The sequence below is a fragment of the Pantherophis guttatus genome, chromosome 1, assembly GCF_059756535.1.
Source record: "Pantherophis guttatus breed Tessera chromosome 1, ASM5975653v1, whole genome shotgun sequence".
Lineage (NCBI taxonomy): Eukaryota > Metazoa > Chordata > Lepidosauria > Squamata > Colubridae > Pantherophis > Pantherophis guttatus.
The window spans coordinates 5,660,762-5,732,850 of NC_142063.1; the positions used below are offsets into that span (position 1 = coordinate 5,660,762).

At 42.1% G+C, this 72,089-nt stretch overlaps 1 protein-coding gene across 1 annotated transcript; it reads right to left on the minus strand.

The window, feature by feature from the left end:
* Positions 1 to 34,175: 34,175 nt before the first annotated feature.
* Positions 34,176 to 38,685, minus strand: LOC148116283 (extracellular calcium-sensing receptor-like). The gene is made up of 3 exons (XM_087890923.1): positions 38,442 to 38,685; positions 37,249 to 37,467; positions 34,176 to 34,372 (listed from the first exon to the last, which is right to left on the minus strand). The coding sequence occupies exons 1-3, from the start codon at positions 38,574 to 38,576 to the stop codon at positions 34,190 to 34,192; spliced, it is 537 nt and encodes a 178-aa protein (XP_087747049.1). The 5' UTR covers positions 38,577 to 38,685; the 3' UTR covers positions 34,176 to 34,189.
* Positions 38,686 to 72,089: the final 33,404 nt, after the last annotated feature.

A 72,089-nucleotide genomic window follows, 5' to 3' on the forward strand; every position in this document is an offset into this window, starting at 1 on the left:
GCTCAGGTATTGCGGGAAACTCTTTCCCTGACACTATTTGGAAAGGGGTATACCCAGTGCTTCCGTGAACAGCATTATTGTAAGCTATTTCAGCAAAGGGGAGTAACTCGGACCAGTCAGACTGTTGATAGGACACGTAACAGCGTAGGTATCGTTCTACTAGCGCATTGGCCCTTTCAGCTGCTCCATTGGTACATGGATGGAACCCTGAACTCAACCCTTGTGACGACCCTATCAATTCTATAAACATACGCCAAAATTTGGAGGTGAATTGAACACCTCTATCCGATATAATACGTTGAGGAGGCCCGTGTAATCGATAGATGTGCCATATAAACATTCTGGCTAATTTGCGGGCAGACGGCAGTCCAGAACACGGGATGAAGTGGGCCTGCTTCGAGAAAAGGTCCACAACAGTCCATATTACGGTGTTACCATTACTTTCTGGGAGGTCAACAATAAAATCCATTGCGATCTCATCCCAGGGTCGTGTGGGCTCAGCTACCGGTTGTAGGAGGCCGAGAGGTTTTCCTGTGCGGGGTTTGGTGACAGCACACGTCTTACAGCTTTTTACATACTGTTCAACGTCCCTCCTAAAACGTGGCCACCAGAATTGGCGGCGTATCAGATGTAACGTTTTTTGAAAGCCAAAGTGGCCAGCTACTTTAGTATCATGACACCTGTATAAAACGGATTGCCGCATGGCCTCGGGAATATATAGTTTATTTCCCACCCAAACAAGTCCATCCCGTTGGGTTAACTTTTGTTGGTTGTCCCTACACCAAGCATCCGTGGCTAGCTGCTTTTGCAGCTCCTTTTCCCAGGTAGAATCTAATCCAGTATAGAACGTTTGACATGCTCGTTGCTTGTCTGGTAATATCGCCTGTACCACTTCCTCTTTTTTACTATCATATTGTGGCAGACGGGATAGAGCGTCTGCCAGGAAATTTCGTCCTCCCGGAAGGTATCGTAACCGGAAGTCAAAGCGTTGAAAATATTGTGCCCATCGAACTTGTTTCGGAGACAGCCGTCTGGGATTTTGCAGGGCTTCTAGATTTTTATGGTCCGTCCATACTTCGAATGGAATACCACTACCTTCTAACAAATGTCGCCACGTAAGTAATGCCCATCGTACCGCAAAAGCCTCTTTCTCCCAGATCGCCCAACGTCTTTCAGTAACGGAAAACTTGCGTGACGTATAGGCGCACGGATGCAACTCCCCTTCTGGGGTTTTCTGTAAAAGAACCGTGCCCACCGCCACGTCACTCGCGTCTGCTTGCACGACGAATGGTAAGGTGGGGTCTGGATGCCGCAATATAGGCGCCTGTGCGAATAAGGTTTTCAACGCCTCAAATGCCCTCTGACAATCTGGAGTCCAACAGAGCACTTGGCCCGGTCTTGCCTTCACCCCCGGTTCTTTTGTCCGCAACAGGTCGGTCAATGGAAGAGCGATGTGCGCAAAGGCAGGGATGAACTGCCGATAAAAATTAGCGAACCCCAGGAAACTCTGTAATTGTTTTCTTGTCGTGGGTGCTTGCCACTCTAGAACTGTGCTCACCTTCTTCGGGTCCATCTCCACCCCAGTCTTGGAGATACGATATCCCAGATAGTCGAGTTTTCTCCGGTGGAATTCGCACTTCGACAGCTTAACAAACAATTTGGCTCGAAGCAGTTTTGATAACACCTGGCGCACCAAAGCAACGTGTTCCTCCATTGTCTTGGTGTATATTAGGATATCGTCGAGATAAACAAGGACCCCCCGATATAAATGCTCATGCAACACCTCGTTTATGACCTGCATAAACACAGCTGGGGCCCCTTGTAAACCAAAAGGCATAACGCGAAACTTATAGCTTCCTAACGGGCAGTTGAATGTTGTTTTCCATTCATCGCCAGGCCTTATTCGCACTCTATAATAGGCCTCACGAAGATCTAGTTTTGTAAATATCTTCCCCATTGACAGAGTAGCTAACAAATCCTTCATCAATGGAAGGGGGTATAGATGCTCGATACATACAGCGTTTAGATCCCGAAAGTCCACACATAGGCGGAGCCCCCCGTCCTTCTTTTCCCAGAATAACACCGGTGCAGCCAAGTGCGAATGGCTGGGTTGGATAAACCCTCTTGCCAGGTTTTTATCAATGTAACGTCTTAACTCTTCTAATTCTGGTCTCGTCATGGCATACATCCATGGTTTAGGAAGGGTGACACCTGGTTTTAACTCAATTGCGCAGTCGGTAGGCCTATGGGGTGGTAACACTTCGCACTCTTCTTCCTTAAACACTGCCTCCAGATTTTTATACTCCTCCGGGTATGCCGGTGGCGTCGCACTGACTAACCCCCCCACCTGTGGTGTCCTCTGGGCCACTGGTGCCTCGGGCTCCGGCTCTGGTCCTAAGCTCAATCGAAGTCGCCGAAACCCCCCTTCCCACCATATAGTAGGCCTCCATTTATCCAACCACGCGAGACCTAATATTACAGGTTCTACTATAGCATCCACTACTATAAATCGAATAGTCTCCCAATGTTCTCCAATGCCTAGTGTGACTAATTCAGTAATCCGGGTTGTTGGTTTCCCACCCAATAACGAGCCGTCCATTTGTTCAAAGCGGATAGGGTTGGCCAGTTTTAGTATACGGAGACCCAGTTCCTTGGCTACGGCCTCTCGAATAAGGCACCGCGTACACCCGGAGTCTATTAGGGCGCCCTGTTGGACTGTCTTTTGGGTGAGGGGATGTTGGAGTGTAATTGGGATAACAAACGGTTGTATTGGACCACTCACCATAGAGTCCGCGGAAGCGTCCACATCGCTACTGTCAGACACCTCCGGGACGGCAACCTGCTCGTGGGACTTCTCCGCTTCCACTCGAGGCCCTCGGGTAGTACTTGGTGTTGTAGCTCTAGACCAGTCTGATGAAGAACGAGCTCGTTCCCGTCCTCTGGCTACCGCTGGTGTACTTTTGGTAGACGGTATTGCTGGTAGAGGGCATTCGGCTGCTCGATGGCCCAATCGGTTACAGCGAAAACACCGAATTGAGCCCCGTCCCACAGGTACTAGAGAGCGAGGAGCTGACACCCCGACTGTCGGAGGACCTAACGGCTTATCCACACTACGCCGTGCTGGTGGGGGAAAAGTGGCCACCCCACGGGTCCGAAACTCTCTCAACCCGATGTCTAAATCCACTGCTGCATGGAACCAGTCCGACAGCTTAGGACCCAATCCCCTATACACACAAGCTTGCCTGAGGTCTCTATCTAGACCCAGGCGGAATTGATGCACTAATAACCGTTCAGGCCAAGCCCTTAGACGTCCAGCCACAGTGCGGAATTCTTTGACGTACTGCCTTGCCGGCCGTCCACCCTGACGTAAAGCCACTAGCTCTCCTTCTAACAACTGTGTCCTCGACTGGTCCTCAAAACGCGAGCGCAACGCTTCCAGGAAAAGCCCTACGTCCGTCAACTCGTTGGCGTGGTCGCTGTGAAGATCAGCGACCCAATCCGCTGCTTCACCCGTTAAGACGGAGGTAATAGCAACTACAATGGCCCACTGTGATGGGTATAAATGGCCATATAAGTCTATATAACTCAGGACTTGGCTCAGGAACAGGGATACTCTGTCCGCGCTTCCATCAAAGGCCGCCTGTAGAGGAGGAGGGCCCCAAAACCGTTGGTGGGTCTGGCCTGCTGCGGGTGCCCAAATAGGAGCCGGGGCTCCGGATCGAGCGTCTTGGTCTGTTCTAGCGGCGAGTCCCTCTTGATATTGCCCTGGCTGACCACGGTGTTCCGTCTGGGCCTGTCCCGTCTGGGCATGGCCCCGACGCCGAGGAGCCGACTGATCCCCCCCTTGCGAAGGCTCTGAACTAGGCAATGACGGTCCCCTACTATCGAGTCTAAGCTTTGGGCTGGCAAGACGAAAGCGGGAATCAGCGCTACTCCGAGACTCCCCCCTCCCCTGCCAGGTGTCCTGTGCAGGTACCCATGGCTGCCACGAATGGGCGTCCCTAAAGCTCCCCTCGCCAAACTTCTCACGGAGAACATCCAAAGTAGAAGCCCCCAGTCCTGTAGAATGGCTTCTTTCTGCCTCACCCTCCTCCAGCCAGCGCCTCTCCCTCCAACCCTGGAAGGACGGCTCGCTGGCTTGGGGTGTTAGCTGTCTGGTCCCGGTAACGGCGGGGCTCTGCCACCACTCCCCCTTTTCGAGCCGTCCCTTACTCGGGGCAGCCGCCTCCGCGTCCACCGGCCCCAACTGCTGTGGCTTCTCCTTGGGTCTAACCACCGGCAACTCCGCCACCGCCTCCTGGCTGTCCGTTGCGGGGCTCAGCACCACGTCCTCTGCCGCAACGTCGTCTATCCCCGGCAAACCGGCTGTCGTGCCTTCCGCCATGCTCAACACGCTCCAGCCGCTCGTACCGGATAAAGGCGAACGCCGACTTTTCTGTCACACCCCCCGTTCGCTGTTTTACCCAAAAGGAAACGACGACTCGGATACCAGTTCTTGTATGCATGTAGTCTTTAATCCGATCAGGTCACAACGGCAACGGCGGGTGACATTGGTGCGCTGAGCACAAAGTCGGCGTTGGGAGCGGCTGCCTCCCAACGCGATTTAAACATTCGCGCCGTCAAAGTAAACGCCCTTCCGGGTTGGGTGGCTATGGCGCATGCGCCCCAGCTCCGTAGAAGTGGAGCGGCTGTTAAAGTCCTATCCCTATCCCGGCCGCAGGGGTGACCGTCCGCCTGTGTGCCTGAATTGACACCCCCCTTCACCACCGTGACTATACAACGCCGCCCAGGACCCCCCCGTAGTGCCGCTGGAGAGTGTACGAGCCCAGCTGCGGATCCAGAGGTTGAGGTCAGGATCGCTGAGATTCGTCGATGTGTCGAGGGCTCTCGACACTGCTATCATGTCTCCCCTGGTCCTTGTCTTCACTAGAGTAGCCATATCCAGTTCCTACAACTGTTCTTCCAATGTTTTAATCTCCAGTCCCCTATTCATCCTTGTTGCTCTTCTCTGCACTTTTTCTAGAGTCTCAACATCTTTGTTATAGTGTGGTGATGAAAACTGAATGCTGTATGCTAGGTGTGGTCTTACTAAGGCTTTATAGAGTGGTCTTAGTACCTCCATTGATCTTGATTGTATCCCTCTGTTGATGCAATTTAGGATTGCATTGGCTTTTTTGGCTGCTGCCACACACTTCTGGCTCATATTTAGCTGGCTGTCCACTAAGAGTCCAAGATCCCTCTCACAGTTACTGCTATTAAGCCTGGTTTCACCCAGTCTATACATGTACTTTTGGTTTTCTTGCCTAAGTGTAAGAATTTACTTTTTTCTACATTGAATTTCATTTTGTTAGATAGGGCCCACTGTTCAAATCTGTCAAGATCCAGCTGGATCTTGAGCCCATCTTCTAGGGTGTTAGCTATTCCTGCCATCTTAGTATCATCTGCAAATTTGGAAAGTTCCCCTTCTATTCCCTCATCTAAGTCATTTACGAAGATATTGAAAGTACTGGGCCTAAGACGGAACCTTGTGATACTCCACTGCTTACTTCTGTCACTTTTTATCCACTCCACAGATCCTTAGAGAGGAAGTTTCCCATATAATGAAATATCTAATGTTACCTTATAAGTGCACCTTGGTGCAGATTGAAACATCAATTATTTTTAAAACTGAAATATGAATAAAGAATAATATTTTGTGGGAAAGTGATAGACCCTGCAGTTATGAACTGACTTCAGCTACCTACCCCATTTGTTGAGTTTGTGATTTGTTACACGATGTGTCTTGTTGTGTGAAAGGAGCCTTTGTCAACATCAGAGACACAGCAAGACTCAAAGTGGACCTGATTGGCTCCTTCTGTCAGGATTCGGTGTTATCACAAATAAACTTCATTCTCAAATGCAAAGTCTTTGATGAAACTTTTCTTTATTTAAGAATTAACTACGTCATTCCTGAACTCTTGTGCAGCCAGAACTGGCATCTCCTTCAAAACCCCTCCCTTTCTGCTCTTTATTCCCCAATGTCTCATTGGCCATCGTGCAGATCCATCTCTCCCTCCCAAGCCCTTTCCAGTCACAGGAATTCCCCCTTCCCTCTATCACCTAAGTAACGTTATCTACCAAGGAGCAGGAAACTAAGTGAAAGTTCATCTCAGCATTAAAGCAAGGCTTCTCTTTCTTTCATTCATGTCAGCGCTGGGGAAAATCATAAACTGGAACACTGACACCTGCTCTGATATTCATCAAATTTTCCAGCGTCAAAGACTAAACATTGGACTTCTCTGGACAGGACAAACCATGTTAGCTGCTTCCTTTCACATGGCCTCACCTGGTCAGACCTGGTTCTTACATTCTGCTGTCTGACTATGAACTAGAGAAAGTCTCTGGAATTTTCAATGGTTGAGATAGAAATTATAAAATCATTCCTAAAATGCATTTGTTATTTACAAGATCTGAAGCCAAAGGAAACATTTAAAAATGCATGTAGCCCAGTATCACAAGAGCAACAGCATACAATGAAATTTGGAGTATGGCATTAAAATCCTGACCAGATCTCCACCTGTGGAACTCCTCTTCTTTATCACGTGCACACCCAAGCCCTAAGATGATGACTAACAAAGAATCATCTTAGCCATGATAACTCATCTCATCTTTCAATCAATTTCTCCAATTACTTGAGGTGTTTTTTTCTTCTTCTTTCAGATTCTTCCCTATTTGAGGAATGTCCGATTTAACAACAGTGCTGGAGAGGAAATCTCAATCTCAGAAAATAGATTGGGTTCTCCTCGCTTTGATCTTTTCAACTGGGTTTTCCTCCCCAATGAAACTTTTCTTCCCATGAAAGTTGGGCAAATAGATCCCAGGGCTTCCCGTGGACAGGATTTCACCATTAATTCTGATGCAATTGTCTGGCCAACTAAGGTGAGCCACAAGGGGACACTGTAAATTCAGGGAAAGATTTGGAATGTAGAATCATGGGATTATAGAATAATAGAGCTGGACAGGAACTTGGAGGTCTTCTAGTCCAGCCCCTGGCTCAAGCAGGAGACTCTATAACATTTCAGACAAATGGCTGTCCAGTCTCTTTTTGAAAGCCTCTATTGATGGAGCACTCACTACTTTGGAAGGCAAGCTATTCCATTGGTTGATTGCTTTCACCATCAGCAAATTTCTCCTTAGTTCTAGGTTGCTTCTCTCCTTGGTTAGTTTTGGTGCTTTGGAAAATAGTGTGAACCCCTCAACTTTGTGGCAGCCCCTCAAATATTAAAACACTGCTATCATGTCTCCCTTAATCCTTTTTTTCTCTCTGGACAAGAACATCCTTCTAACTTCAAAAATGGTCAGTTAAGTCAGAAAATATGGCAGTCATATGGTGAAAAATTTGATTTGCATATAAAAAAAATATGAGGTTTGATTTGTATCCATCCACAAAGGTCAAGGAATGGGAAGGGAACTTATGCTTCTGAAACAAAAGGTGCAAATAGTTTAGTTTAGTTTTCTTTATTGTCATTGCACCTCGTACAATGAAATTAAATGCCATCTTCAGTGTACATCATACATAAGAAAAGTATATTAAAAAAACACACACATCCTTCACATTCTATACAGTTGAATTGAAAGCCCTCGATACTGCATTAATATTTCACTATACAGTGGAATTAATATAGTTACTGCTCTGGAATAGAAGATGTTTTTCAGCCTATTTGTCCTTGTTTTTATTGTCCTGTACCGTCTGCCAGAGGATAATAGTTCAAAAAAAGGGTGCTCAGGATGAGATGGATCTTTAGGAATGTTTTGAACTTTCTTAAGGCTGCGGGAGCTATAAAGCTCTTCCAAGGAGGGGAGAGGGCAACTAGTGATCCTCTAAGCAATAATGTTAACCCTCTGGAGCATTGTCCTATCTGCCACTGTGCAATTGGCAAACCATACACAGGTGCAATAAGTTAGAATTAGAGCAGGCAACAAGGATTTCCATGGGTCAGTCCCATTCAGTTGGATCCTGTTGATTCTTTCTTTAACAAGGGCTGAAACCCAGGGTACCATTAGAGCAGCCAACAGTGATTTCCATGGACCAATCTCATTCAAATTGATTCTTCTGAAGAAAGGCTCCAGCTCAAAGTCACTTTGAGTCACAATTCCTATATATAGCATCCATTGATGGGTTGGGACTTCCACTGGCCTGAATTTCCCAGGAACTGTTCCTGGTTTCATGTACATGGGGATGAACCATTTCTTTTGAAGACATACTGAATATAGAAATAGGAATGTGGAATGCAAATAGGAGTGTGGAAAGGAATTGATTAGAATTGGAATTCTTTATTGGCCAAGTGTGATTTTTTTTTTTATTGAATTTGTATACCGCCCTACTCCCGAAGGACTCAGGGCGGTGAACAGCCATAGAATAAAACATATAAGTACAAAATTTAAAATAGAATTAAAACGAATTAAATAATTTGGCTGAACAAATTTAAAACCCCAATAATTTAAAACCAGATTTAAAATTTCCATTTAAAGGGGAAAGACTTAGGTCAGGCCGGCTTGATGAAATAGGAAAGTCTTGAGCGCGCGACGGAAGGTACGCAGATCCCTGATCCTCCGTATCTCCGGGGGGAGCTCGTTCCAGATAGTAGGTGCCCCCACAGAGAAGGCTCTCCCCCTGGGGACTGCCAGTTGACATTGTTTGGCCGACGGCACCCGGAGGAGCCCCTCTCTATGGGAGCGTACTGGTCGGTGGGAGGCTATTGGTGGTAGCAGGCGGTCCCGTAAATAACCAGGTCCTAAGCCATGGTTTCATGTACATGGGGCTGAGACACAAAGGGATTTTGTCTCCAGTGAGTAAACTCTCACTGTACATACAACAATAGTGATACATTATTATCATAGTCATTGTAAAAATACATTCATCGTAAAACATTAGATACAACACTTAGTGATAGTCATGGATACTAACTAAATAAGCAATCAACATAAAACATACTAGAATACTAAGTAAACAGTATAAATGGTAAGATACAAGTAACAAAGTTATAGTATAAGAAGATGAGATAGGTAACAGGGACGATGAGAATAATGATGGTAATACTTCATGGTAATACTTCATTACTACTTGTAATGAAGCCTGTTCATTGCTTAGGCCATCTTAAGTATTTTTCTTTGATATTTTAGAAGATCCCCTTTGCCAGGTGCGGCATGAAGAGGTGCCATGCAGGAAAGAGAAGAAGAGTTCCAGAGGGCAAGCAGGTTTGCTGCTACCAATGTGACCCTTGTCCAGAAGGGACCATCTCTAATCAGACAGGTAGACCAGACTTCAAATACAGATCTTCCAGGATCAAAGAAGCCATTCATTAAATCAAAATATTTTTATTATTGTTGTTATTTTTGATAAGATTCAATGCACTCATACTTTTCAGCATAACCTTTCAGTTGATGGATCTAAACTGTTCTGGCCAGAGAAGCCACCTTTCCCAACCCACAGAAATTTAATGCAGGCTAGTTTTAGGACACAAGTTACGAATCTCTGTCTTGCATTTCCACTCCTACTGCAACATTCAATTAGGAAAACCAACTTCCCAATTTTTCCTGAAGGAGATTGTTGTGTGGTTAATTATTATTATTAAGAGTTTGCTTCTTCTGTCAGCTCTATCAATCTCTGATGAAATAGACCTGAGAGAAAAGGTGGAGATCTATCTATCTATGCCTTCTCGATAGAACAGGAGGAAGTAAAAGAAAGTATAAAAGAGCATATTTGAAGTTTGAAGCAGAGAAGTTAACGCAGGTAATAGCAACATTCATGTCTCACTGATCTATCAGTTTTTTGGGGGTTCAAAATATATAGTGGGGGAAATAACAGGCCAGAATCTGAAATTGAAAGACACAATAATCAAACAAGTATCCAGGGAGCAGACAGCTGAATCAGAACAAATCCTTGTCTCTCATTAACGTATCTCCAGATTCATCATGAATGAAGGATAAATTGTTGTTTTCAATGCCCCATAAATTGCACAATGGGTCATTCATCACCCCCTTTTTAGTTGGCTGCAATTTAAAAGGGGACAGTTATGTCATCTCTGCAGGAGGGATAAAGTTCATGAGAAAGTACCCTTGAAATTCTTAGATAAATACTCTTGATTTCAGATGCAGCTCACTGTGAATCCTGCCCAGAAGACCAATATCCCAACAAGGACAAGGACCAATGCATTGCCAAGAAGATCCATTTCCTTGACTATCAAGAAACCCTGGGATACGTTTTAATCTCTCTCACTCTTTTTCTCTCTGTGACCACTTCTGCAGTCCTGGTGATTTTCTATAAACATCATGACACAGCAATTGTCAAGGCCAACAACCGAAATCTCACTTACATCCTCCTGGTCTCCCTCCTGCTCTGCTTCCTCTGCTCCTTCCTCTTCATTGGTCGACCAGGGAAGATTACCTGTCTCTTCTGACAATCTGCCTTTGCCATTCTCTTTGCCCTTGCAGTTTCCTCTGTGTTGGCAAAAACTGTCATGGTGGTTCTGGCCTTCATGGCCACCAAGCCAGGAAACAGGACAAGGAAACTCTTAGGAAAACCACTGACCAACTCCATTGTCTTAGCTTGTCCCCTGGTCCAAGCAGTACTTTGTGCCACCTGGCTTGGAACCTCTCCTCCATTTCTCAACTTGGACTTCCACTCCTTGTTTGGAGAGACCATCTTGGAATGTAAGGAAGGTTCGGCTTTAATGTTTTACATGGTCCTCACCTATCTAGCTTTTTTGGCCCTTGTCAGTTTCACAGTGGCATTTCTAGCTAGGAAATTACCTGACAGTTTTAATGAAGCCAAGTTCATTACTTTCAGCATGCTGGTCTTTTGCAGTGTTTGGATCACTTTTCTCCCTACCTACCTGAGCACCAAAGGAAAGTCCATGGTGGCTGTGGAGATCTTCTCCATTTTGGCCTCTGGAGCTGCTCTCTTGGCTTGTATCTTTTTTCCCAAATGCTACATTATTCTACTGAGGCCCAATCTGAATTGCAGAGAAAATATAGTAAGAAACAAGACTTTCTAACAAATGCGAAGATTGCTGTGGGTGGGGGAGGTTCGCGCGGGTGCGTGCCCACACCCATAATTCTATGTGCCCCCCCGCGCATGCACATGCAACCTCCCTTCACCCACCCCCCGCTCCAGGCATGCGATGGCCTAGTAGGTCCATTTTTCTTTCTTACCTGGCTCTAGATCCTCTCTATGCATCTGGGAAGGGCGAAAACAGCCTTTCTCACTCCCTCGGAGGTCCTCCGGAGGCCTGAAAGGGGCCATTTCAGGGGTGAAATGCTCCTGGTTTGGACCGGATCACCCAATCTGGTAGCGATGGAGGAGCGTGGTTCGGAGAACTGGTAGCAAAAATCCCAGCCCCCCCCCCGCTATGCCCAGTTGAGCCGCACAATCATCAGAGGCTTTTTTTTTACTTTTAAACACAATTTTTCTACAACCTCTTTGGCCGAAAAAAATGCTTTTAAAAGTAAAAAAAAAAAAAAGCCTCTGATGATCGTGCGGCTCAGCTGGGATCATCAAAGGCTTTTAAAAGAAAAAAAAATCTTTTTTTTCTTTTAAATGCTTCTGACGATCCAAGCTGAGTTGTTCGATCGGCAGAGATTTTTTTTTCTTTTAAATGCCTCTAATGATCAGGCAACTCAGCTTGGATCGTCAAAGGCATTTAAAAGAAAAAAAAAGTCTCGGCCAATCAGGCAACTCAGCTGGGATCGTCAGAGCCTTTGGAAAGCATTTTTTTACAACCTCTTCACTGAAGAGGTTGTAGAAAAAATGGTTTTAAAAGTAAAAAAAAAAATTGGCCACGCCCATCCAGTCACATTACCGCCCCCACCAAGCCACACCCACAGAACCAGTAGTAACAAATTTTAGATTTCACCCCTGGCCCATTTCCCCACTCCCGGTGGGACAGGAAGTGACATTTTTGCTGTCTCCAGCCTCCAGAGCCTCTCTAGGAATCTCTGGAGGCTGGGGACAGCAAAAAATGTTGGGAGTTGGGAAATGGGCCCTTTCAGGCCTCCGGAGGGCCTCCGAGGGAGTGGGAAAGGCTATTTTCACCCTCCACAGATGCATAGAGAGGATCTGGAGCCAGGTAAGAAAGAAAAATGGGCCTTCCCCACCCATCCCCCAGGCCCTCCGGAGGCAGGAAACAGCCTGTTTCCCTACTTCTGGTGGGCCAGAAGGCCCAAAAATCAGCTGGCCGGCGTGCGCATGCTGAGCTGGCGTGCCCACTGATATGGCTACGCGTGCCACCTGTGGCATGCGTGCCATAGGTTCGCCATCACGGCCCTACACCATTTCTGACAAATGGCAGAAATAACTTGGTTGTTTAGAATAACAGAGTTGGAAGGGACCTTGGAGGTCTTCTTGTCCAACCCCCTGCTTAGGCAGGAAACCCTACACCACTTCAGACAAATGGTTATCTAATATCTTCTTAAAAACTTCCAGTGTTGGACCATTCACAACTTCTGGAGGCAAGTTGTTCCACTGATGAATTGTTCTAACTGTCAGGAAATTTCTCTTTAGTTCTAAATTGCTTCTCTCCTTGATTAGTTTCCACCCATTGCTTCTTGTCCTACCCTCTTTGCTTTGAAGAATAGCTTGAGTCCCTCTTCTTTGTGGCAACCCCTGAGATATTGGAACACTGCTATCATATCTCCCCTAGTCCTTCTCTTCATCAAACTAGACGTACCCCGTTCCTGCAACCGTTCTTCATCTATTTTAGCCTCCAGTCCCCTAATCATCTTTGTTGCTCTTCTCTGCACTCTTTCTAGAGTCTCAATATCTTTTTTACATCGTGGCGACCAAAACTAAATGCAATATTCCAAGTGTGGCCTTACCAAGGCATTATAAAATGATATTAACACTTCATGTGATCTTGATTTAGATGTTTCCTAATTATGTTTCCTAAACTTTTCTTAAAGATGTTTCCTAAACTAGATGTTTCCTAAACTAGATGTTTCCTTATTATGAATAGCAATAGCAATAGCACTTAGACTTATAAACCACTTTACAGTGCTTTACAGCCCTCTCTAAGCAGTTTAGAGTATGTATGCTTACATCATCTATTTCTTATCTATTTCTTATTTTCTCCTTCTTTCTGAAATGTATAAATATAAGTGCATCCTTTGGTCTTGAAGAGTTCCTCCCACTATTCTCTGGAGGGAATTGATCCATTGTGCATTCTGAACAATCAATACTCACATAAGACTCAATTGGTTTCCACTCCTGCAGTTCAATCCACAGTAGTTTAGGGAGGGATAGGAGGATGAAGCAGTTGTAATAGCCAGATAGACATTACACATGCTTCTTGTTTATCAACATGGATAAAAAACGACTTTGCAATCCATCACGTTGACAACGTTCGCAGATCTGTGTAGCATATGAAAACTGAAGTCATTCCATAAGTGTTGCAACAGTTTCACTTAGTGAACACTTGTGGCAAGATTTTGGAAGCAAATCCATCTTGTGTGCAGGAGCTCAGGTCAAACACACAAAACTCCACCATGATTCTCAAGGGCATCTGCTCTGTGGATTACAAAAAAGACACACACATGTTTTTTTTCCCCCTTTCTGGCGTGCAAATGAAATGGAATGCTAAGTGGGTGGGACAATTGATTTTCCTTGTAATTATCAGAAGAACAGTAATTCTTTATGAATTCCCTGTGGATTTCAACCCATACAACTTTTGCAAGATAAAATCTGCATTTAAAAAATGTTCTGAGTTCTCCTGGGGGGGGGGGAGAGGCCTTTACCTTGTTTTGCAAAAGCTTAACTCCTATGATTGGCGAGACTCTCCTGGTCATAGTTACCTCTTTGGTCACAGCCTGACCAAAAGCTAGGAAATTTCCTGACAGCTTTAATGAAGCCAAGTTCATTACTTTTAGCATGCTGGTCTTCTGTAGTGTTTGGATTACCCCACCTACCTGAGCACCAAAGGGAAGTCCATGGTGGCGATGGAGATATTCTCCATCTTGGCCTCTGGGACTGCTCCCTTGACTTGTATCTTTTTCCCCAAATGCTACATTATCCTGCTGAGACCCAGTCTTAATTGTAAAGAAACTATATTAAGAAACAAGAATCTTTAATGAATGCACAGAGGCCAACAATCAAGACCTCTCCTACATCCTCCTGATGTCCCTCCTGATCTGCTTCCTTTGCTCCTTCCTCTTCATTGGATAACCTGGAGGCTCACCTGTCTCTTCCGACATATTGGCAAAAACTGTCATGGTGGTTCTGGCCTTCATGGCTACCAAGCCAGGGAACAGCACAAGGAAACTCTTAGGAAAACAACTGACCAATTTCATTGTCTTAGGCTGTCCTTTCATCCAAGCAGTAGTTTGTGCCACCTGGCTGGTAACCTCTCCTCCATATCCTAACTTGGACTTCCACTCCTTGTTTGGAGAGATCATCTTGGAATGTAAGGAAGGCTTGGCTTTAATGTTTTACACTGTCCTCGTCTACTTGGGCTTTTTGGCCCTTGTTTGTTTCATGGTTGCCTTTCTAGCTAGGAAATTGCCCGACAGTTTTAACGAAGCCATGAAGATCTTCTCCATTTTGGCCTCTGGGGCTGGTCTCTTGGCTTGCATATCTTTTCCTAAAATGCTACATTATCTTATTGAAACCCAATTTAATTGTAAACAAAATCTAATAAGAAACAAGAATCTCTAACACATTTTCATTTTTCTTTGAGACATGTTTAGAATAAAATATTTGTTAAAAATGATGAAATGAAGCAGGAACATGTTGCATATACCTCTTGTCAACAACAATCACCCAGCCTTTTATTTTCCATGGTTTCTAAGTGTCCCCAGTGAGGACCAATGTACAGCAAAGAAATAAAGTTTGGTGTTCAATACGTATTTATTATTCCATAAAGCTCCTTAGACTTTGTAGAATCTCCCACCAACCCATTTCTTCTGTGCTACTTTCATCAGTGTGGGGAAAATTCCTGGGAGGGATGAGATTGTAATCATTTATTGTGCCCTATCATCTCTTGGAGCTCCTCAGCAAGTGATTGACCTAATTTGATCTAGGGCCTACGTCAGAACTTAATTTCATTGATGATTATATATCCTCAGCAAGGTCATCCAATGCATAGTACTTGTGAGAAAAAAAATTCCCTCACAGTTGCTGTGCCTATTAATGGCCTTTGGCTTAGATAATTGAATAGGCCAATCAGAGTGCAGCTCCTGGTTTTGAATCTCCCGGGCTTTTTCTATGCCTTCCCCAACTGTCACTAACTGTCACTAACTGTCAGCATATAAGGAGCTGCTTGCCAGCAGGCTAACCCAGTTCGGGATCAGAGGCAGAGCTGAAGTCACCAAAGCCTCTCCCTTCTGAGGAAGAAAGGCCCAAACTCCAATCGTGCAGGGCGATTGGAGAAAGAGCTGACAAGATACTTAAGGAAGAGACTGACAACGGATATTCTGTTGAATAGGCTTTGTTTATTTTCGTAAATAAAACAGTTTAGTTTAAAAATCTTCGTGAGGTTCATTTATTTAATAGATTGTAAACATATAAAGTTACGCTCCACCACCTTTATAACAGTAGTCATCCTAGCTTCTCAGCTAAAGGCAAAAGGCACCTCTCAAGATGAAATTCAATATAGATAAATGTAAGGTTTTATGCTTAGGCAAGAAAAAAACAATGCTATAGATATAAACTGAATTAAACTTGACAATGCTATTAATTGTGAGAGGGATTTTGGAGCCCTAGTGGACAATCACTTAAATATGAGCCAATCATGGACAGCAGCATTCAAAAAAGCCAATGCAATCCTAGTCTGCATTAATAGAGGGCTAGACTCAAGATCACATGAAGTTATAGTACCACTTTGCAAAGCTTTAGTAAAACCCACACTTGGAATACTTAATCCAGTTCTGGTCACCACAATATGAAAAGGATGTTGAGACTCTAGAAAGAGTGCAGAGAAGATCAAACAAGAATGATTATGGGGCTGGTGGCTAGAACATACGAAGAATGGTTACAAGAATGGGGTATGCCTAGTCTAATGAAAAGAAGGACTAGGGGTGACATTATAGCAGTCTTCCAATATTTGAGGAGCTCCTACAAAGATGATGGAGTTAAACTATCTTCCAAAAGACCAAAAGGCAAGACAAGAAACAGTGGTTGGAAACTAACCAAGCAGAGAAACAACCTAGAATTAAGGATATTTTTTTCTAATGGTGAGAGCAATTAACCAATGGAATAGCTTGCCTTCAGAGTTGTGGCTTTTCCATCACTGGAGACTTTCAAAAAGAAACTCTATAACCAACTCTACGACCCATGGAATAGGGTCTCCCTGAAAAAAATGACTCCCTGAAGCACCCTGAAAATCAGGAGTTGGGCTCAATCTCTCCCCTCTAATCAACACTCACTGGAACCAGGTTCAGAGAAAGGAGAGAAGCACATAACACCATGTACCCATTTTTATTACTCCATACCACGGTACTCTGTAGGAATGTCACTCCTGTACTCTGATTGGCTTATTCAATTATCTAAGCCAAAGGCCATTATTAAGCACAGCAACTGTGAGGGAATTTTTTTTTCTCACAAGTACTATGCATTGGATGACTTTGCTGAGGATATATAATCATCAATGAAATTAAGTTCTGATGTAGGCCCTAGATCAAATTAGGTCAATCACTTGCTGAGAAGCTCCAAGAGATGATAGGGCACAATAAATGATTACAACCTCATCCCTCCCAGGAATTTTCCCCACATTGATGAAAGTAGCACAGAAGAAATGGGTTGGTGGGAGATTCTACAAAGTCTAAGAAGATTTATGGAATAATAAATACGTATTGAACACCAAACTTTATTTCTTTGCCGTACATTGGTCCTCACTGGGGACACTTAGAAGCCATGGAAAATAAAAGGCTGGGTGATTGTTGTTGACAAGAGGTATATACAACATGTTCCTGCTTCATTTCATCATTTTTAACAAATATTTTATTCTAAACATGTCTCAAAGAAAAATGAAAATGTGCTAAAGATTCTTGTTTCTTATTAGATTTAGTTTACAATTAAATTGGGTTTCAATAAGATAATGTAGCATTTTAGGAAAAGATACGCAAGCCAAGAGACCAGCCCCAGAGGCCAAAATGGAGAAGATCTCCATGGCCACCATGGACTTCCCTTTAGTGCTCAGATAAGTGGGGAGGAAGGAGATCCAAACACTGCAAAAGACCAGCATGCTAAAAGTAATGAACTTGGCTTCGTTAAAACTGTCAGGCAATTTCCTAGCTAGAAATGCCACTGTGAAACAAACAAGGGCCAAAAAGCCCAAGTAGATAAGGATGGTGTAAAACATTAAAGCCGAGCCTTCCTTACATTCCAAGATGATCTCTCCAAACAAGGAGTGGAAGTCCAAGCTGGGAAACGGGGGAGAGGTGGCACAAAGAAGTGCTTGGACCAGGGGACAGGCTAAAACAATAGAGTCAGTGGGTTCCCTAAGAGATTCCTTGTCCTGTTCCCTGGCTTGATGGCCATGAGGGCAAGAACTACCATGAAAGTTTTTGCCAACACAGAGGAAACTGCAAGGGAAAAGAGAATAGTAAAGGCAGATTGTTGGAGGAGACAGGTGAGCTTCCCAGATTCTCCAATGAAAAGGAAGGTGTAGAGGAAGCAGAACAGGAGGGAGGCCAAGAGGATGTACAGTAGGTGAGTTCTTGGTTGTTGGCCTTGACAATCGGTGTGTCATGGTGTTTATAGAAAATTACCAGGATTGATGATGTGATCACTGAGAGAAAAAGAGCAAGGAAAACTAAGGTGTATCCCAGGGTGTCTTGATAGGCAAGGAATTGGATCTTCTTGGCAATGCATTGGTCCTTGTCCTTATTGGGATATTGATCTTCTGGGCAGGGTTCACAGTGAGCTGCATCTAAAACCAAGAGTCCTTGTGTTACAATTTCTGGGGCATCTACAACTTAAACTTAGAACTTTATTGTCACTTTGAATGTACATTAATCAGCATTCATACCTCCCCCAGAGATGATATAACTGTTCTTTCTCTTGCAGATAAGACACAAATAGAGTGATGAAAAAGTGGCCCAGGTGATTGCATCAGAGTTAATGGTGAAATCCCAACCTGAGGGAGCCTCAGGATTTACTTGCCCAATTTTCATGGGGACAAAAAATCGATTGGGGAAGAGAACCCAGTTGAGAAAATCAAAATGACCAGATCCCAGTCCATCTTCTGAGAAGGAAACTTCATCTCCAGTACTGTTGTTGAACTGCACTTTCCTCAAATAGGCAAGAATCTGAAAGAAAGGAGATCTTCAGAAATTGGAGTATTTGGGCTACAGCTACAAATGAGATATTGTGGCTTCTATCATAACATGGTGACCATCTTAAGAAGATGGGTTTATGTCTGAGAAGCTAGAGGAGTTCCCTTGGTGGAGATCTGAGGAATCAGGAGTAAAACCAAATGTTTAAGTCTGAAACTACAAAAGGTTCTCTTTATTGTTGTGTATCATGGTTTCTTCAACTCCAGTTTTATCAGAATACAATATATAGAAACATTTTAGTGCCACTTTCCAAATTTAATTATATGGTTTTGCTCCTGTGATTCTTGGCTACCTGCCATTTCCAATAGTTACTTTGTCCCAAGGTCTTGTTAATTAATGAATTTTAGAAATGAATCATTTCTATCACAACCATGGAAAATTTCATTGTCTTTCTCTAGCTCATAGTCAAAGGCAGCAGAATGCAGGAATCAGGTCTGAACCAAGAAGGGCCATGCAGAAGGAAGCACCTGCCCTGGTTGGTCACTTTATTCTTCAGATAAGACCAACGTTTGGCCTTTGATGAGGAAAAATCTGACGAATATCAGATCAGGAGCCCATTAGGACCACTCTGAATCCTGCTATGTGTGTTGTGGTTGAAAGAGGCTGTTTTCACACAACAAGCTGAGTAGTGCAACAAATGATAAATGAAACAAATGTGGTGGAGTCATACAGGACACTAAGCCATAAAAACATAAACCAAGCTTAAAATGAATTAAGTGTATTTTTACACGTTGGACTATGGGTACATGCTGAGCGAAACTGAGAATGTTCTGCAAATGTGGTATTTCAGCTGACTTGCTGAAATAGAAAAATGCAAATACAAATGCACCAGATTGCTATCAAGCTTTGGGCTGACACCTTCTCCTTCTGAGGCAGACCAAATTTTGATATTGGCTAAACTTTGAATATTAATGTCCTGAAACTTTGGCCAAGGCTGAAGTTCCTCTTCCGTGCCGATAAAAGGTTGCTGGATTGACAAAGGTATTTGACGGAGGTACTTATCTTTAGAAGGGTAAGTTGACCCAAAACAGATGCATCCTGTTACTCACTGTTTATTGTACCCCAAATGTCATGTATATCCCCAGATAACAAATGCTGCTTCCTTTATTACCCTTGAGGCGTCTTTCAATCCCTTATTGTCTTATGTTTTGTCTTGAGACACTGACCAGAGAACATGAATGTGTTAGTGGGTATTTATTATTTCCTCTCCTCTTTGATCCTTGCAAACTGATGGAGGTTAGTTCTTACATGTTAAACGTAACGCTCCCTAATATGCATATGCAATTGGATTGTATAAATACTTGTCATGAAGGACCCCTCGGGGTTCAAACTTTTGTTTGCCTTTGGGCTGTTTGAACCGTGCACAATAAAGTCTTTCCTGCATTGAAGAGCTTGGCCTGGTCCCGTTTTTTTCCTGCAACACTTCGAATGGTCACCTCCAAAATTTGGGGAATTGTTGAAGGCTCTTCTGGACTTTATAAACACCATTCTTGTATTACACTTATGACCGCTGGTTTGGTTTACTTCTATTTCCTCCCGTTATCCTCTTTCAATAAAATATTGTTCTTAATTCATACTGTTTTTAATAATTGTTGTTTTAATATCCTTTGATGCAAATCGATATAGGAGCATGCAGACATTAAATCAGTAGCTGAAGGAACTCATATGGGGAGCTTCCTCTCTAAGGATCTGTGGACTGAGTAAAAAGCCACAGAAATTACCTGCCATGAGTGGACATCTGAGATCCTCTTTCCAAGCCTCATCGTGGTTGGTTGGGCTCTGGATCCAGACATTGCATGTAAAGCGTGTGCCACAGCAAAAATGGCATTGTAGATATTGTAACTTTCTCCTGTCATTCTTTTTTCAATAGTGTAATTGGGCAGATTCTGCAAATTCTCCTTTCCTGTGCATTGTTTCCCCCCCCCCCTTTTTTTTTTTTTTAAATTTGATTTATATGCTGCCATTCTCCGGAGACTCAGGGCGGCTTACAATGCGCTAAGCAATAGCCTTCATCCTTTTGTATATTTTATACAAAATCAGCTTACTGCCCCCACAACTGGGTCCTCAATTTACCTACCTTAGAAAGGATGGAAGGCTGAGTCAACCTTGAGCCTGGCGAGATTCGAACCTGCAGTAATTGCAGGCAGCTGGTCTTAATAACAGGGTGCTTTAGACCACTGTACTACCAAGGCTACCCTTTGGAGGGATATTGCCTGATTTATGGATCTTGCAGCCAAAGATATATTCATGGAGGGAGAAAGACGTCTCCTTGGGGGTTCAAGGGGTCTAAAGACAGGATGAAATGGCTGAATTCTGAGACATCCTCCGAGTGGTCCCTGAAATGCAAGGCCCATGGAAAGGCTTTATGAATGGCAATATGTCTTGAGATCCAGTCATACTAAATTTCCAATGAGAAGTTAAAATCCAAACTTTCCGAAATGATATATTTTTCAATTTTTCATGATAACGCACAGACACCTGTACACTAATAATACTATTAGGGTCTCCAAACAGAACAAACACTTCAATTTTAGATCTTAGATTTTAGATTTCCATCCATTAAATGGAATAAAAAAGAAAAATAAAATGTCTACCTTGAAATAATAAACACAAGTGTCACTGAGGATACTTTGAAAACTTGATAAACAAAAAAATTAGTGATTGCTGCTGACATCAGATTTATTATGTGACAACAGGTTTATTATGACCAAATATAGAATTTGATAAGGAATTATTTAATGGACAAACTCCTCATCATGTCATCATTTTTTAGATATTAATCACATTCTAAACATGGCTCAAAGACAAGTATGAATGAGGCCAATCCTTACACTAGTTAGAAATTCTTGTTTCTTACTATATTTTCTCTACAATTCAGATCCGGCCTCAGCAGAATAATGTAGCATTTGGGGAAAAAGATACAAGCCAAGAGAGCAGCTCCAGAGGCCAAAATGGAGAAGATCTCCACAGCCACCATGGACTTCCCTTTGGTGCTCAGGTAGGTGGGGAGGAAGGTGATCCAAACACTACAAAAAACCAGCATGCTAAAAGTAATGAACTTGGCTTCATTAAAACTGTCAGGTAATTTCCTAGCTAGAAATGCCACAGTGAAACTAACAAGGGCCAAAACTCCTAGATAACCAAGGACAATGTAAAACATTGAAGCTGAGCCTTCCTTACATTCCAAGATGATCTCTCCAAATAAGGAGTAAAAGTCCCAGCTGGGAAATGGAGGAGAGGTGACCAGCCAGGAAGCACAAAGAATTGCTTGAACAAGGGGACAGCCTAAGACAATGGAGTAGGTCAGTGGTTTTCCTAAGAGTTTTCTTGTTCTGTTCCCTGGTTTGGTGGCCATGAAAGCCAGAACCACCATGACAGTTTTTGCCAACACAGAGGAAACTGCAAGGGAAAAGAGAATGGTAAAGGTAGTTTGTTGGAAAAGACAGGTGATCTTCCCAGGTCGACCAATGAAGAGGAAGGAGCAGAGGAAGCAGAGCAGGAGGGAGACCAGGAGGAGGTAGGTGAGATCTCGGTTGTTGGCCTTGACGATTGGAGTGTCATGATGTTTATAGAAAATCACCAGGACTGCAGATGTGATCACTGAGAGAAAAAGTGCAAGAAAAACTAAGGTATATCCCAGGGTGTCTTGATAGGCAAGGAAGTGGATCTTCTTGGCAATGCATTGGTCCTTGTCCTTGTTGGGATATTGGTCTTCTGGGCAGGGTTCACAGTGAGCTGCATCTGAAATCAAGAGTCCTTGATCTACCATGAGCATTATCCCTCCCACAGTGATGATACGATTGTCAGCTTTCTTCTGTTGGACTACCCACCAAGGAAGTGATGAAAGAACCCACTGTGCAATTTATGGGGCTTCAAAAAGGGCATATCATCGTTTATTCATGATCATTCTGGAGATAGTTTAGCCAGAGACATGGTTAACTTCCGTTCCAGTTATCTACTCAATGGGCACTACCATCAATACTGTAGCTTTCAGTTTGAGACATTCACCTGCTTTTTGCTGCCCCTTTATGCTATAGAAAAGTGATAGATCTGTTAGCTGGAATGCTGTTCTCTCTCCCTCCCTCTCTCTCTCAATACAGTGTATTGGCTCTATCAAGTCCTTTTTAAGTATAGATAATATTATACACCCTGATTATAACCACTATTCTCATAGTCATACAGTAAATAGTCATAGTCATACTCATTAAATACATAATGTTGTACATCATAGTTATAACCATTATTTTCATACTTGTACCATAACACTCTATACATTTATCTGTTCTGTCCCCCCACCTCACATAGGCAGACACATGAGCAAAAGATGTCTACCAGTAATTTATTTTCACAAGCCAACTTGAATCCCTTTGGCAGATAAAAATTCTGGCAGCTACTTTCCGAATGCCTGCCAAGTTTCTTATCACCTCTAGAAACAGGAGTCAGCGTATCTGTAGTCCGTTGCTGGGGCAACCAAGAGTTCAAAGAGTAGTCAGAAGTCATTCACAAAGTCTAAGCCTTAATTCCAAAAAATATCCCATCCGAAGCTCACGATATGCAGTTTTTGTCCATCACAGAGCCTGCAGAGCAACCCCACCCACTTTTATCCCCTGTGGGGCATGACTCAGTGACTCAGCAATCTCTGGCCCTTCCCCACCTCTTCCTTTGCTGCGCACGCCTCTCCCTCCGACGCTGCCTGGGATCAATCCAAGATTGATTTTCATCACTCCCTATTAGTGGGTGCTCCGACATGCCTTCCTCCTGGCCTTCAGCTGGAACCTGAGGCATTGCCAGAAAGGAGGGTCCTGGAGAGGGAGGCCTTGTCAGTTCCTCCCCATGACTTTCAGAGTCATCTTCCTCCCTGAGGACAGGCTCGGGAGCCGGAGTCACAACATTTATCACTCTATATGTTTTAATCTATAGTCACGTACAGTCCAACAGTACTATTGATTAGAGTATATATTCATATATATATGATATATATACTTGATGATCTTGTCTTGTCTTTTTATGTACACTGAGAGCATATGTACCAAAGACAAATACCTTCTGTGTCCAATCACACTTGGCCAATAAAGAATTCTATCTATTCTATTCTATTCTATTCTATTCTATTCTATTCTATTCTATTCTATTCTATTCTATTCTATTCTATTCTATTCTATTCTATCTATCTATCTATCTATCTATCTATCTATCTATCTATCTATCTATCTATCTACTTATCTGTATCAATTTCTATTTTGTTAATCTTCTTTCGTTAGAAATTAGTAACTTCTTAAGTTACTAATTTCTGCACCTGTTATCTAACCATTTGTACAATGTCCCATGTTAAGTAATACTCTTATTCCTTTTTATCCTTAAGTTCCATCATTAACCTGTCCAATTCAGCACATTCTAATATTTTCTTTATTACCTTTTTACTTTTACTTTACTTTTACTTTTATTTGATTTGTCTACCACCCTACTCCCAAAGGACTCAGGGCGGTGAACAGCCAACAATAAAATACATACATACAAAATTTAAAAAGCAGAAATAAAATCGAATTAAATAGTTTGGCCCAAATAGTTTTTGTCTATAGGTATACTTTCATTTTTCCAATTTTGTGCATATGTGATTCTAGCTGCTATTATTACATGCAACATTAAGTATATGATTCTTTTATTTTATTTCCCCTGTAGTATACCTAGTAAGGATAGTTCTGGTTTTAGATCCATAAACTGAAGGGGTTTGCTGAGGCGTAAATGAGTCCATGTCAATCTTACCCCAAAGGACAACAGTAAAAAACAAAAAGATCTACTGAATTGCTTCCTTGATCCTGAAAGATGTACTATTTGAAGACCACTCTACCTGTCTCATTAGAAATAGTCCCTTCCGGACAAGCATCACATTGATAGCAGCAAACATTCTCGCCTTCTGGAACTCTTTTCCTCTCTCCTGCATGGCACCTCTTCATGCCACACCTGGCAAAGGGGATCTTCTGAAAGAGAAAAGAGAAATACTTGAGCATTTCACATTCTCCATTAATCCATTGCCACATTCCTATTTCCATTCCATATTCCTATTTCTGATTTCAGAATCTCTCCTAAAGAAATGGTTCAACCACATCTACATGAAACCAGGAGCAGAATTTGGGGATTCAGGCCTGACATACCCATGGATGCTGGAGATTGTAAGTGGGGTTTCATCCTGCAAAGCAAAGCTTGTGACAGTGAACTACAGTTTTTCTAAAACAAAGATTCATTAGGATATAACTGAATGGGAATGGGCCATGGCACTCACTGTTGACTCTTGTAATTGCCTCCTGGTTTTTAAGCAGAAGTTCTTCCTAGTCTCAGTATGTTTCATGAAAGGCAGATTTTTCACCAAGTGACTGACATAATTTCAGACTCAATTCATTATTTTTCAGGTTAGAAGGATGTTCTGCATCCTCAGAAGAGAACGAATCTTTCATTGTATCTCACCTTTGTGGCCCAGGTGATCGCATCAGAGTTAATGGTGAAATCCTGGCCTGGGGGAGCCTCAGGATTTACTTGCCCAACCTTCATGGGGAGAAAAGATTGATTGGGGAGGAGAACCCAGTTGAGAAGATCAAAATGAGCAGATCCCAGTCCATCTTCTGAGAAGGAGACTTCATCTCCAGCACTGTTGTTGAACTGCACATTCCTCAAATAGGCAAGAAGCTAAAAGAAAAGAGACCTTCAAATACTTGGCTTAGAGTTACAAATGAGACATCGTGGCTTCTATCATAACAGGGGTGGCCATCTTGAGATGAAGTGTGTTTTTTTTGTTTTTGTTTTTGTCTGAGAAGCTAGAGGAGTTCCCTTGGTGGAGATCTGAGGAATCAGGAGTAGCATCAGATATTTAACTCCAAACTATAGAAGGTTCTCTTCATTGTTGTGTATCATGGTTTCTTCAACTCCAGTTTTATCAGAATACAATATATAGAAAAATTGTAGTGCCACTTTCCAAATTTAATTATATGGTTTTGCGCCTGTGATACTTCGCTACATGCATTTTTAAATATTTTCTTTGGCCCAAAGTCTTGTTAATGGACAAATCCATCTTTGAAATGAATATAATTTATAATACAACCATGTAAATTTCCACTGATTTTATCTACTTGATAATCAAAGGCAGCAGTTTGCAGATACAAGGTCTGACCAAGAGGGGCCATGCAGAAGGAAGCACCTGTCCTGGTTTGTCACTTTACGCTCCAGAGGGGACCAATGTTTAACCATTGATGCTGAAAAATCTGATGAATATCAGATCAGGAGCCCATTAGGACCACTTTGAATCCTGCTGTGTGTACTGTGGTTGAAAGAAGCTATTTTCACACAACAAGCTGAGTGGTGCAACAAATGATAAACAAAACAAATGGGTAGTAGTCACACAGGATGCTAAGCAATAGAAACATAAACCAAGTTTAAAATGAATTGAGTGCTGGGCTGTTGGTGTAAGCTCCGAGCTTGTCAATTTGGTTGAAAATGTTTCATCACCATTCAAGGAGACATCGTCAGTGTATTTTGAGTTGGGCTCATCCATGAAAACTCTGGTCTTTAAATACCTTTTTATGTAATGCAAATTACTGTGGGTGTTTGTTCAGCTCCTTCTGAGTCATGGTCTGGTTTAGGTATGTTTGAGTGGCTGGTGGTTGTTACATGAGACATGGTCTGATTCTTGTGAGCTGGCGGGTTGTGATTTTTGTTCTTGCGTAGTGGGGTGCCTGTTTGTTCATTTAAAATGTTTGTTCATTTAAAATCTTCAGGGTCATGGTATTTAATTGAATTGAACTGAGTGTATTTTTATAAGTAGGATTGAGGATACATACTGAGCATGGAAACTGAAATTGTTCTGCAAATATGCCCACTTGTGTTTCAACTGAGCTGTTGAAATGTGTTGCACAAACACACCCAGATTGCTATCTTTCTCCTCCTCCTTGGAATGGTCACCTCCTGAAATTTGGGCAACTGTTGAAGAGCATTTTGGGCTTTATAAATATCTTTCCTATATTACACTTATGCAAAACTGGTTTGGTTTACTTCTCTTTTTACCCTCTTTCAATAAAATATTGTGCTTATTTCATACTGTTTTTAATCATTGCTGTTTTAATATGCTTTGAGGTGGATTGAAATGGGAGCATGCAGGTATTTATTTATTTTATTTATTTTATTTTATTAAATTTATATGCCGCCCTTCTCCCATAGGACTCGGGGCAGTGCACAGAATAAAAACATGTAACAATAAAAAATCCTAAAAACAGCCAATATAAAACCCCAAACAGAATAAAATCTCGTAGTAGATCAGGGAAATTGCTGAAACAGCCATGTCTTCAGGTCAGTGCAGAAAGTGCGGAGGTCAGGGGCCATCTGGAGCCTGATGGGTAACCCATTCCAGAGGGTCGGTGCGGCCACCGAGAATGCCCTCATCCTGGGGGCCACCAGCCAACATTGTCTGGCCTATGGCACCTGGAGGAGGGCAGCCCTATGTGACCGCACAGGGTGGTGGGAGGCTGGTAGGAGGTGGTCCTGCAAGTACCCCGGCCCCATGCCATGTAGGGCTTTATAGGTGAGAACCAGCACCTATAAAACCAGGTATTTAATCAGTAACTGAAGAAGCTCATATGGGGAGCTTCCAATTTAAGTGTCTGTGGATTGAGTAAAAAGCTACAGAAATTACCTGCCATGACTGGACATTTGAGATCCTCTTTCGAAGTCTCAACATAATCGGTTGGGCTCTGGATCCATACATTGTATGTAAAGCATGTGCGAGAGCAAAAATGGCATTGTAGATATTGTAACTTTCACCTGTCATGCCTGTTTCAAAAGTGTAATTTGGCAGATTCTTCAGATTCTCCTTTCCTGTACATTGTTTTTCCCCCTCTGGAGGGATCTTGCCTGGTTTGTGGAATTTGCAGTCAAAGACATTTTCCCACCATGGAGGGAGAAAGACGTCTCCTTGGGGGTTCAAGGGGTCTAAAGACAGGAGGAAATGGCTGAATCCTGAGACATCCCCAGCGTGGTCCCTAAAATGCAAGACTCCATGGAGAGGCTTTATAAATTGTAATACATCTTCAAATTTTCCCACACTAAGTTTCCAATGTGAAGTCAAGATCCAAACTTTCAGAAGCGATGTTTTTTTCAATATTTCATGAGCACGGAGAGACAGCTGTACATTGGTAATACTGATGGAGTCCCCGAAAAGAATGAACACTTCCATTTTAGACCATGTTTGGAAAACATGAAGTAATTTTTTCATTGTAATACGAGTGTCATCCAATTTGAACCTTTCAGTGAAGGCCAGGCAGATCTCCTTCTCCTTGAACATTGGTGTCAGAATTGAGATGAAATGTTCTCCATTGTCATCTTCAGGGGCCAGAAGCCCAACCCAGTTCCACTGGAAATACAAGAGCAGCTGGACTAAACCCTCATACTGTGGAAATACTTTGGAATTAATTTGGAAGAAGGAAGGATAAACTCTCTTCTCTCCTGGAGAGAACTCAAAGCCAACACCGAGCTGGAAAAAGGGAGATTAATTTTTCAAAGACAAATTAAATGTTTTTGGTGACATTAGGAGGTCACCATTCTGTGACTTATAACCCTGCCAGTGTGATTAACTGAGTTTGAGTGGCAAGACGAAGCTTCTTCCATTCTTAGGAAGAGCTGCCAGCTACAGGTTTTGACATACAACAAGACAGGAGAAGAAACCATGAATAAATGGCACTAAAACATAAAATATTATTTTATGAAGAATAAATGAAGAGTGACATGCTCATGATGTGCCCCCCAACCAGCTTTGCTTTCAGCTTTGGGTTCTGTGTGTACTTCTGATGTTTGTCTAATCCATACTGTATTTAATGGGGCACCCTTACCTGTAGGACCTTGAAGATGCTGAAGATGGAAGCCATTTGCCTTGAAGATTTGGAGTTGAGACCTCCAATGATGGAGATCAGAGTGTCCTGTCCATCACATTTGTAGCCTGGAACCACTTGGCCTTGTGAAGAGAGCATGGAGAGGCTGTTTAAGGAAATAAATTTCTCAATCTGGAAATGGCTATAGATATGGAAGCCGAGGGTGATATTAGGGAGGAGAAGGAAATCCTTATTGACCTCTGGGACAGCAAACGTCAATGCAAGAAACTGCTGGTAGTTACTGGGTATGGCTCTGTAGTGAGAAAAACATTGGGGAACACTGCAGGAAAGCTGGTAGAGTTTGCTTTGCTTTTTAGGGCAGATCTTTTGAGCAGGACTCCCAAGTTTCATTGGGTTTCAGGTTTCTAAGGGTATCTTCCTTGGTTACCCTTGGATGGATTTGTGAGAAAAGAAAAAAAGCTTTCCCATCCATATCAAGCACTCTACAATCCCTCCCATTTTCACTTGCATCAAAGGCTGTAATACTTCCCAATTGCAATTCCTTCACCCTAACAATTTTGAATGTCTCTTGAAGCAGCTTTCTCAGGTGTGGTTAACATTGCTGAGCATAGGACAACAGTGGGGATCACCTCATAGATTTACTGAAGGCCAGTACTCATGAACACTGCTGATTCCAAAACCGAGAGAGATTTTATAATTCCTGAACACTGGAAGAGGATTGAGCTTTTATTTGAATTTTCTATCACAAGTTACTACTCAGATTAATATTATAATTTGACTTCTTCACTAAGCTGCCACAGTTTCTAATATGTTGTCCCTCTTCATCTTTGTTGTTGTTAATCATCTTCCTGATGAAGAACAAAAGAAAGATTGAGAATTCTGGCCTCTTTTGCAAGCTTGGCACTTTACTGAGAGAATCATAAAATGTGAGCTACACTAGGACATTGCAAAATAGTAGAATAAATTTAAAAGGAGTCCCTGAATTTAAGGCACTATGAACAATAATCTGCATGTTTTGCTTCCAAGGGAAACTTACAAATATTGTGTAACAAGCATCAATGGGTCTTCTTGAAAATCTGGGATATTGGATAGGACAATGGTTCCTAGGGGCAAATTCCCACCAATAATGAGATCACCAGGCCTATAGTAGCTTTCCTGTAACTGAAAATAATTCCTCAACACACATAGAGTTTCAAGTGTCTTTGCAGAAGTTGGAGATAGGAGCCAGAAGAATAGCAGCATCAGCAGTAGCATGATTCCTGCCCAGTCATTCTTCTCACCTTCCCTCCTGGAACAGAAATCAAGGTTTGTGCAGAAACTGAATTGCAGGTAGCACTTGAAATGTCACCAGAGCTTCAGCAGAGCAGACACTACATGCGCCACCTGGATGGCCCGAGGGCAAATTTATCTCAACAATGCTTCCTCTTACTTGTGTCTGAGTTGTGACCAAAGAACAGCAAAGGCATGTGAATCTCTTCAGACCCAGAAGTTAGCTTTTTGCAAGACCAACTAAGGTGGCAGATCCTGTTCCCATCTGGAAAACTCAGAGATATTTTTTAAAGCAGGTTTATCTTGGAAGATGTTTGTTTTTAGAAATCCACAGGGGATACATTAAGTACTACTGTTCTTCTGAAAATTGCAAGTAACAGCCATTGTTCTATCATCTTAGCAACAGCTTCTCTTCATACAGCAGAATGGAAAACATGTTTGTGTCTCTTCTTGTAATGCATAGAGCAGATGGAGTCATTGGGAAGCTGTTTAGTTGACCTGCATGAAACTGAGTCCCCGCAGACAAGATGGATTTTGGCCTGTGCCATAGTTTGCTCAGATAGTGTGAGTGTTGAATACAATAGAATAGAATAGAATAGAATAGAATAGAATAGAATAGAATAGAATAGAATAGAATAACAGAGTTGGAAGGAACCTTGGAGGTCCTCTAGTCCAACCCCTTGCTTAGGCAGGAAACCCTACACCACTTCAGACAAATGGTTATCCAATCTCTTCTTAAAAACTTCAAGTATTGGAGCATTCACAACTTCTGGAGGCAAGTTTTTCCACTGATTAATTGTTCTGTTAGAAAATTTCTCCTTATTTCTAAGTTGCTTCTCTCCTGCCCTTAGTTTCCACCCATTGCTTCTTCTCCTGCCCTCAGGTGCTTTGACTCCCTCTTCTTTGTGGCAGCCCCTGAGATATTGGAAGACTGCTATCATGTCTCTCCTAATCCTTCTTTTCATCAAACTAGACATACCCAGCTCCTGCAACCGTTCTTTATATGTTTTAGCCTCCAGTCCCCTAATCATTTTTCTTGCTCTTCCCTGCACTCTTTCTGGAGTCTCAACATCTTTTTTACATCGTGGTGACCAAAACTGAATGCAGGATTCCAAGTGTGGCTTTACCAAGGCATTATAAAGTGGTATTAACATTTCACGTGATCTTGATTCTATTTATTTATTTTATTTTATTTTATCATATGTGTATACCGCCCTACTCCCGGAGGACTCAGGGCGGTGAACAGCCAAGATAAAAATACAAAAAACATACAAAAACTATTAAAAATAGATTAAATAATTTGGGCTCAAGAAACAAATTTAAACATCGAATTGATGTAAAACATTTAAAACCCAATTTAAAAGGAAGAGTTAGGCCAGACCAGCCTGTTGGAATAAAAACATTTTTAGGGCGCGGCGGAAGGTGCGGAAGTCTTGGATCCTCTGTATCTCTGGGGGGAGCTCATTCCAGATGGCAGGTGCCTCCACAGAGAAGGCTCTCCCCCTGGGGGCCGCCAGTCGACATTGTCTGGCCGACGGCACCCGGAGGAGCCCCTCTCTATGGGAGCGAACTGGTCGGTGAGAGGCTACTGGTGGCAGAAGGCGGTCTCGTAAGTACCCTGGTCCTGAGCCATGGAGCGCTCTAAAGGTGGTAACCAAAACCTTGAAGCGCACCTGGAAGACCACTGGGAGCCAGTGCAGCTCGCGCAGGAGGGGAGCCACATGGGAGTGCCACGTCGCTCCCATCACCACCTGTGCGGCTGCATTCTGGACCAGTTGGAGCCTCCGGGTGTTCCTCAAGGGGAGCCCCATGTAGAGAGCATTGCAGTAGTCCAGGCGTGAGGTGACAAGGGCATGAGTGACCATGCATAACGAGTCCCGATCCAGAAAGGGACGCAACTGGCGAATCAGGCGAACCTGATAAAAAGTCCTCCCAGCCACGGCCATCATATGCTCTTCTAAAGACATCCGTGAGTCCAGGAGGATGCCCAAGTTGCGAACCCCATCCATGGGGGTCAACGACTCACCCCCAATAGTCAGTGATGGCACCAACTGACTATATCGGGACGTCAGAAACCACAGGCACTCGGTCTTGGATGGGTTGAGCCTGAGTCTGTTCCTCCCCATCCATTCTATCCCTCTGTTTATGCAACCTAGAACTGTGTTGGCTTTTTTGGCAGCTGCTGCACATGGCTGGCTCATATCTAAATGGTTGTCCACTAGGACTCCAAGATCCCTCTTACAGTTACTACTATTGAGCAAGGTACCACATATACGGTACCTGTGCATTTTGTTTTTTTTCCCTAAATGTAGAACCTTGCTTTTTTACTGTTGAATTTCATTTTGTTACATAGCGCCCAATGTTCAAGTCTGTCCAGATCCTTCTGTATCTTGAGCCTATCTTCTGGAGTGTTGGCTATTTCTGCCAGCTTGGTGTCATCTGCAAATTTGATGAGTTTCCCTTCTATCCTCTTGTCCTCAATTATGATAAACTGGTACAACAGATATAAAAAGATTTAGACAATTGGGCAAAAATACAAATATCTTTAATTGGTAGAATCACCGCAATAAAAATGAACGTATTACCCAAATTGTTATACCTCTTCCAAACAATACGAATAAGATTGAGGAAAAGATTCTTTGAACAATTAAATAAAATAATAGGTAAATTCATTTGGTTGGGGGGAAAATCCCGAATAAAACTTAAACGTTTACAGGATTCTAGAACCAAAGGAAGCTTTGGCCTGCCGGATTGGGAATGATACTATCAAGCAGCAGCAGCAATGTGGCTTAAACATAGGGTTCAATTAAATAACAAGAGAGTATTAACTCTAGAGGGCCACAATCTTCAATTGGAATGGCACACATTTCTGTGGGAAGGAAAGAATAAAATTCATACATACTTTCAGAGACATCTAGTACGAAATCCCTTGATAAATAATTGGGATAAAATTAAAAGAAACCACTATATGAAGATTTCAATTTGGATTTCAACAGAACAAAAATTATCACATTCTAAACATGCCTCAAAGACAAATACAAATGAGGCCGAACCTTGCATTTGTTAGAAATTTTTGTTTCTTACTATATTTTCTTTACAATTCAGATCCGGCCTCAGCAGAATAATGTAGCATTTGGGGAAAAAGATACAAGCCAAGAGAGCCGCTCCAGAGGCCAAAATGGAGAAGATCTCCACAGCCACCATGGACTTCCCTTTGGTGCTCAGGTAGGTGGGGAGGAAGGTGATCCAGACGCTGCAAAAGACCAGCATGCTAAAAGTAATGAACTTGGCTTCGTTAAAGCTGTCAGGCAATTTCCTAGCCAAAAAGGCCACCGTGAAGCTGATGAGGGCCAAAACAGCAAGATAGGCAAGGACCATGTAAAACATTAAAGCTGAGCCTTCATTACATTCCAAGATGGTCTCTTCAAACAAGGAATGGAAATCCCAATTGGGAAATGGGGGAGAGGTTACCAGCCAGGTGGCACAAAGAAGGGCTTGGACCAGGGGACAGGCTATGACAATGGAGTTGGTAAGTGGTTTCCCTAAGAGTTTCCTTGACCTATTTCCAGGCTTGGTGGCCATGAAGGCCAGAACCACCATGACAGTTTTTGCCAACACAGCAGAAACTGCAAGGGCAAAGAGGATGGCAAAGGCAGATTGTTGGAAGAGGCAGGTGATCTTCCCTGGTTGACCAATGAAGAGGAAGGAGCAGAGGAAGCAGAGCAGGAGGGAGACTAGGAGGATGTAGGTGAGATCTCGGTTGTTGGCCTTGACGATTCGAGTGTCATGATGTTTATAGAAAACCACCAGGACTGCAGAAGTGATCATAGAGAGGAAAAGAGCGAGAAAAACTAAAGTGTATCCCAGGGTGTCTTGATAGGCCAGGAAGTGGATCTTCTTGGCAATGCATTGGTCCTTGTCCTTGTTGGGAAATTGGTCTTCTGGGCAGGGTTCACAGCGAGCAGCATCTGAAATCAAAAGTCTTTGTCTAAGGATTTCTTGAGCAACTACCATGCTTTTCTGCTTCCTTGCTTTTCTGCTGGTGACCTACCCACAAAGGGTATAATGAGATAACTCACTGTGCAATTTATGGGGCAACAAAAAGAGTGAATAATTGTTCATTTATGATGATCCTGGGGATAGATTAGCCAGAGACAAGGATTTATTCAGTTCCAGTTATTCATTCACTGTGCACTTCCATGACTGATGAGGCTTTCAGTTTGCTGCCTCTTTTTTCTCCCATTGGATAATGGAACCCACAGTAGATGGACAGTTCTGTTATCCAGGAATGCTGCTGTTTTGTTTGTGAGTACATTATCCCTTAACCTGATAGCCTTAATCTCTCTGCTTTGTATCTCAAATCTGTTCATTTTCCCTCCTTCCTCCTCTATCAAAGAGACATAGATAGATGGATCTCCTCTTTCTCCGGCAGGTCTATTTCCTCAAGGGTTGCTAGAGATGCCGGAAGAACTTCACTCTAAATGATCAAATAAAAGCTTGGACCATATGCCTCACTTCCTCAAGAAAAGACTGAAAGTTGGTTTCCCAGTTGGAGGTGAAAGTAGAAATAGAAATAGAAATTGGGGATTGATAAATTGTGCCCTCAAACTATCCTTGCTGTGGGTTGGGAAAGGTGACCTCTGTGGCCAGGGCAGTTTAGATCTGTAAACTGAAAGGTTCTGCTGAAAAGTGTGAGTGCATCTCAATCTTATCAAAAATGACACAATGACAAAAAATATATTGATTTAATGAATGTCTTCCTTGATTATGGAAGATTTAGAATTAAAGTCTCCTCCACCTGTCTGATTAGAAACAGTCCCTTCTGGACAAGTGTCACACTGGTAGCAGCAAACCAGCTCGCCCTCTGGAACTCTTCTCCTCTCTCCTGCCTGGCACATCTTCCTGCCACACCTGGCAAAGGGGATGGTCTGAAAGAGAAATACTTCAAATTACTTAAGCAATGAACCTAATGCCTTGATAGTACAGTGGTTTAGTGCACCCTGTTATTAACACAGCTGCCTGCAATTTCTGCTGGTTCGAATCTCTCCAAGGCTCAAGGTTGACTCAGCCTTCCATCCTTTCTAAGGTAGGTGAAATGAGGACCCAGTTTGTGGGGGCAATAAGCTGACTTTGTATAAAATATACAAAAGAATGAAGGCTATTGCTTAACGCATTTTAAGCCGCCCTGAGTCTCCGGAGAAGGGCGGCATATAAATCAAATTAAAAAAAAGAAAAATGCATTCATTCTTTTCCTCATTCCTAATTCTTTTCCCCATTCCTACTTTGATGTTCTGATTCTCTTCTAAAGAAATACATTGCTACCGTATATCAGAAATATGGAACAGTTCCTGAGGGATTCAGGCCACTGGCATTACTGACACACTCATGGATGTGGGAGATTGGAACTGGGATTTCATCCTGCTGAGGAAGGGTTACAACTGAACCACAACATTTCTAAAAGGAAGAACCATGAGGCTACAACTGAGCAGCAATGGTTTGTAGAAATCACTGTTGGTTGCTGTAATTGCATCCTGCGTTTCAAGCAGAAGTTCTTCTCAATCTCATCCCTTTGTGGAATGACACAAACCAGACGTCAAAGGTGCTATATGCAAAGCAGATTTTTCATCAAATGACTACTGTGATTTCTGACTCAATTTTATTGAAAAGTTTTACAAAAAACAAAAATTTTCTCCCCCCACCCCATATTCCCCCCACCCTTTCCCTCCCCTCATCCCCCCTCCCCCCCCAGACTTCCCAGAGCAAAATACAAGGTGTTTCATTTAACAATCATAAACTAGATTAACCTACTTGTCCTCAGACTACTAACTCCCCCCCTGAAACCTTAACTCCACTATAGATAACAAAATACTTCTAATACTTAACGTTCATTCATAAGCTATTTGATATTTTCTTGTCTGATACTTATTATTGAATATAGTCAATCCATCTTCTCCATTCTGATACATATCTTTCTTGTGTATAGTCCTTCAAGTACGTTGAGATTTTCGCCTTTTCTGCTAGGTTCGTTACTTTCAGTATCCACTCTTCAATAATAGGCAAAGAGTCTTTCTTCCAATATTGTGCTACTAACAGCCTAGCTGCTGATATTAGATTCAAAATCAGTTTAGTCTCTGATACTGTACAGTCCATAGTTATACCCAATAGGAACAATTGAGGAGTAAATTTCAACCTTCTTTTCAGAATATTCTGCATCACCCACCAAATTTTTATCCAAAATGCCTTGATTTTCTTACAGGTCCACCATATATGATAATAGGTTGCATCATTACATTCACATCTCCAGCATTTACCTTGCAAATTAGAATACATACATGATAATTTTTTAGGATCTAAGTGCCATCTATAAAACATTTTATAAAAATTCTCTCTCAAATTTTGTGCTTGCGTAAATTTAACATTTCTGACCCAAATCTTTTCCCACATTTCCATCATCGCTGGTTCCTGAAAGTTTTGTGCCCATTTTATCATACAATCCTTAACCAATTCTATTTCTGAATCTATTTCCAATAATGCATTATACAACCTTTTAATATGCATCTTTTAATACGCCATCACTGACTATTGGGGGCGAATCATTGGCCCCCACGGAGAGGGCTCGCAACTTGGGCGTCCTCCTTGATTCACGGCTGTCTTTAGAAGAGCACTTGATGGCCGTGACCGGGAGGATTTTTCATCAGGTTCGCCTGATTTGCCAGTTGCGTCCCTTTCTGGATCGGGACTCTTTACGCACGGTCACTCATGCCCTTGTCACCTCCCGCCTGGACTATTGCAATGCTCTCTACATGGGGCTCCCCTTGAGGAGCACCCGGAGGCTCCAACTGGCGCAGAGTGCGGCCGCGCGGGTGGTAATGGGAGCGACATGGCGTTCCCATGTAACACCTCTCCTGCGCGAGCTGCACTGGCTCCCGGTGGTCTTCATGGCTTAGGACCCGGGTACTTGCGGGACCGCCTACTACCACCAATAGCCTCCCACCGGCCAGTACACTCCCATAGAGAGGGGCTCCTCCGGGTGCCGTCAGCCAAACAGTGTCAACTGGCGGCCCCCAGGGGGAGAGCCTTCTCTGTGGGGGCACCTACTATCTGGAACGAGCTCCCCCCAGAGATACGGAGGATCCCGGATCTGCGCACCTTCCGCCGCGCCTTAAAGACCTTACTATTTCACCAGGCTGGCCTGGCCTAATTTTCCCCCTCTTTTATAAAAGATTTTTAAAATTTTAAACATCTTTTAGTATTTATATATTCAATTTTAAATTGGTTTTAAAAGTTTGGGTTTTAAATTTGTCGGGGCCAAAATTATTTAATTTGATTTTATTCTATTTTTTAAATTTTGTATTGTATGTGTTTTTATTGTTTGGCTGTGCACCGCCCTGAGTCCTTCGGGAGTAGGGCGGTATAGAAATCTAATAAATGAAATGTAAATGAAATGAAATCTGGCTTTGATCTCTAATCTGTTTCACCAGATTTTCCTCATTTTGCATAACACCAAATTTTTGATCTTCCCTCCATCTAGCCTGAAGCTGACCATACTGAAACCAAGTATAAATTATCCCTTCTTCTTTTAATTCATCTAAAGATTTCAGTTGCAGTTTACCCCTTTCCAAAAAAAGAAGCTCTTTATAAGTAATCACCTCTGTTTTTTGCTCTATACTTATATTTTCTATTGCATATCTGGGATTTGCCCATTTCTGACTCAATTGATTATATTTCAAGTTAGGAAGATGTTCTGCATCTCAGAAAGAGAATGAATATTTCCCTGAACTTACAACATTTCCTTGCAGCTCACCTTTTTGGCCCAGACGATTCCATCGGAGTTAATGGTGAAATCCTGGCCAGGGGGAGCCTCAGGATTTACTTGCCCAACTTTTATGGGGACAAAGGATCGATTGGGGAGGAAAACCCAATTGAGAAGATCATAAAGAACAGATCCCAGTGCATCTCCTGAGAAGAAGACTTCATTTCCAGCACTGTTGTTGAACTTCACATTGCTCAAATAGGCAAGAATCTGAAATAAAACGAGACCTTCAGAAATTGGAGTATTTGAGCTAGATCTACAAATGAGACATTGTGGCTTCTGTCATCACATAATGGCTACTTCCATCTCTTGGTGGCGATCTGAGGAATCAGGTGTAACACCAAATACTTAACTCTGAAACTAAACATTTTCCCTTTATCACTGGGCATGGTTTCCAACTCAAATTCCACCAAAACAGAAGAATTTTAGTTCCACAATCTAAATTTAATTTTAGGATTTTCCTCTTGTGAGACTTGGCTACATGCATTTTCAAGTATTTCCTTTGTTCCAAGTTCTTGTTAACTGATAAATGAATGTTTGAAATGATTTCTATCAGAATTATGGAAAATTCCACTGATTTTCTCTAGCTCATTGTCAAAGGCTGCCAAATGCAGGAACCAGGTTTAATCTACTGGGCCATTTGGAAGGAAGCATCTGACCTGGTTGGTCACTTCACTATTCAGAGAGGTCCAACGTTTTAGCCTTTGATGCAGAACATTCTGATGAATTTCAGAACAGGAACCCATTAGTACCACTTTGAATCTTGCTCTTTGCTGTGGTTGTCATAGAAACAGAATAATAGTATTGGAAGGACATTGGGGTCTTCCAGTCTCACCCTCTGCTCAAGCAACAGACTCTCTACAGTTTTAGACAAGTGGCTATCCTGTCTCTTCTTAAATGACTCCAGCAATGGGGCACCTACAACTTCTGAAGAACTCCTTAAGAAGTTTCTCCTTAGTTCTAGGTTGTGTCTCTCCTTGGTTAGTTTCCATCCGTTGTTAATCAGAAGCTCTTTTCACACATCAAGCTGAGTAGCACAACAAATGGTAAACTAAAAAAAAGGGCAGGGTCTCAGATGACTTGGGATGGGAGCATGCATACATTGAATCAGGAACTGAAGAAATTCATATGGGGAGCTTCCGATTTAAGTGTCTGTAGACCGAGTCAAAAGTCCCAGAAATTACCTGCCATGAGTGGACATTTGAGATCCTCTTTCCAAGCCTCATCATGGTCGGTCGAACTCTGGATCCATACATTGCATGCAAAGCATATGCCAGAGCATAAACAGCATTGTAGATATTGTAACTTTCTCCTGTCATTCTTGTTTCAAAAGTGTAAATGGGTAGATTCTGCAGATTTTCCTTTCCTGTACATTGTTTTTCTCCCTTTGGAGGGATCTTTCCTGATTTATGGATCTTGCAGCCAAAGACAAATTCCCACCATGGAGGGAGAAAGACATTTCCTTGGGGGTTCAAGGGGTCTAAAGACAGGAGGAAGTGGCTGAATTCTGAGACCTCCCTGGAATGGTCCCTAAAATGCAAGGCCCCATTCAAAACTTTTATATATTGCATTTTTTCTTCAGATTGTCCCATGCCAAGTTTCCAATGGGATGTAAAGATATAAACCTTCCTAAATGATACTTTCATGATATTTTCAAAAAAATATACCGCCCCTATTAAACTGCCAGTAACAGTTGAGTCTGCAAACAGAATAAACACTTCTGTTTTAGACAAGGTAAGAAAATTGTGAATAAACTTAGTCTGAGTGGTTTCAAAATTATCCAATTTCAACCTTTCAGTGAAGGCCAGGCAGATCTCCTTCTCCTGGAGCATTGGTGTCAGAGTTGAGACAAAACGTTCTCCCCGGTCATCTTGAGGGGCCAGAAGCCCAACCCAGTTCCACTGGAAATACAGGAGCAGCTGGACTAAACCCACATACTGAGGAGATTCCTTGGGATTAATCCGGAAGAAAGAAGAATAAACTCTTCTCTCTCCCTGAGAGAACTCAAAGCCAACACCCAGCTGGAGAAAAAGAGATTCTTTTTTCAAAGACAAAGTAAATGCTTTATGTTGACTTTAGTAGTAACCATTGTGTGGTTGATGGCCCTCAAGTCAGGCTGACTCATTTTGACTGGCAAACTTCATCTTCTTCCCTTTTTAGCCATTTTTATTGGTTGTCAGAAGACAAGAGAAGAAACCAACAATCTGATACAGAGAATAAATGGCACTAAAATGATGGCTACCCTCTAATAAAGAATAATCTAAGAGTCACAAGCTCATTATACGCTCCCACCCCACAAAAAAACCTTCTTTTAGTTTCATCCTGACTTCTGTGTGTGCTTTTGATCTTTGTCTGTTCCATACTGTATCCAAGAGAGCTCTCTTACCTGTGGGACCTTAAAGATGCTGAAGATGGGGGCCATCAGCCTTGAGGATTTGGCACTGAGACCACCAATGACGGAGAGCAGAGTGTCCTGCCAGCCCCGTTTGTACCCTGGAACCACTTGGCCTCGTGAGGAGAGTATGGAGAGGCTGTTTAAGGAAATATGTATCTCGCTTTGGAAATGGCCGTAGATGTGGAAGCCAAGGGTGATGTTGGGGAGCAGAAGAAAATCCTTATTGACCTTGGAGACAGCAAACATCAATGCAAGGAACTGCTGGTAGTAAGTGGTGAGGAGGCTGTAGTGAGAAAAACATTGGAGAACATTACAGGAAAACTTGTGCATGGCTGTAGAATTTGCTTTATTGTTTGGGGAGACTTTTGGGGGCAGAAACTTCCAGATTTCATTGGGTTTGGGTTTTTTCCAAAGGATTTCCTTTGTCTAAGCTTGGATGACTTTGTGAGAAAGGAGACAAGCCTTTCCATAGATTTTATGGACTGTTTTATACACTCTACCATGCCTGCCATATTTGCTTTGCTCCAATGGCTGTAATCCTTTCCAGCTGCTCACCTTTCACCATAATTATTTAAGGTTTCTCTTGGAGCAGCTTCTTCAGGTGGGGTAAAATTTGCTGAGCCCAGGACTACAGTGGGGGTCACTTCATAGATTTACTGAAGGCCATTATTCATCAGCAATGCTGATACATTACTAAGAGGGATTTTTGAATCCCCTTGAAGAGTCTTGAGCTTTTATTTGAATTTTCTAGAAGAAATTACTGGTGAGATTCATATTATAATTTGACTTCTTCACTAGGCCAGCACAGCTTCCCTCTTCATTTTTTCTTTTTTATAATTTTCCTGATTTCTAACCTATTTTAAGAGCTTGTTAATTTATTGAGAAAAGCACAAAATGTGATTACACCAGGACAGTACAGACACTAGAAGAAGTATTTCTGAAAAAAATCCCAGAATTTAATGCAAAGACAACATTTACTGTATCTGGATGTTTCCCCTCTAGCTTAAACTTACATATTCTTTAGAAGACGATTCACTGTATTAAAGTCCAAGGCAGGAGACTTTATAATGATTCCCAAGGGCAAATTCCCACCAATAATGAGATCACCAGGCCTATAGTAGCTTTCATTTATCTGGATATAATCCCTGAACACACACATCTTTTGCAGCCTCCTTGCTGTAGTTGGAGCCAGGAACCAGAAGAGCATCAGCATCAGCAGTAGCATGACTCCTGCCCAGCCATTCTTATCACCTTCCCTCCTAGAACAGAAATAAAGGTTTATGCAGAAACTGATGTGAAGGTTCCTCTTGAAATCTTACTGGAACCTTAGCAGATCAGACACTACCTGTGCCACCTGGATGCCACAGGATAAATATGTTGTTTATATCAATAATGCTTCCTCTTACCTGTGTTTGGGCCATGACAATAGAGGAAACAAAGGCATGTGAGTCTCTTCAAAGCCAGGAGTGAGCTCTTTGCAAGACAGGCTAAAGTGACATATTTTGCCCCCCCATCTGCTGAACTCAGAGATATTTTTATAGCTTGGAAGAGCTCTGTATCTAGAAATCCACAGGGGATATACACTAAGTATTACTGTACTTCAGATAATTGCAACGAAACGCAATTGTTCTACACGTGTAGCAATAGCTTCTCATTCACCAGAATGGAAAAACATATTTGTGTTTCTTGTAATGCACAGAGCAGATGGAGTCATGGTAAAGTTGTGAATTTGACCTCCATGAAACTGACCCCCTGCAAACAAGATGGAGTGTGGCCTTTGCCATAGTTGGTCCGTTAGTATGAATGCTAATGGGTCATGCTGGCATATAATAATCAGTTGTACTCTTGTAACTGAGCAGTGATGCCATTACTTGGATGGAAGAACTAGTTTATTTGTAGCTACATGGTAGATGATGACATTAGAAACTGCAATAACGGAGAATGGGTGCATACTGTTATGCAGTTCCCTCCTTCATCTGAATAGTAATAGAAATATCACTTAGACTTAAATACCTCTTCATAGTGCTTTTCAGGTGTCTCTAAGCGGTTTACAGAGTCAGCATATTGCCCCCAACAGTTTAGGTCCTAATTTTACCTACCTTGGAAGGATGGAAGGCTGAGTCAACCTTGAACCTGGTGAGATTCAATCTGCCAAATTGCTGGCAGCCGGCAGTCAGCAGAAGTAGCATGCAGTACTGCATTCTTACCACTGCGCCACCGTGGTTCCATTCAATGTTGGTTGGTGGGAAGAGATTGAGCCCAATCCACCAACTTTCAGGGTGCATCAATGAGGCCTTCTCAGTCAGAGTCAGATATCATTTGTATGCTGATGGTGTTCAGTTGTATATTCATGGACTGACCAAGCAGTGCTGTCAACGTTTTGCCATTGTGCGTGGAGGCTGTTTAATGGGGAGGAACAGTCATGGTTTAAATCCTAGGTTGCATTAACAGAGGGATAGAATCAAAATCACGTGAAGTGTTTGTACCACTTTATAATACCTTGGGAAGATCACACGTGGAATACTGCATCCAGTTTTAGTTGCTATGATATAAAAAAAGATGTAGAGAACATAGAAAGATTGGAGAGAAGAGCAAGAAAGATGATTAGGTGGCTGGAAGCTGAAACCTATGATGAACTATTGCAGAAACTGTTTATGTTTAGACTCAGAGAAGTAGTAGTATTGACATGATTGCTATCTTCTAATATTTGAGGGGCTGTCTCAGAGAAAATGCAGTCAACCTATTCTCCAAATCACTTGAAGCCAGGACAAGAAGTAATGGATGGAACTTTATCAAGGAGTGATCCAACTACAACTAAGGAGAAATTTCCTGACAATGAGGACAATTAATCAGTGGAAGGAATTGCCTCCAGAAGTTGTGGGTGCTCCAACAAAGGAGGCTTTTAAGAACGAACTGGAGAACATTGTATGGATTCTCCTGCTTCAGCAAGGGGTTGGACTAGGAAGAACTCCAAGGTCCCTTCCAACTCTGTTATTCTGTTGTAACATGAACAACAAAGAAAGCATTTTCAGAATTGCAAGATTGGGTTAAAACCAAGCAGTTGTAAATAATTGTTCCTCCCAGAAGTGCAACTTTTCATCTTTGATTCTGCATGACAGTTTGCTGTCCTTCTTAGGACTCTTGTGCAATCTGGGGTTTTTGCTGACTATTAATTTCTGCTCAAGGAGTAGTATGGTGGCTACCTCAAGAAATGTCTTTGTAAATGTTGTGTCAGTTGAAAAACATTGAGACTACACAGGAAGTTCCAATTAGACTGATTTATTACTAATCATGCCTATCCACAGGAACCTAATAAACCAATGATCAGTATACCTTGGTGTTAGATAACGGTCAATGGAATTCAAGAGAGATTGGATTTAATCCTTTTGTGGCTACATAGAGAGTTTAGGCTGATTCATCTTTTGACTCCATGCCCAGTTTCTGTCACTCCTCCTACAGCTTCAGTTTGTTAAACAGAATAAAATTGAGCTGTGGAGAGTCTGAATGTCCAAAAGAGCAACAGAGATGATGCAAGCAAGAGTGGTGGAAGAGTTGATGCAGAAAGTCTTCTGTCTTTGGGAACAAACCCACAGTTGAGATGCTGCCAGTATGAATCATCCTTGAGAGAGGGGGTTGTTCCCCTACCTCTGAAGGAGGACTCAGTTTGACTCCTACTCAAGGAACAATTGCTGGACCACATCAAACTCAACTATTTTGGTGGACCCTGGATGAATCCTCATTTCAGTGAAGTTTCAGGACTGGGTTTGACATAGAAATGGGATTGGTTGCACATTTAGATGTACTTTGGAAGAAGCAGGATGAGGGCAGTGCATCCATTCCAGCTCAATGTGACCTCTTGGTAGTCTTTAATGTCATCAACTGTCAAGCACAGGAAATCAGGAGTGCAGGCAACCCAGATGAATATAGTGTTGTTTTATGCTAATGGTCTCCATAAGAATCTGATCTTCTAACAGTGAAAGCAAATTTGGCAGTAAATAAGAGTCAACAGAATTCTTTTTTTAAAAATTTTATTAAATATAAATATAGAGACAGCACAAAGACAAACAAAACCCCACCACCTACAAAAACCCACACAACATTCTACATATATATTTTTGTCATCAACAGAATATATAGTGTTCTCCTTTATATATTAATAAAAAGCTAGTATTAGATTCTTAATTCAAATAGTTTAAAGTAAAAATATACTTGCATCATTTCCTTATTCATCTCCTACTGTTAGTTTTTTACCCTAATTTCTATCATCTATGGTTATGCTAATTTCCCTTTCCAGCCATCGCTGCCGGAAGTCCCTCAACAGAATTCCGGGTAGGCTGGACTTAGATCTCTTGGGGACTTAGATGAATGGAGCATTTAACCCCTCCATTGGGCTCATCCTTGTCATCTCCTACCTCAACCCTGGTTTCCATATGTATTGGTTTTCTTATAGGTCTTGACAGTCTTTAAGGAAGATGATCAGAACTGCAGATGAGATACAGAGACCAAACAAGAATCACACAATTGTATCCCAGGGTCCATCAATGGACAAGAAGTGCAACTTCTTGGGAATGCTGTGATTATTCTCCTTGTTACAATACTGGACTATTGGGCAGAAGTCACACAAAGCTGCAACTAGAATCACAAGTCTTTAAGTATTTCAGGGCCATCTACACTTAGCAAGGTCCTCCAGACTCCAATTGGAAGCTTCTCTCTGTGACCTTCCCAGAACAATTGCAAACATTTGGACCAAGTGCCTCCATACAAAAACTTATTTGCTGATGACAGTGTAGTCCTGGCACACAAAGTAGTGATCTACAGTTGATATCAAACAATTTTGCAGATTCACTTATGCAGCATATTAACCTAAACAATGATGAAATGCTTTACTAACTCAACCCCTGTCAAATATCAAGCCCATAGACTAGTGGTTCTTACAATTTTCTTCACCATGGGTCTCCTTTAAATACATTTTGTGGCCGTACACCATGGCCGTGGATCACCAAGACGTAACTCAAGATGTTAATCATAACATTTATTCAAGCCTTCGCAGACTCCATGTGATGATGTTATGGCCTCTCTCAGGGTCTTTGGACCGCAGGCTGAGAACCACTGCCATAGACCAAAAGTCACTCATGTTGTCACCCACCTGAAACTTCACCTACCATGGGAGCTTTCTGCAATGCTGCACAGATTGTATGAGGGAAGCAGAATGGATCACTTTGTCAAACGGCTGCATTGCGCAATTACAGAAGCGGCCGCCATTTTGCAAGTGGCCACAACTGAATGAGGTCATTGGTGGCTGCTTTCAAAACCATGTTGGAAGTGTTCGCTAAGGGAATCTGTTACAACAATTATGGAAGGACTTGAGTTTTTCTATGTTTTACACACCTTTGAATGTCATCAACGTGATAGGTTGCAAAGGTATTTTTCATCATTGTTGCTTAACAAGCACTGTTTGTAATGTTTGTGTGGCTATTACAACTGCTTAATCCTTCAGGCCCCCTCCCTCCCAAAACCACTGTGGATTCAACACTGTGGACAAAAAAACCAACTAAGTCTCATGGCAATATTGATTGTTAAGAGTGCAACTTGTATAAATCCTGTCCAGAGAATAGTGGGAGGATCACTTAAAGACAAAAATGTACATTCATATTTATAGATTTCAGAAAGAAGGAGAAAATGATAAATTCATAAGTAATAGATGATGTAAGTGTTAAGTTGGTCGAGTGAGGAGCCAGGAGCCAACAACAGCTCTTTATTATACAGTGAGAATCCAGCAAACGTACAAGGTGACAGCTCCCTTTATATAGTATCTTGGCCAGGGTGCTGGCCAATCGTTGCTGAGCTTTTTCCCTCCAAATTTTCCCTCCAAAATTAGATACATAACAGTAAGTATACATATTCATAATTAGGAAACCTCTAGTTTCCCCCCCCCCTTCTATTGTTACTATCTTTAACCAAGAAGATTTTTCTTAATAAATGAACATATCAGTTACATTGCCATAGATATTTTGTTAAAGTTTATTGAAAACCAGAGAATTCAAGTTTGCAATTTTAGGGGCCAATTTGCACACATGAGAAATCCGATGGAAATGGAGATGTTATCATCAACATAGAAATTGTGCACTACCCAGGACTGGCAGTTCTGCCTTGGTCCCTTCCCATTTGGACTACTGCCATGTTCTTGTATTGGGCCTACCCTTGAAGACCCCTTGAAAACTGCAACTGGTCCAAAATAAGAGCGCCTTGGTAGTACAGTGGTTTAACGCACCCTGTTATTAACACAGCTGCCTGCAATTACTGCAAGTTCAAATCTCACCAGGCTCAAGGTTGACTCAGCCTTCCATCCTTTCTAAGGTAGGTAAATTGAGGACCCAGTTTGTGGGGGCAACAAGCTGACTTTGTATAAATATACAAAAGTATGAAGGCTATTGCTTAACGCATTGTAAGCCGCCCTGAGTCTCCGGAGAAGGGCGGCATATAAATCAAATTAAAAAAAAAAATAGGTGCTCACAATATTGGACATTTCTAGGTTGTCCCATGTTAGACTTCTCTTGCATGAGCTGCAGTGGTTCCCAGGTTCCTCCAAGGCCCCATTCAAGGTGCTGGTTATCATCTTTCAATTACTATGTCACAGGACTGAGTGATTTGGAGGTGCCTCCTGACTTTACTTAGGAAGGTGAGATGACTGTCATGCCCTGGATGACCTTGCTGAGAACATTACCCATTAAGGTAATTTGATTGTGATTCTGGGCATGGGTGGAATTATTCCCGTACAGACTCTTGGTGCATACGGATCTTATAGAGTACTGTGGTTTTCCAAGAAAGTCAAAGAGCTGAAATGTCACAAGAAATTATTAATATGCTGCATACAGTTGTGACATACTTTGCTCATCCATCTGAGGGAAATCCTGCCTGACCTTGATGAGGATGTACAGTAGATCTGGATGGGTTGGGTATTTAAACTGTACTATTTCAAAAATAATTGAGGAGTGGTAGGGAAGTTCTATATGGGACATGGTGGCTCAGTGGCTAAGACACTGAGCTTGTCAATCAAAAGGCTGGCAGATCAGCAGTTCGAATTCCTAGTGCCGTGTAACGGGATGAGCTACCGTTACTTGTCCCAGCTTCTGCCATCCTAGCAGTTCAAAAGCACATAAAAAATGCAAGTAGAAAAATAGGGACCACCTTTGGTGGGAAGGTAACAGCATTCTGTGCACCTTTAGCATTTACTCATGCTGGCCACATGACCACAGAGACGTCTTCAGACAGCTCTGGCTCTTCAGCTTTGAAACAGAGATGAGCACTGCCCCCTGGAGTCGGGAACAACTAGCACCTATGTGCGAGGGGAATCTTTACCTTTACCTTTAGGGGAAGTTCTATAGAGCCTCAGACAACTAGGGAAGCATCCATAGATGGTTAAAACACTGATACTGAATTCAACCCTTTAAAACACTAGCTTAAAAATAAACTAAAGAAAATACTAAAGGAAATAAAAATATATCCTCTTTATGAAAATAATAAACATATATTTAATAAAGTTTCATTCACGCAAGGCACATCATCTCACTGAGTACATGATGAAGACATGACAAAAAAAACAACAACGTATGGGTAATTATTGCTGACCACAGTTAAATTGTTGCCACTTACAGAATATGATAAGGAATTCATTAATGGAGAAAATCTTTCTTCATATCACCATTTTATAGACTTTTTATCACGTTCTAAACATGCCTCAATGACAAATATAAATGAAGCTGATCCCTGCATTAGTTAGAAATTCTTGTTCCTTACTATATTTTCTCTACAATTCAGATCTGGCCTCAGCAGAATAATGTAGCATTTGGGAAAAAAGATACAAGCCAAGAGAGCAGCTCCAGAGGCCAAAATGGAGAAGATCTCCACAGCCACCATGGACTTCCCTTTGGTGCTCAGGTAGGTGGGGAGGAAGGTGATCCAAACACTGCAAAAGACCAGCATGCTAAAAGTAATGAACTTGGCTTCGTTAAAACTATCAGGCAATTTCCTAGCTAGAAATGCCACCGAGAAACTGATGAGGGCCAAAAGTCCTAGGTAGGCAAGGACAATGTAAAACATTAAAGATGAACCTTCCTTGCATTCCAAGATGATCTCTCCAAACAAGGAGTGAAAGTCCCAACTGGGAAATGGAGGGGAGGTTACCAGCCAGGTGGCACAAAGGACTGTTTGGATCAGGGGACAGGCTATGACAATGGAGTTGGTCAGAGGTTTCCCTAAGAGTTTCTTTGTTTTGTTCCCTGGTTTGGTGGCCATGAAAGCCAGAACCACCATGACAGTTTTTGCCAAAATGGAGGAAACTGCCAGGGAAAAGAGAATGGCAAAGGCAACTTGTCGTATAAGACAGGTGACCTTCCCAGGTTGACCAATGAAAAGGAAGGAGCAAAGGAAGCAGAGCAAGAGGGAGGCCAAGAGGATGTAGGTGAGGTCTCGATTGTTGGCCTTAACAATTGGTGTGTCATGATGTTTATGGAAAATCACCAGGACTGCAGAAGTGATCCCAGAGAGAAAAAGAGCAAGAAAAACTAAAATGTTTCCCAGGGTGTCTTGATAGGCAAGGAAGTGGATCTTCTTGGCAATGCATTGGTCCTTGTCCTTGTTGGGAAATTGGTCTTCTGGGCAAGGGTCACAGTGAGCTGCATCTGAAATCAAGAGTGTTTGGCTAAGAATTTCAAGGGTATCTGCCATATGCATTATTCCTCCTACAGAGGTGATATGACTTTCTCTTTCTACTCTTGGCCTATCCACAAAGGGAGTGATAAAAGGACTCCCTGTACAATTTATGGAGCATCAAAAAGGGCAAATCAGTCTTCATTTATGATGATCCTGGGGATAGATTATTCTATCAAAGAGACATAGCTAGATGAATGTCCTCTTTCCCTGGCAGGTCTATTTCCTCAAAGGATGATAGTGCTGATGGAAGGAGCATATTATAAATAATAAAAATTAAAGCTTGGTCCACACACATCACTTCCTCAGGAAAGATTGGAAGTTAGTTTTTCCAATTGGAGGTTAGAGTAGCAATGGAAATCCTAGTTAGACTTTCTTTAATTCTGTCCTAAAACTATCCTGCATGGAACTGCTGAGGATCGGGGAAAATGGCCTCAGTGGCCAGGGCAGTTTAGAGCTGTAAACTGGAAGGTTTTCCTGAAAGATATGATTTCATTTCAATCTCATGAAAAATCATAACAAAAACAAAAATGACTTAAAATAAAGTCTTCTTTGATCCTGGAAGATGAACATTTGAAGTCTGCTCTACCTGTCTTGTTAGAAATGGTCCCTTCTGGACAAGCGTCACACTGGTAGCAGCAAATCGGCTTGCCCTCTGGAACTCTTCTCCTCTCTCCTGCATGGCACCTCTTCATGCCACACCTGGCAAAGGGCACCTTCTGAGAAAAGAAAAGTACTTGGAATGACCTAAGCAATGAACCTGCTGTTGTGGTCCACCAGAAGCTGGAGGAGCTAGTAGCAGAGTCGGACAGTGAGGAGGCTGGTGAGGACCATGGGCCAGTCCTGGAGTCTGGGATAGGCCCAGACGAGGGCTCTGCATTGGAGGCAGAGAGGGGGCCAGGGCCATCTGGGAGTGATGCACAGACTCCGGGACCTCCAAAGCCAGACAGCAGTGAGGCAGAGGAACAGGAGGAGCCTGTTCCTAGTGCATGCATGGCAGTGGTGCCAGAAGGCAAGAGCAGCTAAAGCAAAAAGGATGACTCGGGAATAATGCCAAGAGATGATTGTCCCCTCCCATAAGGCTTAAAAGAGCAGCAAAGGCTCTTGGGCTCTTTGTAGGAAAGCAACGTTGCTAAATCTGTTTCCAGTTGACATCTCTTTTTTCTGAACTTCATGGGGCTTTGCCAAGAAAGGCCTTTGGCAGGGTGCCAAAGAAGATTAATGATTGTGATAAGCCCAAAGGACTTTTTCTGAAGGACTTGTTTTGGAATTAATTTGGACAAAGCTGGGAATGAAGTAATTCTCAGCTATTATAATAAAACAGGTTTGAATCTAATTTGTGTCTTGTAATGACTAAGTGTGTTTAGGTCACAACACCTGCTGCATTCATTCTTTTCCCCATTCCTATTTCCCTTCCTTATTCCTACTTCTATGTTCAGATTCTTTTCTAAAGAAAGAGATTGCCACTGTCTATCAGAAATCAAGAACAATCTTAGGATAATCAGGCCAGGGGCATTCCTGACACACCCATGTGTGAGATGTGTGAGATTGGATCTGGAATCTCAGCCTGCAGAGGAAGACTTATGATGGGAGGAGAGCATTTCTAAAAGAAAGAACCGTGAAAATACAATGGAGTGGAAATAGTCAATGGAAATCGTTGTTACTTGCTGTTTTTTCATCCTGCTTTTCAAGCAGGAGTGTTTCCCAAGCCTAACCCTTTGTGGAATGACACAAAGCAGATATCAAATGTGTTACATGCAAAGCAGATTTCTCACCAAATAACTGCCATGATTTCTGATTCAACTGATTATTTTTCAAGTTAGGAAGATGTTCTGCATCTCAGGAAGAGAATGAATCTTTCTCTGAACTTAAAACATTTCCTTGCAGCTCACCTTTGTGGCCCAGACGATTTCATCAGAGTTAATGGTGAAATCTTGGCCTGGGGGAGCCTCGGGATTTACTTGCCCAACTTTCACAGGGACAAAAGATCGATTGGGAAAGAGAACCCAGTTGAGAAGATCAAAACGAGCAGATCCCAGTCTATCTTCTGAGAAGGAGACCTCCTCTCCAGCACTGTTGTTGAACTGCACATTCCTCAAATAGGGAAGAATCTGAAAGAAAGGAGAACTTCAGAAATTGGAGTATTTGTGCTAGAGCTACAAACGAGACATCATGGCTTCTATCATCACATCAAGGGCATTTTGAGAAGATGATTTTATATTTGAGAAGCTATTTCTATCTCTTGGTGGCAATCTGAGGTCTACTGGGCCATGTTCAAGGAAGCATCTGACCTGGTTGGTCACTTCACTATTCAGAGAGGTCCAACATTTTAGCCTTTGATGCACAAAATTCTGATTAATTTCAGACCAGAACATCTTGACTGTTGTCATAGAAACACAACCAGAGTGTAAAGTCCCCAAATGTACTTGAATCACCAGAATGCCAAAGAGAGAGACTCAAGAAGAGGCTTGGAAAAGAAACAGCCTTTATTTGTACAAAGAAGAGCTGGGTAGACCATTCCATGAACATACAGGGAAGATACGTGTAAGGAAGGCCACACCTTGGGGAAAGTATGGTGTCCTTTTATACCTTCAGAGACATCAGCTTATTACCCAGTTCTGGCCCCCTGGCCCATGCCTTCCTTGTAGCCCTGCATTGGCTGTGCAGGAGGCAACAGGGGGGCTGGGGGCTTAGCAACACAGCTATTGGCCCCATGAAACCCTGCCAAACCGTGACATACCCCGCTTCTTGTTTGAGATACGTACCAGGCACCGAGTTATTTTTAAAAAACCCAAGATACCAGGAGTTAAATCCCTGATAGAAGCAAATGGCAGAGGCAATTCCAATTCTTAGCAAAGCAATTCTTACAGAAGCAAAACAGCAAGTCAAACCAATTCTACTGACTCTGCAATTATCTCCCAGTACTTCTACCTCTTCTTCTTCTTCTTATTATTATTAGTTAATCTTTAGTGAGATTCACAGCCTTTGAGGCTGGGTAATAGCTCAGCAGGTCGAGTCCTAACCAAGGACCTAGGAACTGTTAAGGTGTCATCGGAGGATGTAAGCTGTTCCGAGCAAGGTGGTTTTTTGTAGAGTCAAAATGTTCAAGTCCGGCAAATTTATAATTTCTAAATAGCGGGGTAGCCCTTTGGGTATTGCTCCAAGGGCTCCAATTACAATCGGGACAACACACGATTTCTTTTTCCACAGTCGCTCAACTTCAATTTGCAAATCCCGGTACTTTGTGATTTTTTCTTACTGCTTATCTTCAATCCGTGCATCACCAGGTATTGCAATGTCAATGAACCATACTTTTTTCTTTTCAACTATTGTTATGTCAGATGTGTTGTGGACCAAGTGCCTGTCAGTCTGAATCCTAAAGTCCCACAAGATCTTGAGTTTCTCATTCTCTAAAACTTTCCCAACCTGATGTTCCCAGTGGTTTTTGCTGTATTCAAATCCAAACTTCTGGCACAATTTCCAGTGAATGATCTTAGCAACACAGTCATGGCGTTGTAGGTGCCATTTTGCTGCATTTTGCTGCACCCACTGATTAGGTGGTCGACTGTCTCATCTTTCTACCTCTTCTTCTTCTTCTTCTTCTTCTTCTTCTTCTTCTTCTTCTTCTTCTTCTTCTTCTTCTTCTTATTATTATTATTATTATTATTATTATTATTATTATTATTATTATTATTATTATTTCCTTTCAACAGTATTGAAAGGGATAATAGCAACAGACCCTCTACAGTTTTTTTTTATTGAAAAAGTTTTACAAGTACAAATTTTCCCATTTCCCCCCTACTTTCCCTCCGTAACCCTCCCTAGCCCTCCCCCCTCCCATGACTTCCCCAAGGTGAAATCCAAATCCAAATCATATTGTATCCTACTTTACCGCCCATCTATTCTATCCCCTGTATACTATACGTTTCTAGATGACATTGAACTATTCTACCTCCTATATACTATACATTTCTACACAACATTCAATTAAAAGCTATCTGGTACTCCCTAGTTTGATATTTATTTTGCACATAGTCTATCCATTTCTTCCACTCCCATGCATAGGTCTCTTGAGTCCGGTCTTTTAAGTATGCTGATATTTTTGCCATTTCTGCAAAACTGGCCACCTTCAAAGTCCATTCTTCAATAGTAGGCATAACATCCCTTTTCCAATATTGACCAATCAGTAACCTAGCTGCTGTCACCATATACAATATCAATTTTGTTTCACCCACTGAAAAGTCCTTAACTATGCCCAATAAAAACAATTGAGGAGAAAATTGGAGTTTTTTCTTCAGAACATTTTGCATAACCCACCAAATTTTTATCCAGAAAGCCTTCACTTTCTTGCAAGTCCACCATATATGATAATATGTAGCATCTAAACAATCACATCTCCAACATTTTGGTTGAACATTAGGATACATGCACGACAATTTCTTAGGATCTAGATGCCACCTATAAAACATTTTGTAAAAATTTTCCCTCAAATTCTGTGACTGCGTAAATTTAACATTCTGAACCCATATTTTTTCCCACGTTTCCATCATAACTGGTTCTGCAAAATTTTGCACCCATTTTATCATACAATCTTTAACCAATTCATTTTCTGAATCTCTTTCTAACAAAACGTCATAAACCCTCTTGATATGCATTGGGCCTTTCTCTTTTATCTGTCTTACCAATTCTTCTTCATGCAACATTAAACCAGTTTTTTGATCTTCTCTCCATCTCAATTGAAGTTGATTATACTGTAACCAAGTTAAATTGATCCCTTCTTCCAACAGTGTATTTAATGTCTTTAGTTGCCATCTACCCCATCATTAAAAAGTACTTCTTTGTATAACCCCCCCCCCCGAGTGACTTTATATTTGTATTCCGTATAATATGACCAAGATCCAACCACAACGGTATTTTATAATCCCATTTGAACTGATGCTTCTTCCATACTCACATCAAGGAGTTTCTAAGTATATGGCTATTAAATAGTTTATCCACTTTTTTTTCGTAGAATAAATATGCATGCCAACCAAGTTCAAGGTCATGACTTTCTATATTCAATATTCCAGTCTTTGTCCTTCCAAACCAATCACTTGCTTGTGTCAACGCTGCTGCTTCATAGTACAGTCGTAGGTTTGGAAGTTTAAGGCCACCGCTTTCACGAACATCTTGCATAATTTTCAGTTTAACTCTCGGCTTTTTCTCATTCCAAACAAACTTATTCACTCCTTTTTGCCATTCCATCAACTGTTTATCACTTTTAAGCACCGGAATCATTTGAAACAAAAATAAAAATCTAGGTAGAACATTCATTTTTCCAAGTAAGGACAGCTGCAGTTTTTTCCAGGTTTCCATATCCTTTTGTACCTTTCGCCACAACACCTCATAATTATTTTGGAACAGTTTTATATTTGAATCTGCAACTTAGACTCCTAGATATCTCACCTTTAGTACTATTTCAAAGCCTGCCTTCCTTTCAAGTTCCTTCTTTTGATCTTCTGTCATGTTTTTAACTATCATCTTGGTTTTTTTCTGATTCAGTCTAAATCCTGATATCATACCATATTCTTCTATAATGTCTTTCATCTGGATTATTGATTCCATCGGCCGTGTTAGGGTAACAACCAGATCATCTGCAAATGCCCTTGTTCTGTAATCCTCTTGCCTTATAACTATTCCATTCAAAGTACTCGAGTCCCGTATTGTGTTCAACAAGACTTCTAGAGTTAAGATAAACAACAACAGGGATAACTGACAACCTTGTCTTGTGCCTTTTTCTATACTGAAATTTGTAGTTAAACTTCCATTAATGATAATTTGTGCTGTTTGCTCTTGATAAATTGCTGAAACCGCCTGCACAAACTGATCCCCAAAATCCATCTTTCTTAAAGTCTTTAATAGAAAGTTCCAATTCACCCGATCAAAGGCCTTTTCCGCATCCAAAAACACCAGCACTGCAGAGATCTGTTTATTCTTCTCAAGATATTCCAATAAATCTATAATTTGCCTCACATTATCCTTCATGTATCTGCCTTCTATAAATCCTGCTTGATCATGATGAATCACCTCTTGGGTAACTGGCATTAATCTGTTGGCTAATACTTTTGCAAAAATTTTATAATCCGTATTCAGGAGAGATATTGGTCTAAAATTTTCCGGTTTTGTAGACCCTGCTTCCTCTTTCGGTATCAATGAAACAAAAGCTGCTTTCCATGAAGGGGGTATTTTACCCCCTTGTTGTATGCTACAAAATAAATCTTTAAGATGTTCAATCATTTCTACTTGTAAAGTTTTATAATACACCGCAGTTAAACCATCCGTCCCTGGAGCTTTAGCTGTTTTCAGTTGTTTGATAGCAACGATAATCTCCTCAGCTGTTTTTGGTTGACTCGTTCTTTCCTTTTGATCACTAGAAATTTTCATAACTCTCCTTTCTTCTAGATAATTATTTATAAGTTCATTCTGTATATCATCTTTGGCATATAGTTTGGTATAGTAATCTAAGAAGGCTTCTTTGATTAGTCTTTATTGAAAAACTTCCTTCCCTCCATACCCAATACTGCCAATAGTCCGAGTACTCTGCTGCTTCCTCAGTGTGTAAGCCAACCACCTGCCCGGTTTATTAGTGTTACAAAATGTATTATGTTTCGCAAATTGTAAATTAGTTGCTGCTTGTTCCACTGTGAGCATTTAAAATTGATCTTTCAAAAGTTTTATAATTCCTTGTAGTTTTTCATCTGTTGGATTTTTTATGAATAACTGCTCTCCCTTCTTTATCTCTCCCTCCAATTCCAATCTTCTTTGTCGACCCAACCCATGTTCAGAATTCATGCAGATCAGCACCCCCCTCATACACGCCCCGCTCACATCCCAAACAACCCCAACAGGAGTACCCCCATTCAAACCCACTTCAAAAAACTCCTTCATTTGCTCTCTGAGTTCACCCACATTCCTCCCACATCCAAACAAATTTTCATTCACTCTCCACAATCTTTTCCCATCTCTACCTCCATCCACACCGGGCTATGGTCAGTCAAAGTCCTCGGAAACATTCCTATTCTCTTTGCCTCCCGAAGTAAATCAGCTGCAAGCAGGACAAAATCAATCCCAGAGAAGGACCCATGTCCGTCCGAGAAAAAAGCAAAGTCCAACTCTTTTGGGTCATGCACTCTCCACACACTCCTCAACTCCAAATCTTCCCCCACACCAAAAAAGATCTGCAGGAATTCAACACATGACCCCGCCAAACTCCTCCTATCTTTCTTGGGATCTATTACTCCATTCCAATCTCCCACAAGTAAAATAGATCCATAGTCCCACTGTAATATCCCAGAGTACAATATTTTGCAAAAATTTTCTTGTTGCTGATTAGGAGCACAAACTCCAATCACCAAAATTGGACCATCATATGTATAAAGTTCAATTGCTATACATCCTCCACAAACATCCACCTATACAATCCCAGATGGCAATCTTTTATGTATACAAATCACCACACCATTCTTTCTCTCCGAACCTGAGGCCATAAACTGTGCTCCTAGTCTAGAGTTTATCAAATATTTCTGATCTTGTGTTCCAACATGAGTCTCTTGTAAACAAACAACATCACCATTACATTGTCTCAGATAATGAAACACCTTTCCTTTTTTCTGTGGTGAGGTCAATCCATTCACACCCCAGGATAAAAACTCAATTGTCATTTGTAGTCTCCTGAAGCACCAAGAGCACTCGCTGAAGTCTCTGCTCCAGACCGGCTGCCCTCGGCCCAGCTCCTCCCATAGCCTCAGACCTCCATGCCCCACCACTGGCTCCCCTCCCATCCCGTGGCCTAGACCTCTGCCGTTATTGTCTGCCTAGAATTCGTTTATAAGCTGCTTGAGCTACACGCCGATCCCCAGCTCCACACGACACCAACTCGATATCCACTGCCACCTCCCCTGCACTCCTGGGTGGTCCACCTACCGCCTCCAAAGGAAGATCCAGCAACGGTTCATCCAAAAAACCCCTGCCACTCCCCGAGCCTCCACCGCCTCCACCTCCATCTGTTTCCGCCTCTCCCCAAGCTCCTGTCCAAACCGCTTCTCTCCATCGCCCTCCTCCACACCCAACACTGAGGATGCACGTGGAGATGTTGAGCCAGTTTTAAAAACATTAAAGTAAAACTCCTCCACCTTTTCAACAGCATTCAATCGACATCTCTCTCCCCGATACCTCAACACCATGCCAACTGGAACGTCCCATCTGAATGGAATCTGCTGTTTCCTTAATTCAGTCACCAAAAATCCAAAATCCCCTCCATCTCTTAGCATCTTAGGCGGCAACTCTGTGAGTGATTTTTTTCTTGCTGCTTATCTTCAATCCGTGCATCACTAGGTATTGCAACGTCAATTATAATTTTTTAGACAAGGGGCTATCCTGTCTCTTCTTCAATGACTCCAGCAATGGGGAACCCACGACTTCTAAAGGTAAACCGCTCCTTATGAAGTCTCTCCTTAGTTCTAGGTTGCTTCTCTCCTTTGTTAGTTTCCATCCATTGTTAATCAGAAGCTATTTTCACACAACAAACTGAGAAGCCCAACAAAGGGTAAACTAAAAAAAGGGAGGGCAGGGTCTCAGATGAATTGGTATGGGAGCATGCATACATTGAATCAGTACCTAATTACATGTATGAGGGTTATTAAGATCATGGCCCAGAGGATCATTGGTTGCTCTCGCCCCTCTTTGGAAGAGCTTTATAGCTCCCGCTCAAGGTCAAAACATTCTTAAGGATCCATCTCATCCTGGGCACCCTTTTTTTGAACTATTGCCATCTGGCAGATGGTACAGGACAATAAAAACAAGGACAAGGAGGCTGAAAAACAGCTTCTATCCCAGAGCAGTAACTGTATTAAATTCTACTGTACAGTGTAATATTAATGCAATATCAGGAGTTTTCAATTCAATTGTATGGAATGTGAAGGATGTGTGTTTATATATATATATATGTACACTGAAGATAGCATTTAATTAAATTGTACAAGGCACAATGATAATAAAGTAAACTAAACTAAAGTGAAGAAATTCATATGGGGAGCTTCCAATTTAAGTATCTGTGGACTGAGTCAAAAGCCATAGAAATTACCTGCCATGACTGGACATTTGAGATCCTCTTTCCAAGCCTCATCGTGGTCGGTTGAACTCTGGATCCATGCATTGCATGCAAAGCATGTGCCAGAGCATAAATAGCATTGTAGATAATATAACTTTCACCTGTCATTCTTTTTTCAAAAGTGTAATTGGGCACATTCTGCAGATTCTCCTTTCCTGTACATTGCTTTTTCCCCTTTGGAGGGATCTTTCCTGATTTATGGATCTTGCAGCCAAAGACATATTCCCACCATGGAGGGAGAAAGACATCTCCTTGGGGGTTCAAGGGGTCTAAAGACAGGAGGAAGTGGCTGAATTCAGAGACATCCCCAGAGTGGTCCCTGAAATGCAAGGCCCCATGAAAAAGCTTTATGTAACGCAATGTGTATTCAGATTCTTTCAAGCCAATTTTCCATTGGGAAGTGAAGATACAAACTTTCCTAAATGATACCTTTTTGGTATTTTCAAAATGATATATTGTGTCTATTACAATGGCAGTAACAATTAATTCTCCAAATATGATAAGCACTTCTGCTTTAGACCACGTGAGGAAATTGAGAATTAACTTCTTCTTAGTTATTTCAAAATTACCCAATTCCAGCATTAGAGTGAAGGCCAGGCAGATCTCCTTCTCCTGGAGCATTGGCCTCAGAGTTGAAATGAAATGTTCTCCAATGTCATCTTCAGGGGTGAAAAGCCCAACCCAGTTCCAGTGGAAATACAGGAGCAGCTGGACTAAACCCACATACTGAGGAGATTCCTTGGGATTAATCCGGAAGAAGGAAGGATAAACTGTCCTCTCTCCCTGAGAGAAGCCAAAGCCAACACCGAGCTGGAGGAAAAGAGATTCTTTTTTCAAAGACAAAGTAAATGTTTTATGTTGACTTTAGTAGTGATCATTGTGTGATTGATGGCCCTCCAGTCAGGCTGACTCTCTTTGACTGGCAAATTTCATCTTCTTCCCTTCTTAGCCATTTTTATTGGTCGTCAGAAGACAAGAGAAGAAACCAACAACCTGATACAGAGAATAAATGGCACTAAAATAATGGCTACCCTTTAATAAAGAATTATCAAAGAGTCACAAACCCATGATATTCACCCCCCTCCCAAACAAACCCCCCTTCTTTGAGTTTCATCTTTGGCTTCTGTGTGTGCTTTTGATCTTTGTCTGTTCCATACTGTATCCAAGAGAGCTCTCTTACCTGTGGGACCTTAAAGATGCTGAAGATGGAGGCCATCTGCCATGAAGACTTGGCACTGAGACCACCAATGACGGAGAGCAGAGTGTCCTGCAGTTCACATTTGTAACCTGGGACCACTTGGCCTTGTGAGGAGAGCATGGAGAGGCTGTTTAAGGAAATAGTCTTTTCCCTCTGGTAATGGCCATAGATGTGGAACCCAAGGGTGATGTTGGGGAGCAGAAGAAAATCCTTATTGACCTCGAAGACAGCAAAAATCAATGCAAGGAACTGCTGGTAGTTACCTATGGTGAATCTGTAGTGAGAGAAAGTTTGGAGAACATTAGAGGAAACCTTCTGCATGGCTCTAGAATTTGCTTCACTGTTTGGGGGGATATTTGAGGCAGTCGTGGGTTTAAAAAATTTTTTACTACTGGTTCTGTGGGTGTGGCTTGGTGGGTGTGGCATGACTTGGTGGGCATGCCAGGGGAAGGATATTGTAAAATCGTTCACAATCCAGGGGAAGGTTACTGCAAAATCCCCATTTCCTCCCGAACAGCTGGGATTTGGGAGGCAGAGAATAGATGATGGCGGGGCAAGTCAGAATTTTTACTATCGGTTCTCCGAACTACTCAAAATTTCCACTACTGGTTTTCCAGAACTGATCAGAACCTGCTGAAACCCACCTTTGATTTTAGGGCAGAAACTCCCAAATTTCATTGGGTTGGATTATTTCCAAAGGATTTCCCTTGGCTAAACTTGGATGACTTTGTGAGAAAGGAGGAAAGCCTTTCCATAGATATCAAGGACTGTTTTATACTCTCTATCATCCCTGCCATATTCGCTTTGCTGCAGTGGCTGTAATCCTTTCCAACTGCTCCCCTTTCAATGTAAGAACTGTAAAAACCCCTACAAAAACTTATGCCAACAAATAAAGACTGATTGCACCAATTATCACATCAAGCAAGAAAACCTTCTACGCACAAAATCTAATGCTCTGTCTTACACATTGGCAAAAGAAATCAAAACATAAAATACAAATTAGATGGACATAACCTTGTAGATGACCCTCACTTAGTCAAGGAACTTGGAGTACTCATTTCTAACAATCTAAGTGCCAGAGCCCACTGTAACAACATTGTCAAAAATGTGAGGGATCTCACGAAGAATGATGGTTCGTTGAGGGCGCTTCCAAGAAAAGGTCAGCACGCAAAGATGCAATCAAATTAAGTCTTTATTTAGAAGTAAAAGTGGAGTAAAATAAGGTCCCAGGCATGGAGGCATCCATGCCTGGATTGAGCCCATGGGTCAGTCCCATAGGAGACTAGAACAAGAACAGGCAAAAGGGAAAGGGTAAAAAAAGGCACAAAAAAAGGGAAGAAGGGGAGAGCAGCCCCTGTGCAGGGGTTCTTATAGGGGCCTCCTGGCCCCTCCCTTACAAGGTGTGTGAGGGGGCCGGAGAGCCATTAACTTTCCCCAATGGGGCTGCAGGGGCTGGAGCCCCTTGACCCACCAGTGGGATCAAAGGTGTCTCTTTGCCCCCATCTGGTGGTCTTTGGAGAGACTGCCATGGCTGGCACAAAACACCTAACAAAAAAGGCACTAAGAGTTGTTAACTCTTAGAAAATAAATAAAATAAGAATTACAGTATTTAAGGTCTCTCTTGGAACAGCTTATTCAGCTGTGATAAAGATTGCTGAGCGCAGGACTACAGTGGGGGTCTCCTCACAGACTTACTGAAGGCCATTATTCATCAGCAATGCTGATTCCAAAACTGAGAGGGATTTTAGTAACTCCTGAACACTTGAAGAGTGTTGAGCTTTTATTTGAATTTTCTGCCACAAGTTATTGTTCAGATTAATATTATAATTTGACTTCTGCACTAGGCCAGCACAGCTTCCCTCTTCATTTTTCTTGTTTATCATCTTCCTGATGAAGGGATTGAGAATTCCAGCCTATTTGAAGAACTTGCTATTTTATCAAGAAAAGCACAAAATGTGCGCTATACCAGGACAGTACAAATACTAGAAGAAGGATTTCTGAAAAAAGTCCCTGAATTTAAAGGAAAGAGAATAATTATCTGCATGTCTACCCTCCAGCTGAAACTTACACATGTTGGAAATGAAGCTTCCCTGCATTAAAGTCAAAGAAAGACAACCCTGAAGTGATTCCCAAGGGCAAATTCCCACCAATAATGAGATCACCAGGCCTATAGTAGCTCTCCTTTAAGTCAATATCTTCTCTGAGCACACACATGGTTTGTAGCCTCTTTGCTGTGGTTGGAGCCAGGAGCCAGAAGAGCATCAGCATCAGAAGCAGCATGACTCCTGCCCAGTCATTCTTATCACCTCCCCTCCTAGAACAGAACACAAGGTTTATGCAGAAACTGATTTGAAGGTTGCTTCTGAAATCTCACTGGAACCTTAGCAGATCAGACACCATCTGTGCCACCTGGATGGCACCAGGACAAATATGTTTATATCAACAATGTCTCCTCTTACCTGTGTTTGGGCCATGACAGTAGAGGAAACAAAGGCATGTGAATCTCTTCAAACCCAGGAGCGAGCTCTTTGCAAGACAGACTAAGATGACATGTTATGCCCCCCCACCCCATCTGCTGAACTCAGAGATATTTTTATAGCTTGGAAGAGCTCTGTATCTAGAAATCCAGAGGGGATATACACTAAGTATTATTGTACTTCTGATAATTGCAACGAAACGCAATTGTTCTACGCGTGTAGCAATAGCTTCTCATTCACCACAATGGAAAAACATATTTGTGTTTCTTGTAATGCACAGAGCAGATGGGGTCATGGTAAAGTTGTGAATTTGACCTCCATGAAACTGACCCCCCGCAAACAAGATGGAGTTTGGCCTTTTGTCATAGTTGGTCAGTTAGTGTGAATGCATATAATAATCAGTTGTACTCTTGTAACTGAGCAGTGATGCCATTACTTGGATGGAAGAACTAGTTTATTTGAAGCTACATGGTAGGTGATGATATTAGAAACTGCAATAATGGAGAATGAGTGCATACTGTTATGTGGTTCCCTCCTTCATCTGAATAGTAATAGCAATAGCACTTAGACTTAAATACCTCTTCATAGTGCTTTTCAGCTCTCTGTAAGCGGTTTACAGAGTCAGCATATTGCCCCCAAGAGTTTAGTTCCTAATTTTACCTACCTCGGAAGGATGGAAGTCTAAGTCAACCTTGAACCTGGTGAGATTCGATCTGCCAAATTGCAGGCAGCCGGCAATCAGCAGAAGTAGCATGCAGTACTGCATTCTTACCACTGTGCCACCGTGGTTCCATTCAATGCTGGTTGGTGGGAAGAGATTGAGCCCAACCCACGAACTTTCAGGGTGCATCAATGAGGCCTTCTCAGTCAGAGTCAGATATCATTTGTATGCTGATGGTGTTCAGTTGTATATCCATGGACTGACCAAGCAGTGCTGTCAAGGTTTTGCCGTTGTGCGTGGAGGCTGTTGAATGGGGAGGAACAGTCATGGTTTAAATTCTAGGTTGCATTAACAGAGGGATAGAATCAAGATCACGTGAAGTGTTTGTACCACTTTATAATACCTTGGGAAGATCACACGTGGAATACTGCATCCAGTTTTAGTTGCTATGATATAAAAAAGATGTAGAGAACATAGAAAGATTGGAGAGAAGAGCAAGAAAGATGATTAGGTGGCTGGAAGCTGAAACCTACGATGAACTATTGCAGTAACTGTGTATGTCTAGTCTCATAGAAGTAGTAGTATTGACATGATTGCTATCTTCCAATATTTGAGGGGCTGTCTCAGAGAAAATGCAGTCAACCTATTGTCCAAATCACCTGAAGCCAGGACAAGAACTCATGGATGGAACCTTATCAAGGAGTGATCCAACTACAACTAAGGAGAAATTTCCTGACAATGAGGACAATTAATCAGTGGAAGGAATTGCCTCCAGCAGTTATGGGTGCTCCAACAAAGGAGGCTTTTAAGAAGGAAGTGGAGAACATGGTATGGAGTCTCCTGCTTCCGCAAAGGGTTGGACAGGAAGAACTCCAACTCTGTTATTCTGTTATAACATGAAGAACAAAGAAAGCATTTTCAGAATTGCAAGATTGGTCTAAAACCAAACAGTTGTGAATAATTGTTCCTCCCAGAAGTGGCATTTTTCATCTTTGATTCTGCATGACAGTTCGCTGTCCTTCTCTTGTGCAATCTGGGGTTTTTGTTGGCTGTTAATTTCTGCTCAAGGAGCAGTATGGTGGCTACCTCAAGAAATGTCTTTCTAAATGTTGTGTCAGCTGAAAAACATTGAGACTACACAGGAAGTTCCAATTAGACTGATTTATTACTAATCATGCCTATCCATAGGAACCTAATAAACTAATGATCAGTACTACCTTGGTGTTAGATAACGGTCAACAGAATTCAAGAGGGATTGGACTTAGTCCATTTGTAGCTACATAGAGAGTTTAGGCTGATTCATCTTTTGACTCCATGCCCAGGTTCTGTCACTCCTCCTACAGCTTCAGTTTGTTAAACAGAATAAAATTGAACTGTGGAGAGTCTGAATGTCCACAAGAGCAACAGAGATGATGCAAGCAAGAGTGGTGGAAGAGTGGATGCAGAAAGTCTTCTGTTTTTGGGAACAAATCCACAGTTGAGATGCAGTCAGCATGAATCATCCTTGAGAGAGGGTTTTGTTCCCCTACCTCTGAAGGAGGACTCAGTTTGACTCCTACTCAAGGAACAATTGCTGGACCACATCAAACTGAACTATTTTGGTGGACCCTTGGTGAATTCTCATTTCTGTTAAGATGCAGGATTGGGTTTGGCATAGAGATGGCATTGGTTGCACATTTAGATGAACTTTGGAAGGAGCAAGATGAGGGCAGTGCATCCATTCTGGTTCAACGTGACCTCTTGGTAGTCTTTAATGTCATCAACTGTCAAGCGCTGGAAATCAGGCGTGCAGGCAACCCAGATGAATATATAATTGTTGTATGCTAATGGTTTCCATAAGGATCTGATCTACTAACAGTGAAAGCAAATTTGGCAGTAAATAAGAGTCAACAGAATTCAAGGTGGGCTGGACTTAGATCTCTTGGGGACTTGAGATGAATGGAGCATTTGACCCTTCTGTCAGGTTCATCCTTGTCATCTCCTACCTCAACCCTGGTTTCCATCTGTATTGGCTCTCTTATAGGCCTTGACAGTCTTTAAGGAAGATGATCAGAACTGCAGATGAGATACAGAGACCAAACAAGAATCACACAATTGTATCCCAGGGTCCATCAGTGGACAAGAAGTGCAACTTCTTGGGAATGCTGTGATTATTCTCCTTGTTACAATACTGGACTATTGGGCAGAAGTCACACAAAGCTGCAACTGGAATCACAAGTCTTTAAGTATTTTACGGCCATCTGCACTTAGCAAGGTCCTCCAGACACCAATTGGAAGCTTCTCTCTGTGACCTTCCCAGAACAATTGCAAACGTTTGGACCAAGTGCCTCCATAGAAAAACTTATTTGCTGATAACAGCGTAGTCCTGGCCCACAAAGTAGTGACCTACAGTTGATACCAAACAATTTTGCAGATTCACTTATGCAGCATATTAACCTAAACAATGATGAAATGCTTTACTAACTCAACCCCTGCCAACTATCAAGCCCATAGACCAGTGGTTCTTACAATTTTCTTCACCACGGGTCTCCTTTAAATACATTTTGTGGCCGTACACCATGGCCATGGATCACCAAGACGTAACTCAAGATTTTAATCATAACATTTATTCAAGCCTTCGCAGACCCCATGTGATGATGTTATGGCCTCTCTCAGAGTCTTTGGACCGCAGGCTGAGAACCACTGCCATAGACCAAAAGTCACTGATCTTGTCACCCACCTGAAACTTCACCTACCATGGGAGCTTTCTGCAATGCTGCACAGATTGTATGAGGGAAGCAGAATGGATCACTTTGTCAAACGGCTGCATTGCGCAATTACAGAAGCGGCTGCCATTTTGCAAGTGGCCACCACTGAATGAGGTCATTGGTGGCTGCTTTCAAAACCATGTTGGAAGTGTTCACTAAGTGAATCTGTTGCAACCATTATGAAAGGACTTGAGTTTTTTTATGCTTTACAGATCTGTGAATGTCATCAACGTGATAGGTTGCAAAGGTATTTTTCATCATTGTTGCTTAACAAGCACTGTTTGTAATGTTTGTGTGGCTATTACAACTGCTTAATCCTTCAGGCCCCCTCCCTCCCAAAACCACTGTGGATTCAACTGCAGGACAAAAAAACCAACTAAGTCTCATGGCAATATTGATTGTTAAGAGGGCAACTTGTATAAATCCTGCCCAGAGAAAAGTGGGAGGGATACTTAAAGACAAAAATGTACATTCATATTTATACATTTCAGAAAGAAGGAGAAAATGATAAATTCATAAGTTATAGATGATGTAAGCATACCTATTCATAATTAGGAAAACTCTAGTTCTTCCCCCACCCTTCTATTGTTACTATCTTCAACCATGAAGGTTTCTCTTAATAAATGAACACATTAGTTACATTGCCATAGGTATTTTGTTAAAGTTTATTGAAAACCAGAGAATTCAAGGTTGCAATTTTAGAGGCCAATTTGCACACATGAGAAATCCGATGGAAATGGAGATGTTATCATCAACATAGCAATTGTGCACTACTCAGGACTGGCAGTTCTGCCTTGGTCACTTCCCATTTGGACTACTGCCATGTTCTTGCATTGGGTCTACACTTGAAGACCCCTTAAAAGTTGCAGCTGGTCCAAAATGAAAAGGTGCTCACAATATTGGACGTTTCTAGGTTCACCCATGTTAGACTTCTCTTGCATGAGCTGCAGTGGTTCCCAGGTTCCTCCAAGGCCCCATTCAAGGTGCTGGTTATCATCTTTAAATTACTATGTCACAGGACTGAGTGATTTGCAGGTGCCTCCTGACTTTACTTAGGAAGGTGAGATGACTGTCATGCCCTGGATGACCTTGCTGAGAACATTACCCATTAAGATAATTAGATTGTGATTCTGGGCATGGGTGGAATTATTCCCGTGCAGGCTCTCTGTGCATACGGATCTTAAAGAGCACTGTGGTTTTCCAAGAAAGTCAAAGAGCTGAAATGTCACAAGAAATTATTAATATGCTGCATACAGTTGTGACGTACCTTGCTCATCCATCTGAGGGAAATCCTGCCTGACCTTGATGAGGATGTACAGTAGATCTGGATGGGTTGGGTATTTAAACTGTACTATTTCAAAAATAATTGAGGAGTGGTAGGGAAGTTCTATATGGGACATGGTGGCTCAGTGGCTAAGATGCTGAGCTTGTCGATCAAAAGGCTGGCAGATCAGCAGTTCGAATTCCTAGTGCCGTGTAATGGTATGAGCTCCCGTTACTTGTCCCAGCTTCTGCCAACCTAGCAGTTCAAAAGCACATAAAAATGCAAGTAGAAAAATAGGGACCACCTTTGGTGGGAAGGTAACAGCATTCCGTGCACCTTTGGCATTTACTCATGCCGGCCACATGACCACAGAGACATCTTCAGACAGCTCTGGTTCTTCGGGTTTGAAACAGAGAAGAGCACTGCCCCCTAGAGTCGGGAACGACTAGCACCTATGTGCGAGGGGAATCTTTACCTTTACCTTAAGGGGAAGTTCTATAGAGCCTCAGACAACTAGGGAAGCATCCATAGATGGTTAAAACACTGATACTGAATTCAACCCTTTAAAACACTAGCTTAAAAATAAACTAAAGAAAATACTAAAGGAAATAAAAATATATCCTCTTTATGGAAATAACAAACATATATTTAAAAATGTTTCATTCACGCAAGGCACAGCATCTCACTGAGCACATGCTGAAGACATGACAAAAAAAGGTATGGGTAATTATTGCTGACCACAGTTAAATTGTTGCCACTTACAGAATATGATAAGGAATTCATTAATGGAGAAAATCTTTCTTCATATCATCATTTTATAGACTTTTTATCACGTTCTAAACATGCCTCAATGACAAATATAAATGAAGCTGATCCTTGCAATAGTTAGAAATTCTTGTTCCTTACTATATTTTCTCTACAATTCAGATCTGGCCTCAGCAGAATAATGTAGCATTTGGGGAAAAAGATACAGACCAAGAGAGCAGCTCCAGAGGCCAAAATGGAGAAGATCTCCACAGCCACCATGGACTTTCCTTTGGTGCTCAGGTAGGTAGGGAGGAAGGAGATCCAAACACTGCAAAAGACCAGCATGCTAAAAGTAATGAATTTGGCTTCGTTAAAACTATCAGGCAATTTCCTAGCTAGAAATGCCACCGAGAAACTGATGAGGGCCAAAAGACCTAGGTAGGCAAGGACAATGTAAAACATTAAAGATGAACCTTCCTTGCATTCCAAGATGATCTCTCCAAACAAGGAGTGAAAGTCCCAGCTGGGAAATGGAGGGGAGGTGACCAGCCAGGTGGCACAAAGAAGGGCTTGGATCAGGGGACAGGCTATAACAATGGAGTTGGTCAGAGGTTTCCCTAAGAGTTTCTTTGTTTTGTTCCCTGGCTTGGTGGCCATGAAGGCCAGAACCACCATGACAGTTTTTGCCAAAATGGAGGAAACTGCCAGGGAAAAGAGAATGGCAAAGGCAACTTGTCGTATAAGACAGGTGACCTTCCCAGGTTGACCAATGAAGAGGAAGGAGCAAAGGAAGCAGAGCAGGAGGGAGATCAGGAGGATGTAGGTGAGATCTCGGTTGTTGGCCTTGACAATCGGTGTGTCATGATGTTTATGGAAAATCACCAGGACTGCAGAAGTGATCACAGAGGGAAAAAGAGCAAGAAAAAGTAAAATGTATCCCAGGGTGTCTTGATAGGCAAGGAAGTGGATCTTCTTGTCAATGCATTGGTCCTTGTCCTTGTTGGGAAATTGGTCTTCTGGGCAGGGTTCACAGTGAGCTGCATCTGAAATCAAGAGTGTTTGGCTAAGAATTTCAAGGGTATCTGCCATATGCATTATCCCTCCTACAGAGTTGATATGACTTTCTCTTTCTGCTGTTGACCTGTCTACAAAGGGAAAGATGAAAGGTCTCCCTGTACAAGTTATGGGGCATCAAAAATGGCAAACCATCCTCCATTTATGATGATCCTGGGGATAGATTAGCCAGAGAAAAGGATTTGTTCAGTTCCAGCTATTCATTCATTGTGCACTTCCATGAGTAATGAGGCTTTCAGTTTGAGATTCCTGCCAGTTTTTTCCACCATTTTAGAATGGAACACAAAGAAGAGGGATATATCTGTTATCCAGAAATGCTGCTGTTTTGTTTCTGTGTACATTATCCCTGCCTTAATCTCTCTGCTTTCTACTTCAAATCTGTTCATTCAGATGTTTTCTGCTCCCTCCTGTTCTATAAAAGAGAGATAGATAGATGAATGTCCTCTTTCCCTGGCAGGTCTATTTCCTCAGAGGTGGATAGTGCTGATGGAAGGAGCATATTATAAATAATAAAAATTAAAGCTTGGTCCACACACATCACTTCCTCGGGAAAGATTGGAAGTTAGTTTTTCCAATTGGAGGTTAGAGTAGCAATGGAAATCCTAGTTAGACTTTCTTAAATTCTGCCCTAAAACTATCCTGCATGGAACTGCTGAGGATCAGGGAAAATGGCCTCAGTGGCCTCAGGGCAGTTTAGAGCTGTAAACTGGAAGGTTTTCCTGAAAGATACGATTTCATTTCAATCTCATAAAAAATCATAACAAAAACAAAAATGACTTAAATAATGTCTTCTTTGATCCTGGAAGATGAACATTTGAAGTCTGTCCTACCTGTCTTGTTAGAAATGGTCCCTTCTGGACAAGGGTCACACTGGTAGCAGCAAATCGGCTTGCCTTCTGGAACTCTTCTCCTCTCTCCTGCATGGCACCTTTTCCTTCCACACCTGGCAAAGGGCTTCTTCTGAAAGAGAAAAGAAAAGTACTTGGAATGACCTCAGCAATGAACCTGTTGTTGTGGTCCACCAGAAGCCGGAGGAACTAGCAGCAGAGTCGGACAGTGAGGAGGCTGGTGAGGACCATGGGCCAGTCCTGGAGTCTGGGATAGGCCCAGGCGAGGGCTCTGCATTGGAGGCAGAGATGGGGCCAGGGCCATCTGGGAGTGATGCCCGGACTCCAGAACCTCCAGAGTCAGACAGCAGTGAGGCAGAGGAACAGGAGGAGCCTGTTCCTAATGCATGCATGGCAGAGGTGCCAGAAGGCAAGAGCAGCTAAAATGAAAAGGATGACTCAGGAGAAATGACAAGAGATGATTGGCCCCTCCCATAAGGCTTAAAAGAGCAGCAAAGGCTCTTGGGATCTTTGTAGGAAAGCAACGTTGCTAAATCTATTTCCAGTTGACATCTCTTTTTTCTGAACTTCATGGGGCTTTGCCAAGAAAGGGCTTTGGCAGGGTGCCAAAGAAGATTAATGTTTGTGGTAAGCCCGGAGGACTTTTTCTGAAGGACTTGTTTTGGAATTAATTTGGACTAAGATGGGAAGGAAGTAATTCTCAGCTATTATAATAAAATAGGTTTGAGTCTAATTTGTGTCTTGTAATGACTAAGTGTGTTTAGGTCACAACACCTGCTGCATTCATTCTTTTCCCCATTCCTATTTCCCTTCCTTATTCCTACTTCTATGTTCAGATTCTTTTCTAAAGAAAGAGATTGCCACTGTCTATCAGAAATCAAGAACAATCCTAGGATAATCAGGCCAGGGGCATTCCTGACACACCCATGTGTGAGATGTGTGAGATTGGATCTGGAATCTCAGCCTGCAGAGGAAGACTTATGATGGGAGGAGAGCATTTCTAAAAGAAAGAACCGTGAAGATACAACGGAGTGGAAATGGTCAATGGAAATCATTGTTACTTGCTGTTTTTTCATCCTGCTTTTCAAGCAGGAGTGTTTCCCAAGCCTAACCCTTTGTGGAATGACACAAAGCAGACATCAAATGTGTTACATGCAAAGCAGATTTCTCACCAAATAACTGCCATGATTTCTGATTCAACTGATTATTTTTCAAGTTAGGAAGATGTTCTGCATCTCAGGAAGAGAATTAATCTTTCTCTGAACTTAAAACATTTCCTTGCAGCTCACCTTTGTGGCCCAGACGATTCCATCAGAGTTAATGGTGAACTCTCGGCCTGGGGGAGCCTCGGGATTTACTTGCCCAACTTTCACGGGGACAAAAGATTTATTGGGGAGGAAAATCCAGTTGAGAAGATCATAGCGAGCAGATCCCAGTCCATCTTCTGAGAAGGAGACTTCATCTCCAGCACTGTTGTTGAACTGCACATTCCTCAAATAGTCAAGAATCTGAAAGAAAGGAGAGCTTCAGAAATTGGAGTATTTGTGCTAGAGCTACAAATGGAACATCATGGCTTCTATCATCACATCAAGGGCATCTTGACATTCTTAAGGATCCATCTCATCCTGGGCACCCTTTTTTTGAACTATTACCATCTGGCAGACGGTACAGACAATAAAAACAAGGACAAACAGGTTGTAAAACAGCTTCTATCCCAGAGCAGTAACTATATTAAATTCTACTGTACAGTGTAATATTAATGCAATATCAGGAGTTTTCAATTCAATTGTATGGAATGTGAAGGATGTGTGTTTATATATATATATATATATAATATATATAATGTACACTGAAGATGCCATTTAATTAAATTGTACAAGGCGCAATGATAATAAAGTAAACTAAACTACACTGAAAAAATTCATATGCGGAGCTTCCAATTTAAGTATCTGTAGACTGAGTCAAAAGCCATAGAAATTACCTGCCATGACTGGACATTTGAGATCCTCTTTCCAAGCAACATCGGGGTCAGTCGAACTCTGGATCCATGCATTGCATGCAAAGCATGTGCCAGAGCATAAACTGCATTGTAGATATTGTAACTTTCTCCTGTCATGCTCCTTTCAAAAGTGTAATTGGGCAGATTCTGCAGGTTCTCCTTTCCTGTACATTGTTTTTTCCCCTTTGGAGGGATCTTTCCTGATTTATGGATCTTGCAGCCAAAGACATATTCCCACCATGGAGGGAGAAAGACATCTCCTTGGGGGTTCAAGGGGTCTAAAGACAGGAGGAAGTGGCTGAATTCTGAGATATCCCCGGAGTGGTCCCTAAAATGCAAGGCCCCATGAAAAAGCTTTATGTAACGCAATGTGTATTCAGATTCTTTCAAGCCAATTTTCCATTGAGAAGTGAAGATACAAACTTTCCTAAATGATACCTTTTGGGTATTTTCAAAATGATCTATTGTGTCTATTACAATGGCAGAAACAATTAATTCTCCAAATATGATAAACACTTCTGCTTTAGACCACGTCAGGAAATTGAGAATTAACTTCTTCTTACTTATTTCAAAATTACCCAATTCCAGCATTAGAGTGAAGGAAAGGCAGATCTCCTTCTCCTGGAGCATTGGCGTCAGAGTTGAAGTGAAATGTTCTCCAATGTCATCTTCAGGGGCAAAAAGCCCAACCCAGTTCCACTGGAAGTACAGGAGCAGCTGGACTAAACCCACATACTGAGGAGATTCCTTGGGATTAATCCGGAAGAAGGAAAGATAAACTTTTCTCTCTCCCTGAGAGAACTCAAAGCCAACACCGAGCTGGAGAAAAAATGATTCTTTTTTCAAAGACATAGTAAATGCTTTATGTTGACTTTAGTAGTAACCATTGTGTGGTTGATGGCCCTTCAGTGAGGCTGACTCACTTTGACTGGCAAACTTCAGCTTCTTCCCCTCTTAGTCATTTTTATTGGTTGTGGTACGTCAGAATAAAAGAGAAGAAACCAACAACCTGATACAGAGAACAAATGGCACTAAAATAATGGCTACCCTTTAATAAAGAATTATCAAAGAGTTACAAACTCATGATTATCACCCCCCTCCCAAACAAACCCCCCTTCTTTTAGTTTCATCTTCTGTGAGTTTGGCTTCTGTGTGTGCTTTTGATATTTGTCTGTTCCATACTGTATCCAAGAGAGCTCTCTTACCTGTGGGACCTTAAAGATGCTGAAGATGGAGGCCATCATCCTTGAGGATTTGGCACTGAGACCACCAATGACAGAGAGCAAAGTATCGTGCAGGTGACATTTGTAACCTGGAACCATTTGGCCTCTTGAGGAGAGTATGGAGAGGCTGTTTAAGGAAATATGTATCTCCCTTTGGAAATGGCCATAGATGTGGAAGCCAAGGGTGATGTTGGGGAGCAGAAGAAAATCCTTATTGACCTCAGAGACAGCAAACATGAATGCAAGGAACTGCTGGTAATTACCTATGGTGAATCTGTAGTGAGAGAAAGTTTGGAGAACATTAGAGGAAACCTTCTGCATGGCTGTAGAATTTGCTTCACT

Bases quoted from the DNA above. Each gene is read 5' to 3' on its own strand.
- LOC148116283 (XM_087890923.1), bottom strand. From the start codon at position 38,576: ATGACAGGAGAAAGTTACAATATCTACAATGCTGTTTATGCTCTGGCA. The intron at 37,468-38,441 runs GTAATTTCTGGG...GTTTTATTTCAG, and splicing joins CAAATGTCCACTCATGGCAG to ATTCTTGCCTATTTGAGCAA. The intron at 34,373-37,248 runs GTGAGCTGCAAG...TTTCTCTTTCAG, and splicing joins GAATCGTCTGGGCCAAAAAG to ACCATCCCCTTTGCCAGGTG.